Raw genomic sequence first — 68,810 nt, forward strand, 5'->3', positions numbered from 1 at the left:
CTGTTGTCCAACGTTTAACATGTGTGTCCTGGCTACTAGGGAGTGGGATTGGCACAGGCCCTGGAGTGATTCAGGACCGGTATTCACCCACCATGGGCCGTCACCGCACCAACCCACTCTTCAACGGCCACAGTGGGCACACAGCCCCTGCTACCCAGTCTCAGTTCGAGATGGGAGGCAAGCCCTTCATCAAATCTAACCAGGTGAAAGTTGCACCCTTTACTAAAAGCAGTAGCTTTTTAGTATTCTTTAACTGCTCAAATCTAGATGGATATGGCATTGCATCCAAAGTAATTTCAAACATTTTCTCAGGGGCAGAATCAAATTTTCCAGAACCAGAATCACTCGCAGCAACAGCAGGCTCAGTCTAAGGACATGACACCACGTTTCATCAAGAAAGGATCGCTCAACGCTGATGAGGTACAACACCTGGTAGATACCCACTCTTTTAAACCACCGTTTGCACAGGCAATAAGCCATAACACTTTAATGCAAGAGATGAGAACGATGCATAGATGCATAATACCCTCAAATACCCTCCTTCTTAGATCAGTCTAAGGCCGGCACAGTCATTCCTTCTCAACACAAACCAAGTGCCAAAGTTGCAGCCACAGATGCCAACAATGATTCCTCCAAGTGCTCAACCTCCACGCACTCAAACACCACCACTGGGACAGGTAAAGACAAACACGCATACTGCTTTTTATATAGCATTAAGCTGGAGATGATGCTTATCTAAAGTCTGTGCCCACTCTAAACGGTCTTATCATTTCTCAGCCTCCTCTGCTTGGTCTGAAAACCAACCCTCCTCCAATTCAGGAAAAACCTCCAAAGACCACCAAGAAACCGCCTCCTGCAAAGGAAGAGTTGCTTAAGATGACCGTATGTTCCACTTTACTATCTCAGGCACTCCCTCAAGTTATACTTTTTGCCCCATAGAAAAACTTGTGAAAACTAAGTCTTTGTCCATATTATATCTTGTCAGGAGACCATAGTGACCGATTATCTGAACAGCAAAAACATTGATGAAGCTGTGAACTGTGTAAGAGAGATGAAGGCTCCCAAACACTTCCTGCCTGAGATGTTGAGCAAGATCGTGATCTGTTCTCTTGACTGCCCAGATGAAGACAAGGAGCATGCCAGCACCCTGATCCACACACTCCGCACAGAGGGCCTTGTTACTGGGGAGAGCTTCATGCGGGTCAGTCTTCCAGTCATGGAAAATAGCTTTGTTGTAAGATATCAAAGGTTCTACTGTTCAGTGAATTTACTCACCACGTGCCTTTGTACTTTTTTACAGGCTTTCCTCAGTGTTCTGGACCAGTGTCCCAAGATCGAAGTGGATGTTCCTCTGGTGAAGTCCTATCTGGCCCAGTTTGCGGCTCGAGCCATCATCGCAGACCTGGTGAGCATGGATGAGCTGGCCCACACTCTGGAGAATGGCACCCACTTTCCCCTCTTCCTGCTTTGTCTGCAACAGACTGCCAAGCTGAAGGATCGCGAGTGGCTCACTGATCTATTCCAGCAAAGCAAGGTCAACATGCAGAAGATGCTGCCTGGTATGTTAACATCTCCTAAACCCTTATCCTAGAAACTTCTCAAGTTTTCACATTTCAACATGATTGTTGTGATTTTGACAGTTGCCAAAACTCTCACATCTGCAGAAATCGACCAAAACAAAGATCGCATGCTGGAGATCTTGGAGGGCAAAGGCCTGAGCTTCTTATTCCCACTCATGAAGCTGGAAAAGGAACTGCTGAAGCAGATCAAAGCAGACCCCTCTCCCCAGTCCATCTACAAGTGGATTAAGGACAACATCTCCTCTAAGCTCCACACCGACAAGGGCTTCGTCAACATCCTCATGACCAGGTATGGGGAAAGGGCTAATGCCCACATTGCAGAGTTCTGTGGTTATGCATCTTGAAATTACTTATGTTAAGACTGTCTGAATTCTGCTCTCCCCCACCCCAGTTTCTTGCAGTACATTGCCCAAGAGATAAATGCCAGTGAGGAAGAAGACCAGTTATCAGCCCCCACTAAAGAACAGCTGGACCAGGAGAAGCAGCTGCTGCTGGCCTTCAAGCCAGTGATGCAGAAGTTCCTGCATGATCACCAGGACCTGCAAGTCAGTGCCCTCTACGCACTGCAGGTCCACTGCAACGCTAAAGCTTTCCCTAAAGGTACGTACAGGTCACGTGGTCAAATTATTACTATGCAAACACATTTGCCTCAGGGTTTTGTTCAAACAGTTTTTTTAAAATACAGATTTTTCTTCTAGGCATGTTACTGCGCTATTTTGTCCACTTCTACGATATGGAAATCATTGAAGAAGAAGCCTTCCTTGCATGGAAAGAAGACATAACTCAAGAGTTTCCTGGAAAGGGAAAAGCATTATTCCAGGTAATTAGATTTCTACTCCCAGACAATTTGTATTGCAACTCACACCATTGCAGGTGCACACTAAACTTGCTTTTTTTTTTATTAGACCAGAAATGTATTACCCATGTCTGTGGTGTATCTCTGTTTTGGGCTCATGGTATGTTCCCTGTGAAGGTGAACCAGTGGCTGACCTGGCTGGAGACTGCTGAGGAAGAGGAGTCTGAGGAGGAAGCCGACTGAAGAACCAGCCAAAAGCCTTATGGTGCAAAAATGCTATTGATACCGTTTTTTTTTCTTCCCATCCCCCCTGTCCCAATATGATATGCATACCTAACCACTGCAACACTTCATTCCGCTATCAGGTTTTTGGCCATGTTAAGCCAATGCATGTTTTTTTTTTTTCCTTTTTGGCTCTTTTCTAGCGCTTAAGTGTAATAATGGTTTGCCATCTGTTTTAAGATCAATGGTATTAGCTGCTTTGAATCTAGACCTTTGTTTTTCTTCAAGACAATTGCAAGGGTCTTGTTCCTGCTGCTGAATTCTATGCTTTTTTTGTTAACCAATTAGCAACACTAGAGATGCACTTTGCTCAACGTCATACATGAGTCGTTGCAATATTCACTCATCCCTTGATTGTTACAAAGAATTAAAACCATTTAATGGTTTTATTTGCTTGTGTTTCTACCTCCTCATTATGGGCTTCATGTGCTGGGTTTGAATTACATAATGTCTCCATTTCAAATGTAAACACTTAGTCTGGACTAATGCACAAGTCTGTAATAAACATTAAAAAAATGGTTTTACTTGCACAATAATATCCTGATTGTAAGAATTCAAATTCAGACCTTTTTTAAGTGCTTTTGTGGATGTATGGCACATCACCTGGGAGAGATGAAATTATGCGGCCTTGTTAATTTATCAACCCTCGTTGCTGTGTACCACCCCCCCCCCTTCTGTGTCTGTCAAACATTGTGATACTTGAATTCTGATTTTCTTTACAGGGAACTACCAAACAATGGGTGAGTTGGTTTTGCATGGCTCGGTGTCCAATGGAATGGTCTAAAAATCTGAAAATTACCCACCCGGGGCATTGGGCCATGCAAAATGAAGTCACAATTGGTCTGTTCTCATGCAACAGTTTCAAACTACACAGAAGTGCAACATGTTTTATTGAATAAAATTAACATGAGAAATTATTTAGATTTGTCACACTTTCTCTGCCCCCCCCCCCGTGTGAAAATTTGAAGCCTGTTTGCCATAATATCTGATTCAGATATTTATTGATCGTTTTTATCATGATTAAAACAATCATCTCAACTTATGATCTGATGAAATCATGCGGTATACATCTGTACTGTACAACTTTCTATAAAAGTGTTTCTGTAAGTGCTAAGAATGTTCATGTGTACCACTATTGCTTAACTTTCAAATAAAGTTAAAACACTGAGTTTACTTAGACTTGTCCTGTGTAATATTTCATCAAGATTCAGGCATGTAAATGTGAGCCCAAGAGCAGCAACATGGCCATTTAATATGGTTTATAATGTCCTGCAACTATTGTATTAGTGCATGGTTGCTATGTATAACTCCCCAGTGACCAAGGCAAGCTCTCAAACACCTCTGTTTCTTGGTAGGCCTCTGAGGAATGCCCAACAATTACAGAAATTCCTGTTACCATGGAAGTTAACTTTGTTTAGATTTTTAAGGAATTCTTGCCTTAATATAGCACATTGTCACACCATTATTTATTGGTCCATTCTCCTACTGAAAGGTTTTATTGCAATGGACTGATCCTTATGGAGAACACTTCAAAGGTCATCAGTTCCCACATGTGGTATGCATTTTGTAAGAAATTATGGTTGGAGAGAAACTTACTTTCTTATTGAAGTAGGTTGCGAAGGACAGATGTGACGCAGCATAAAGTGGGTGGTTCGAGCCCTGAATGCTGATTGGCCGACAGATCGTATACCACGAGTATGACAAAACATTTATTTTTACTGCTCTACATTGGCATCCAGTTTATAATAGCAATAAGGCACCTCTGTGGTTTATGGTATATGGTCAATATACCACAGCTAAGGGCTGTATCCAGGCACTCTGCGTTGCATCAGTGCTTAGCCGTGGTATATTGGCTATATACCACACCCACTCGGCCCTTATTGCTTAAATATAGTACTGTAGCATTTTTGCACAACAGTAAGTGGTTGCAAGGGGAAGATGAGGCCCATTCGTATGTTAATACAGCGTGTCCACAGCTAAATAAGGCAATGGATCAGTGTATTTAGTGGGCTGGGAGTATTCACCAAAATTGTGATGAGTATTTGCAATGCACTTTAGGCTATAGCCAAGGCCTAGTTGTTCACTTTACTTCTATAGTCCCATTTCCTTATGAGCTTTTATTCTTAGATTAATCTGCACTTCGAATAGAACTACACTGGTACCCATATTCAGAACCATGTTTAGGCTACCAACACAGTGACAACTGAGAAAACTTCTACAAACAGGCGTCAAACTCATTCCATGGACGGCCTAGTTTGTTTTTTCCTTTCAATTAAGACCTAGACAACCAGATGAGGGGAGTTCCTTACTAATCAAGTACGAGGAGCGAAAACCTGAAATACTCTTCCCTCCGTGGAACGATTTTGACACGTGCTCTACAACATCCGTTTTTCAGACAGGCTCGGACAACCCCGTCAGACATACCCTGATCTGGTGTTGTCAGTTCCAGAGGCTGGCCAGACAGGATCCACAGACATCCACCCCACTGTGGTACCTCTGGAATGGGGACATGTAGTCGGAGTCTCGATGTGTCTCAACTCTATAATTACATTTACAACTGCATCACCTAGGCCTGCTGCCAGATTACTTAGCACTTCTTGTCTCCATATAGAGGACGTTAATAAAAAAAATGGCACATATATACACTTTCACTATTGAAGCTGAACTTGTAATATGGCATTTTATTCACCTCAACATGACTAACAATATTTTTCTGAATGGCAGAGGGCATGTTGATACACAAACAAGGCAAATGCAGCCAAAACAATTACGACATTACCCCATAATCAGAAGGTAAGTGTCAAGTTGTTTTCCAATGTCATACAAGCAGCTTCATCATCAGAAATAGAAAAAAAAAAACTCATTTATTTTGTGTTTGTTTATTATCTACATAGAATTTGTCCCAACTCTGGGCAAATTTACTAATTTTCCATGACATCACCTCTTCCAATCATTTTAAGATATAAAATATGGGTTACAGCTGTCAGAATACTTACAAGTCACATTTCCCATCCATCATCAACAAAACAAAAGGACATGAGGTACAGCATCAATGCAAAAGTCTTAACAGTCTGGTGACCAAAAACTATTAAAGACAACCCACATTATGGGCTACAAAGCTACACTGCATGTGCTCATTTCCATGTCATGGTACAAACCAAGACGGAACAAAAAAGCCTCTACAAAAATCAATGTCAAAATAACTTTTTTTTTCAGTAGGAAAAAAGTCCGTTCTGAGTTTGAAGCCTCAGTCACTGTCAGAGCCAGAGCCATGGTTGGAGGCCTCGTTGGCAGAGCCCCCTGGTTCTGATCCGTTGTCGGAGCGGCGTGGGGAGCCTGCCGGGAAGCCCGCCGGAGAACCTGCCGGAGAACCTGCTTCAGAGCCAGAGGCTGCTGCCGGTGAGCCTGGCCGGGACTCGTTCTCCGACCCAGAGCGGCTCCTCTTGCTCTCGTTATCCGACTGCTCTGAGTCAGACTGCTTCTGCACCCTCTTCCTCTTCACTGGACGGTCGCTGCCTGAGTCGCTACCTGAGTTTTCGGAGCGTTGGGGGCTTCCAGCGTCGCTGCCAGAGTGGTTCCGGCCCCCGTCGGACTCACTGTCGGAGGCGATGCGCTTCTTGTGGCTGCCCTCATTATCAGAACCTGAACCACTGTCTCTGGGGTTTCTGGGTGGTCAACAGACAAATAATCATGATATATTAGTGGCACAAAACCCTTCGGAGTTGTATTTTCATATAGCATTTTATGTACGAATGAGTTTATGCCCTCACCGGTCTTCAGCAATTTTCAGCCCATCCTCGTCTGATGAAGAGTCGGAGGATGAGATGATGGCCTTCGACTTGATCTTGCCTTTGAGAGACGGTGGCACAGGCTCGGCCTAGACAAAAACAGAACTGTTACAACTCTGGGCCTAAGGCCGGGCATTTGGGTTAAAAAAAAATACCATTACAAAGACAAAAAGACAGTAACAAACTAGATTTAACTGACCCTTTGGATCTTCTTGCCGCCCGCTCTGGGTCTGCGTTGCTTTTTGGGCCGTGAGCCTCCTTCCTCGTCATCACTGCCATCGTCACCCCCTTTGTTGGGTCTGAAATACACAGTCACAGTGCCACTCACACCAGGCCATTTTCCTACCGGTCACTACAAATAAAACACTTTCCACAGCAGTCTCACCTCCTCCTCCTCTTGCGGCCCTCCTCTTCACTCCCGCTGCCACCCTTCCTCTTCTTCCTCCTTCTCACTGGCAGGTCCTCATCAGAGCCATCGTTGACAAACTCATCAAAGTCACCCCCTTTCTTGCGCTGGGGAGAACAAAAACAATATAGTCACACTGCACCCTAGAGCCTTTCTTTTGAGATTCATATCGATCTGATGTGCCATGAGCTAATCATTGATCAACCCAAACCTCCGCGTTGCACTAGCTGTTCTGGACACATTTACACTCACTCGGCCACCACCTTTCTTCTTCTCTTTCCTTTCCTCCTTCATTCCATCGGCGAAGGAGAGCAGACCCTTGGTCTTCTCCACATACATGGCTCTCTGCTCCAGCAGCTTCTTCTGATCCTCTTCCTGCTTGGTTCTCTTCTCCTCCTGGTGGGGCAGTAGGAAAACAAGGTCAGTGGGTTAGTCACACTGTTATAAAGGAATACATTTACAGTGGACCAAAGAAACGTGTTGCCCAAGACATCACAGGCTCAAGTAAGGTCTGTTTACTTAAATTTCTTATCCATTATGATTTACAAGTACAACATAGAAGGGATGAGGGACTTGTGGAGATGTGACATCCCAGGCCATAGACAGACCTGTTCTTTATGCATCTGTTGGCGCAAGAAGTCCCTCTCCTGATCCTGCTTGGCCCGGATCTCCTTCTCCTCCTCGTCCTGCTTCCTGGCCCGAGCCACGTGGTACTGGGCCTGACTCAGCAGGTCAGAGCATTGCCTGCAACGGCCCCCACACAAACACAGCTCACAATCCAGGCTTAGCCTGACATCTGATGGCTGGGCTCAGCTGTCATCCCTCTAAATTCCCCTGAGATATGATCTGAATTTTGGCTAAGAGTGGTTTATTGATTTACTGAAGGCTATGAAGTAAGTACTGGCCTGAATTTGGATTTTAGAGGGGAGATATTTGTTCAAACTGACCTGGCCTCAGTGGAGGCAAGCACTAGGTCGAACCTCATCTTGTCACCTGCCTTGGCAAGGTAGCTGAAATACCTGAAACAAAAAGAGGAGAGAGAATTAGGCTGAGAAAAGTGCAGGATTATTTTAGGAGAGGTGTTAAAGTGAGTTTAGGGTGTACCGGTGGGCCAGCTCCAGCTCTTTGACAGCACTGAGTACAGCCTTTAGGTTACTCTTCTCGTCCTTCAGCACCAGAGTGGCCAGCCTCTGCAGCACCAGGGCCACGTTGAACATCAGCACCGTGTCACTGGGGGCCACGTGACGCGCCTGGGGACACAGCCAGCCACTTTTTTGTTTTAATTTAACCTTTATTTAACTAGGCAAGTCAGTTAAGAACAAATTCTTATTTACAATGACGGCCTACCCCGGCCAAACCCTAACGATGCTGGGCTAATTGGGCGCCGCCATATGAGACTCCCAATAACGGCCGGTTGTGATACAGCCTGGAATCGAACCAGGGTCTGTAGTGATGCCTCTAGCACTGAGATGCAGTGCGTTAGACCGCTGCGCCACTCGGGAGCCATCAGTGAGTAACAGGTAGGGTTGCAAAATTCCGTGAACTTTCAATAAATTCCCCGGTTTCCCAGAAATCCTGGTTGGAGGATATTGAATTTCCTGTTTATTCCCATCTGATTCTGGGAATCCTCCAACCGGGATTTTGGGAAAACACGGGAATTTATAAAAAGTTCACAGAATTTTGCAACCCTAGTAACAGGACACTCACACAAGGATCACCCTGCTCTCACATAAACAAGCTCAGGCAAATGAAACCCATCCATAGGGTTACTGAAAGGAATGAGAGACGCTTCGTTTCACACAAATCTCACCTTCAGCAGAGTCTGTTTGCACTCCTGGAGTTTCCCGCATTTGAAGAGTGCCCGAGCCAGGTACAGCAGCACCTCAGTGTTCTGATGCTTGTAGAATTTCTTCAGACAGTTCTCGTACTAAACGCCACAAAGAGTGGATAAGATATTTTAATAAAACTCAAGTAATAAAAAAAAAAAAAGGATTATAAAAAAACCCTGCAGTGTGTACTATGAGTCAGTACAGAGCCTTACCATCTGCACAGCGCTGATGTACTGTTTCTGCTCCACGTAGATGTGGGCCAGGTTGAGCCAGACGTCGCTGATATCAGCGGTGGCCTCTCTCACCTGGGCAAACACGTCACGGGCCTCTCGATAGTAGCCTTTATGGGCCAGGACGGCACCTGGACAGAAAAGACGACAAACTCTGAGGTATTTACATGCTAATAGTTAAGCACAGTCAAGAGTATTAAGCATTTATGTGAATACAATGAGTGAGTGAAGGCCAACAAACCTATGCCATTGGCAGCGTAAAGGTTCTTGGAGTCGTTTCGTAGGACCTGTTTGTAAATGGCCAGGGCTCGATCCTGATGTCTCTTTTCCTGAGGGACACAACCACAGAAACAGACAAATGATGAAGGCACTGTTTCTGACAGTGATGATTTATGGCTCCACATGAAAACAACTAATATTCTGCACTACCTTCTCCCGGTCCCTGGTGGGCTGGTGCAGGGTCTGGAGCCACACGTTGCCCAGGGCCAGCATGGAGTAGGTGTCGTTCTGAGTGGACGGCTGCTTGAGGATACGCTCAAACTTCTTCTGACCCGGACCCCACTCCTGCTTGGCCAAGTGGAGATTCCCGATCAGGGACCAGGCGTCTGGGTGATCCTGATTAATCTGCAGAGCCTCTTTGAACCAGTCGGAAGCTTCATAGAAGTTTCCTTTGTCACGAGCCATTGCTCCAAGACGCAGGTAACCTGCAAGCAACAACAAAGGACCAATTGATACGCACACACCCTAAGGAGACAGACATTAACCAAAACGTAGTGCATCTTCAGTGCTTACAGTCGACGTAGTTGGGATGTTCCCTCAGGATGTTCTTGTAGAGTTTCTCCGCCTCGTGGAATTCACACATGGCCTCGTAGAGCCTGGCTAGGTTGTAAGAGGTGGTGACAGAGATGGCGTTGTAGTAATGCTCGTCATGCTCGCCCTCAGCTTTGGCCCGCTCCAAAGAAGCCAGGAAGTATTTCTAAACATGGGCAGACAGAACAAACCCCTGAAATCTATTTATAGCTCTGTTGTGTCTACTAGGGTTGGGCGATGCTTGGAATGACACATCATCCTGTCCAAACATCATTGATATACGATTGTATAGTAAAAAAAAATAATCTGGGGGGTGCGCATTGCGCACGGAGGGGTCAGTCAATTGGCGGGAAGAACGCACTAAAGGACACATTGCTAGGCCTGAACAGTGTAAAGCCTAGTTATTTATCTAGTCTAGGCTGTAGAATGATTTACAAAATTGGTAGAGCTATGTTTCTCTTGTTTATAAAAATACTCCGATATCAGTTAAAAACTAATATTATAGCCGTATCAAGTGTAGTCTACTGTTATTTCATTAGGCTACTTTCCGACAGTTTCAGACAAAAATAAAACAGCGTGATGGGATTTCACAATAGTACAGTCTGCCTTATGCCATAACAGGAAATAAAAAAAGCTATGGCTCCTTGGTGGGAAAGAAAAGCCCGTCTTTGCTTGTTTGGCAGTTCTTTGGTTTCAGGCTGAATGATAAAGGTGAGCCAGCAGACCAAAGTCACTTTTAGAATATGTAAAAAGACAATCAGGGCAAAGAATCGACAGACTACAAACCTCCGTCAACATTTACAAGTCCATCATCCTGCGGAGTTCGCTACTCTGGGCCAGAAAAGTTGAACATGCTGGTGTTCCTTGCCAGAAACCATTAGGAAGGCCTAAGACATGGTAAATAAAAATAAAAAAGACCTAAATGGTTCCTAATTGTAATTTTTGTTGAATTTTAAAATGGAGCCTATATTCAAATCCAGATGCATCTTACTCGAATGACAGAATATTCTAGCCTACAGGCCATCAAAGCTTGCACTAATTTGGGTTATTTTCGTACTTATTTAGGCTACTATTTGTCTAGTAGGCCTGTATATAGGATTTGTACAGTTCGATAGGCAAGACGCATATCCTAATAGACCTATTCGTTTTCAGCGTAAGCCAATGTTCATTCGTTTTTAAGTGTTATGAAGAATACTTTGCTTTATCTAATCGTATATTTAGGATTTTTACAGTTCGATAGGCAAAATGCATAGCCTAAGGATAATAGGCCTATTTGTTTTAAGCCAATGTTCATTCATGTGTTATAAAGAACATTAAAACAAATGATTATTTAGCCCATCTGATTGTTGTTAACAATTCATTTAGTCTACACTTTGGTCAATTAAAGCAGAAACGTACCAGGTTTGTTTATACTTCCTATTTGATTATCTCGCAATTGTTTGTTCTCTCCCTCATTATTACTATGCTTTTATTTAAACTAGTCACAAACAACAGATGGAACTCTGCTACACCTATAGATTCATTCGATGGTTGATCATGAAAGAGTAGTCATTAAAATTAGATGGTGATTGGGGAGAAAAAGGGAAATTAAGATTTGAAAACAATAAGCCCGACAACGGAATGTCTGCTGCAAAAGGCCTATGATCATCCCACATTGGTGGGGACGGACGGACGGGGGACATTAGGCCCCATCTGACATTTTCCGCTGCTTTGGTGCTCTCCGCTCTTTCAACAATCTAAACTCAGCAACAACAAAAAAACATCCCTTTTTCAGGACCCGTCTTTCAAAGATAATTCGTAAAAATCCAAATAACTTCACAGATCTTCATTGTAAAGGGTTTAAACACTGTTTCCAATGTTTGTTCAATGACCCATAAACAATGAATGAAAATGCACCTGTGGAACGGTCGTTAAGACACTAACAGCTTACAGACGGTAGGCAATTATGGTCACAGTTATGAAAACTTAGGACACTAAAGAGGCCTTTCTACGGACTGTGAAAAACACCAAAAGAAAGATGCCCAAGGTCCCTGCTCATCTGCGTGAACGTGCCTTAGGCATGCTGCAAGGAGGCATGAGGACTGCAGATGTGGCCAGGGCAATAAATTGCAATGTCCGGACTGTGAGACGCCTAAGACAGCGCTACAGGGAGACAGGACGGACAGCTGATCATCCTCGCAGTGGCAGACCACGTGTAACAACACCTACACAGGATCGGTACATACGAACATCACACCAGCGGGATAGGTACAGGATGGCAATAACAACTGCCCAAGTTACACCAGGAACGCACAATCCCTCCATCAGTGCTCAGACTGTCCGCAATAGGCTGAGAGAGGCTGGACTGAGGGCTTGTAGGCCTGTTGTAAGGCAGGTCCTCACCAGACATCACCGGCAACAACGTCGCCTATGGGCAAACCCACCGTCGCTGGACCAGACAGGACTGGCAAAAAGTGCTCTTCTCTGACGAGCCGCGGTTGTCTCACCAGGGGTGATGGTCGGATTCGCGTTTATCGTCGAAGGAGTGAGCGTTACACCGAAGCCTGTACTCTGGAGCGGGGTCGATTTGGAGGTGGAGGGTCCGTCATGGTCTGGGGCGGTATGTCACAGCATCATCGGACTGAGCTTGTTGTCATTGCAGGCAATCTCAACGCTGTGCGTTACAGGGAAGACATCCTCCTCCCTTATGTGGTACCCTTCCTGCAGGCTCATCCTGACATGAACCTCCAGCATGACAATACCACCAGCCATACTGCTCATTCTGTGTGTTATTTCCTGCAAGACAGGAATGTCAGTGTTCTGCCATGGCCAGCAAAGAGCCCGGATCTCAATCTCATTGAGCACGTATGGGACCTGTCGGATCGGAGGTTGAGGGCTAGGGCCATTCCCCCCAGAAATGTCCGGGAACTTGCAGATGCCTTGGTGGAAGAGTGGGGTAACATCTCACAGCAAGAACTGGCAAATCTGATGCACTCCATGAGGAGATGCACTGCAGTACTTAATGCAGCTGGTGGCCACAACAGATACTGACTGTTACTTTTGATTTTGACCCCCCCTTTGTTCAGGGACACATTTTTCCATTTCTGTTAGCCACATGTCTGTGGAACTTGTTCAGTTTATGTTTCAGTTGTTGAATCTTGTTATGTTCATACAAATATATACACATGTTACGTTTGCTGAAAATAAATGCAGTTGACAGTGAGAGGACGTTTCTTTTTTTTGCTGAGTTTACATTGTTCTCTTGCATTATGTTAACAGTCTAACAACCTCATATGTATTGAACATTTAGGCTATGGCAAATAGGGAATAGGCCATTTGGCATGTCGCCCTGCTGTGTGCTCTGCACTGCGCTGTTGTTCGCTGCCAGACTCCACAAGTGCAGTCAAATTCAAATACGCTAAACTATCGTTTGTGACATCATGTAATGACTAATTCTAGTCAGGCAGCTCTGCCATCCTCCTAAACTGTACCTTGGCCTCTCCCAGGTTCCCCAGTCTGAAGTGGAGAGCCCCCAGGTTGTTGAGGATCTCAGGGGGGACGTCAGCTTGGACCTTCTCCTGCAGAATGCGGGTGGCCGTGCCATAGGCAGAGAGGGCGCCCTGGATGTCGGTCTGCTCCAGGATCTGGGCCAGCTCAATCCAGGCCTCCACGTCATCAGGGTACTGCTCGGTCACCTTCTTCAGATGACCCTGCAGAACACAAAGACATTACATGTTATTGATTTTAGCAATAGTGCTGATTGACATCTACAGAGTTACAAGTTAAGAGATAATGCCACAAAGATCAGACAAACACATACCGTAAATTCCGGACTATAAGCCGCAACTTTTTTCCCAGGTTTTGAACCTCGCAGCTTAAACAATGACGCGGCTAATATATGGACTTTTCCCACTTTCAATTTTTTTTCTCCCAAAAAAACACATTCTGTGACGTGCTCAGTTTTTTGCCGGCATGAAGCTTTCATTACACCAATGAAATTGCCGAACGGGTTAAGGTCAAACAACTTTTTTGTTTACTGTTTAGATTAAATCGAGCGCTCTCAAACTTCCCATCATTCTGATTACGGTAGTCATTTTGTCACCCTCATCATGGCAAAGACACGGAGAAATGCATATGATGCAGCTTTCAAGTTGAAGGCGATTGATCTGGCTGTTGGAAAAGGAAATAGAGCTGCTGCACGGGAGCTTGGTCTTAATGAGTCGATGATAAGACGTTGGAAACAGCAGCGTGAGGAATTGACTCAGTGCAAAAAGACAACTAAAGCTTACTGCTAATTTTTTTTTTTTTTGTTACAAGCCGTGTTTCGTTAAAGCCTATTTATTTTTGTTACAAGCCATGTTTCGTTAAAGCCTATTTATTTTTGTTACAAGCCGTGTTTCATTAAAGCCTATTTATTTTTGTTACAAGCCGTGTTTCGTTAAAGCCTGTGTAAAGTTCATTTGTTTCAATGTACCGGTAGGCACCTGCGGCTTATAGAGATGTGCGGCTTATTTATGTTCAAAATAATATATCTTTTTTAAATTCAGTAGGTGCGGCTTATATTCAGGTGCGCTTAATAGTCCGTAAATTACGGTACTTCATGTGAGGTTCACCTTCGCATAGCTGTTTTACTTACTTTGGCAATGTCTCTCTTTTCCTGATCATCTGAAGTAGCATAAAGAGAGCCCAGGATCTTCATGGTTTCATAGTTGTTGGGGTAGGCCTTTAGGACCTTCTCAAAGCACTGGGCTGCATTCTCCTTGTCTCTACGGTACACGTACATCTGCCCCAGGCCAAAGAAAGGCAGCACAAAGGTAGATGAGGCAAACTGGGTGGCCTGGTAGTAGTACTGGAAGGCCTGGTCATAGTCCTCCTGAAACACACAGAAGGAGAGATGTAATGCCCATTCAATTAGAAAATCAAGAGTCTTCCCGAAAAATAAACTGAGGCCTTAGCGCTTACCTGTACATGAAAGGAGCGGGCCAACTGGTAGCAGCTCTCAGCCTGCATCGCTTCCACCTCTGTGTTGTGAAAGGCATGGAGAGCCAGGTGCTGCACTTTACTGTAGTCCTGAAAATAAGTACATCAATGTGAATGATAAACGATGCTCAGGTCAAGACATGCTACTATATACCAGGAATAAGATGACAACCCTCTCACCTTTTTGAAGAAGAAGTGGTTAGCCAGGTGGTTGAGCACCATGGGGTTGCTGGGGTCGATGGTGTAGGCTCTGGATAGGAGCTGCACCCCATTCTTGATGGAGTCGGGCTCCTTGCTGTTGAGCTCCAGCACAGCCAAGCCCACAAGGGCTCCCACACACTTGGAGTTGAGCTCCAGGGCCCGGCCAAAGGCCAGGCGGGCCTTCTCCAGCTTACTGAGCTTGACAAAGCAGTGGCCCATCCCCAGCCTCACCTCGGCTGGTAAGAGAAATAGTGACAGTATATTAGGAGACACCAGGGATATTATTCATCTTAACATGACAGGTGCAAGTGAAATGCTTACCAGGACATCCAGGGTTTGTGCGCAGAGCCTTCTTGTAGTAGGCCAGTGCTCCCCTGTAATCCTTCTTATTGAAGGAGATGCAAGCTTTACCTGTTGAAATAAAATGTATAGTGGTTAGGCCCTATTTGGAAGTGAACCTTTGTGGTTGTAATGATAGATCTTTCCCTTTGTGTTTTACTTACCAAGTAGAGCAGGGATGTTATTGGTAGACTGGTTCAAGACAAAGTGGAACTGAGCATCAGCCTGGTCCATTTTGTCCCCCTCCAGCAGGCAGAAACAGGCTCTTCCCAACAAGTGGTTCTGTTACAAACAAATAGATTACACTTATGATTTTTTTATGTTGGGGAAATTAACTTTCACATTATCCAATAATTGTTAAGCTGATTATCTTACCTGGTCGTACATGATGATCTTGTCTGCCATGGTGTAGAGCAGGGTGGCCTGAGTGATGAGCTCCTTCTTGGCATCTTTGTTCTTCTCTTTACGTGCCTGCTGGACATAGTAGGCTGCCAAGGTGTCCAGACAGGTCATCTGGTCCTTCTCATGGTCTCTGTAGTCCAGGTTCCCATCAATACGGGCCGCCTCCAGCAGCTTGACAAAGTCCTCCGTCTTCGTCTGTTTGTAATACTCCAGCTAAAAGAAAAATATGTTTTTGTTAATTTCGGTGACAAACAATCCATGAACAAACCCTCAGTCAGTGGGAATGCAACTTCATAACTCACCAGGGAGGATAGCCCATTTCCTGGACCAGAGTTCTGTATGACATTTAGACACCATGGGAGATATTTGCCAACCCGTACCTGTGTCTGCTTGGCAACGCTTTTACCACGTCTGAGAGTATATCAGTAGTTGGTGGACAGTTCTGATAAGGAAATTGTTGTTTACGTCCCTGGACTGTGCCCAGGAAATTATTACATTAAATTGTTAGATGCTACCAACCCCCCCCTCCAAATCAAAACATTCCATGTTGTGTCTCGCTTGTGTGTCCTTCAGCGATGCAGAGGACAATTTACTTATTAGAACCGTCCACACATATACTCTTCAACATGGGAAAAGTGTTTCCAAACAGGCACAGGTGAGCAAATATCTCACACGCCTCTCCAATGGTATGCCCTAAGACGGAATGTTACTGTTAAAATAAACTGTACATGGCGGCAAGCCTGTAGGGCTACAGGGAGGAGTTACGGGTAACAGTATAAATTACAATCTAACTGTATTTGATGCAACACTCATACAGAGTAATATGTACAACTATCAATTCAACCATTACATTTTTAAGGCTTAAATGAATTCTCATACCAGTCTGTGTATTCATACTTACAGCAAGAGCAATCCATATGTGCAACTGTGTATGCTCCTGTTTCAGGATACTGATGACCTCATCTCCTTCTGGCAACTGGTCGAAATCAAGCTCAATAACCTGCAGAACAAATCATTGATTCACTAACAAGACACAGGTCTATGTGAACACCAGTTTGTACACATACAACATGACCTTTAACCTATGGCTAAAAAGCTTGATCAGAGGCTAAGTTATTTTATTAAATGTGTTGACTGGGGACAAGAAGTGGCTGCATTTTGTTGGTTCCTGAGACTTGTATCTCACGTTAATTAACTAGTTAGCTTACTTAATGATCTGAAAGACAATATCAACTATAGAAATAGACAATTTACAACTTAAACCTGGGTTATGAAACATCATTTGCATGACTGATAGTACAAAAAAAAAAAATAATCTTAAAAGTTGTTAGCGATCTGGCTGACGTTAGTCAACAAACACAGGACAATACTACGTTACTAGCTAACGTTAGTAGGCTAGCTGTAGCAATCCACGGTCAAACAAAGCAGCGTAGCTAGTCCTTACCTCATCGGTGTCCCTTAAGGGGATTTCAATTGAACCCCGAGACATATTGGCTGATGGAAATCCACGTCCCTACGCCAATATATTCCCAAAATGTGTTCAGCTGTCCCCGTGGTCTCAAAGATCTGGCTCCACTTCCGCTCTAGAACAAATACATAGGTGTTCACAAAACAATGTCCGGGTAGTACAGCGAGCGACTGGTGGGATAATATGACCCACTGGTGTAATACCGGTAGCAAATGTTTTATCTCTATTCTTGGCAGCCTAAACTTCTTTCGACTGAAAGAGAAACATTCTGTATTTTCACAGTAGTATTTGTTGTATTTTTAAAAGTAGTAGGTATATTTGTTGTTTAAAAATCTGTAAATGTTTGTTAATAATAAATGGTGTTGTGTTCACTATTTTACCATGCGCAAAGTAGAATTTGTACATTATGCAGTGCGCCAGTGTGCCTTTCCATTTAAGCTCCATAGTGGTCGTGTTCGAGAGCATCAAAACCGTGACGTATCATGGGTACATTGTGACTGACTGATCTACAAATAATAAAAGACAAGAAAGGGAAGGAAATAATTGATTAGTTGATTGATGATTGATTAAGGGAGGGAAAAATAAGACAATAATAAAAGCTGTTATAATTGTGGTAATCCTCTGTGATGTGTTTCTGTGACCTGTGCCCAGTTCAGATCTTCATTGACCCTGCCCTATCCTAAAGAATCGGATTTCTACTGTATGAAAAAATAAACTGGTGATTTCCTATTGGTTTATGTGGGAGATGTTATGCAGATGATCTAGAATAATTTGATATGTTAAACTGACTAATGTTAATTCAAAAAGTCCATTAACTGTGTTATTGTTTGCTGGCCTGAGCCAGCAATTGGTGGAGCTGAGGGGAGGGGGTGGAGGTGTCAGCTGGTTTTGATGTGTGGCAGTGAATGATCAAAACAGGCAAAGGCTACACTCACTGAAGAGCATCTTGAGGGTTTCCCACTGCAAACCAGCAGCAATAGAGCTGTCTAAAATTAGGTTGGATTTTTTACCAGTTTATGTGATGAGATGTAGCTAGTTATTATATTTTTTCGAATGAACATTTTCTGCAGCTTTCAAAGGAATATTCCTCAACTGGGAGGTAAGACTTTATTTGTATGTATTCTCACCATTTTCTAATATATCTAACATGGTTAGGGTAAGTATATATGTCTTGTATAACTTCATAATGCAATCTTGATTATTTAATAACTGTAAATATCTAATGTAGGCTACTTGACATCAAGTAAGCTTAGACAACCTCTCTCTGTTTTGTTCTGTAATGTTTCCACAGTCTCTCTTTGCTTCGTGTGCTGTTGACTGACCTGCAGTTTCAGTTACATGTCTGTCACAAATCTAGTCCCTGGTTAGGTTAAGGTTCTGAGGGGTCATTCCTTTCTCTTGCCCACGAACCCAAAAGGAAAAAACACCTGAGTTCAGGAAACATAAGTTAACAAAAGAACATTCACATCCTAATTGGTACTTAATACATTACCGTGCATGTAAGTATGGTATTATATGCAGATAATGCACTTCTACAGAGATGGCTTGTTAAGGACTATTCTAACTCAGACTTTCCCCCCACAATCATATAGACATATTTGATATTTTACTTACAAAAACAACACTGCGATTCTAACAATTTCTTCAAACTCAAACTTCTGACTTTTTCAGACTAGTTTGTAAACCAGTATGACAAGTATTTTATATGCATTGTCATATTTTTCTTTATACAGGGAGATGTTATGGCCTCGGAGAACTTACTGAATGGGGGTCATAGTTTTCATGGTGAAAAATCTGAGTCTAATCTTCTGAGCAGCCACAATGAGAACCATGAAAGCAGCCGGCCATCTACTCAGACCAGGCCAATGAGAGATGACAGAAGGGGATACATAGCACGAGCTCTCTCAAGGGACTCTGGAGTTAGCTCCATAGAGCATTACCAGGTACCGGTCAGCAATGAAAGTAAGCATTGATATTAATATTTACATATTGCCAATGGCATAAAACATTATTATTATACAGAACATCTTGATAACCAGGCATTTATTTTTTCAGATCACTAAACAGAATGCTTTTATTTTTATTTTTAAAGATGTGAATAGACATTTAAGTTAAAAACTACTTTCACCACTGCACTTTGACTTCTGCATTTGCTAATTTTGAAGTTGTACATGACAAAGCCTAATGGATGTTTTAGTGTGGAGCAGCTATGGACCAGGGGATTCTACTGAAGAATCCGTGGACACAAGTACATTTTCTGAGGAAGAGCTACTTGATATAACATTTGAGGCATGCAATACCACTGGCACAGGTACAAATCATCTCTTGTAATAACTGCTGTACATTAGTGATCTCTTTGTATACTGGCATGCTTCCTAAGTCTTTGTTCTCAATAGGAGAGGTTCTGGCCTCCACGATCATGCAGTACCTGCAGACGATGACTAGCCAGAGCCCAGAACAGGACAGGCTGAATGCTTTGAATCGTATGCTGGACCCTGAGTGCCGGGACCCCGCTATTAGCAGGGCCAAATTCCAATCCACCATGAGGGAGTGGATTGCCCAGTGCAGTCAGGATGGGTAAAGAAAGAACCTTCAAACAGCTAACTGCTATAGAATGTTCATCTGCAGCAGCCTTATAATCAACAACATGCCTCAGAAATTCTGCCACTAAAAATGACTGACATTTTTAGTTGATTACATCTGTTTGTGTGATTTATTTTTATAAAACATTGGTTAACCTGCTAATCTGCTTTGTATCTAGAATTGGAGACTAATGATTGTTTGTATCTTTCAGCATGCATGAGGACGACAAACATATTTCAGGGGAAAACCCTTGTAAAGTGTCTATAAATGGTAAGGTTTTACTTTTGTAGGCAGCCTGGGAATCCGTCTCAGATATCAGTGTAATTCACTCACTGTGCAATCTACTCATTGTGTTGTTCTTTCAGGGATGGATTTCTCAGGTCCTGAGATCAAAACTGCCTTCTCAGAAGGAGAACAGTGTTATTGGTAAGTTATTCAGCTTTCTCAGTCACTCATGATTTGACTCTTTCCATGCAGTACTATTTCTGTATTGTACTGTATTCAACTGGCTTCCAGTTGAAGCTTGCATTGGCCCTCCCACCCCTATGGGAGGGCATCTCCTGCTCAGCCCAGTCCAAGCTCTTCTCTGTCATGGCACCCCAGTGGTGGAACCAGCTTCCCCCTGAAGCTAGTACAACAGAGTCACTGCCCATCTTTCGAAAACATCTGAAATCACCTCTTCAAACAGTATCTTAAATAATCCTCCTCCTCACCTCACCTTTTTAAATACACTTACCCCCACACACACCCTTCTAGCTCTGACTCTACTGACAGCTACGTTGTTGAGGAAAATGTTACTTTCTATGCCTATGAGATGTGGTTGTCCCACTTAGCTATCTCAAGATGAATGCACTAACTGTAAGTCGCTCTGGATAAGAGCATCTGCTAAATTACTAAAATGTAAATTGTAAATGTATTAATGCTATAAATCTGACTACTCCTTTGGCTCTAGTGACTCCAGGGAGCTGTTGGCCATTGTGTCTGAGCTGAAGTATGCGCACAGTAGAATGAGTAAGCAGAACAACAGCCTGTTGAGGACTGTATCTCAGGGTGAGGACACCAACCTGCAGCTCACAGTGGAGATCACTGAACTAAGTGCCAAGCTGGCCAGGTACTGTCTGTGAGGATGGAGCAATATGTTGTTTTGATATGGTGGAACATTATATGGATCCATTATTGAGAGGCATGGTAGTTCTGATGATTTACTGTTGTAAAACGGTTTGTGTGACATCCCCAGTGCCCAGCGGTCAGCAAGGAGAACCAGGTCCCTTGTAGAGGAGCTGGAGGAGGCCAGGAGATCCCTGAGGGAGGCACAGGAGAGAGCCAGCCAAGCCCAGGCTAGCAGCTGCAAACTGGTACTGCACTCAGCTCTTAGCAGGAAATTACATATAAGGAAATGGCATATAAGGAAATGGCATACAAATGGCTTAGACCAGAGGGTGGCTGATTTTTATTGGAATGCATACATTTCCATATAAATTATTTTCTATTTTAGAGCAAAGAATGTGACTGTCTGAAAGCACACATTAAAGTGCTTGAAGACAAGGTAAATTTGATCTTTATTATTATTTCATAATAAATGTACAAAGTGTGTGATGTCACATACTGTTTATTATATGTGCGTGACACAATCACTTTTATATCTGCAGAATGAACAACTCACACTCGAGGGGACTTGTTCTGAAGATTGTCTCAACAAATTGAGAAAGGTTAATGCTGAGATGAGGGTAAGAACTGTTGGCCAGAACATCTCTGTCTGTCACTGAGATAAGAGTGCAGTAATGGAGATCCTCTAATTTGTTTTGCAGGAGGAACTTGAAGAGACCCTTGTCATGGTGGCTGTAAGAGACAGGGAACTCACTAAGGTTAGTATATACCATACCTTCACACATAGAGGGTTCATTCTCTGTTTTACAATGACTGCATTGGTAGATTTTTCATTTTTTTCCCTGTTCCTTTCCAGAAAGACATACTGATGGATAAGCTGAAGAACTCTCATCTGGAGAACCATAGAATCATTGAGGTATCTTCATAATAACATTCATCATTTCAAGTGCCTGCAGTTATGCTTGTGCACTAGCAGAAAGTAGCTCTGATTGTTTCTTCCCTGTCATTGAAGGGGCTACAGTCAGAGTTTATGCATTTATCAGAGCATTCCCAGCAAGCTCTTTTGAGGTAAGTGCTGTCAATCATTTCTATGTCCATATGCTACTCGTCATGATTTTTGTTACCAACATCTCACCCAACAGCTGTTCAGGTGACACATTTGTTGGAGCTCATTCGTTACTGAGAATGTTTGACATCATCACAAAGGGACATGCTAGGGGTCAGTGGGGTCAGTGTGTTTAATCTGGTGCTGTGTTGCTGTAATTCATAGGTTTGACAGGCACTGTGGCAGTCCACCAGGTTTCCAGGGAAGGAGTGGAGTTGTTCCTTATCACCACTCTTTGCATGCTGAGATCCAGGACATTCAGCAGGTGACAAAGGCTTTAGTTCTGCAGTTGGTTATCAATAGCTCTATCGTGTTACTATAGGTTTATTATAATGGTGTATTTCCCTCAGCAGCGTGGGGTTCTGGAGGAGATGACTGGTCCAGTATGTGGGGTTCGGTCCTCTCACGCTCAGAGGGACGATATCCAAAACATCATTCACAGGATCAAGTCTGCTGAGCTGGCCCACCTTCTCCACGCACATTACCCAGAGAGGGTGAGAACACACACACACACACACACACACACACACACACACACACACACACACACACACACACACACACACACACACACACACACACACACACACACACACACACACACACACACACACACCTGTGTCTGCTGAATGATAAAAGTGTAGGAAGCTGTTTTGAGGGCCTGATGTCTGTTCAATCACTCAGGACTCTGTTGGCGGTTGTGCTGTTGAGACCCTGGAGAGGCCATATCCCCACAGCCAGCAGCCACAGCCTAGCATCAAGCAGCAGCTGGTTAATGTGTATGTGAGTTTTTATCCCCTTCTCTCTTCTGTTGTGATTACTGACATAATAAAAGTACGGCAATGGTTGCTATTTATTGAAACGCATTCTGACAATAAAAAAGAAAGCCTGGTGTTGCTACTTGCCAGAGCAATTATATGGACTACCATTATGTCATCAGCAGTAGTTACTGGCTTTCTGTCTATTATGTTAGAGATAAGTGCAGTTTTAGAATCCTTGGTTACTTCAAGATGTAACAATGTGTGAGTGAGATGTTTATAAAGTCCAGGCTGTTCTTCCAGACTGAAGGAACTGGAGCTGCAGACGACTCTGTGGGAGGAGAGAGAGGAGAAGGTGGCGGAACAGCGGAGGCTACGGGAGCAGCAGGAGCAGAGGCAGAAGCCCCAGGCCAAGAGGGCAGCTGTGGTGAACTGGTGGAGAACCCTTAAGGTGGAGGGGAGTAGGACCAACGTCAAGCCGGAAGACACCCTGACCCAGCCCAGCCAGGTCCTCACTGAGACAGAGTCCAAGCTCCAACAGGCAAAGCACACCATCACAAAGATTAGGGAGCAGGTGTGCCACCTTGAGTTGGCTCTGAGAACTGCCCAGGAGGGCGTAGCTGAGCACAAAAACATTCAGGACAGGGTGGGTGTTCTTCACAAAGACAAGGAGACCAACACGGTGAGAGAGGGACCTGGCCGGACTGGGGAGGAGGCATCAAAGGAGTGTAAGGACGTGGCTGTGGCTACAGACCATGTGGAGGACCCAGGTAGATCAGAGAAGGTAGCAGCCCAGCTTGTGACCTCAGAGGGTCTACTGGTGACCCTCAGGAGGATGGAGGCCATGGTCAGCAGTGCCCTGGAGGCAGCTGAGCTGGTCAGGGAGAGTCAGCGAAGGGTCAGCCAGGTCAAGGAGAGGATGGAGAGCATCACTCAGAAGATGGAGGAAGCTCTGACCAGAGCAGTGGACACAGAGGGTCAGCTCAGTGCCCTGGAGGCCAGGGTCACAGCCAAACCTCAGGTCAGTTTGCATAGTCTATTCTGTGTATTACAAGAATAGTGAGTTCAAATAAGGCCTGACAGTAAAAGTTTAGAATTTTCATTAATCTTGTATCTGCATGTTTAATATGCAGCCCCACATCTATGTTCACATATCTGCTTTTGCAATGATTACCAATGATCTATTATACTAGGCTGTTTTCCTCCGGTAAAATCCTTAAAAGTTATTTACAGCCGTTTCATTTGCATTTCCTCTCTCTCTTCTATTCCAAAGTTGCCAGGTTCGATAGGGCAGACAGCCCAGCCTGATGTTGAAGCTATAGGCAGAGACACACCCAGGAACCCCTCTCCACCAGAGCCTATAACCGAAAGCTACAGCAAGTCTAGATGGCCCCTTATAAGCGGTATGATGAGACTACTACTACTGAAATACAGGGCAAACACAGCATTTGTATGTCACTGAATGTAGCAGTATTAATTAGCCTATTCTATTGTAAGAGGAGAAACACAGAAAGAAACAAATTAGTTAGCCACTTTCTTTTTTATTAGTAATCCCTGGGGACACTACTTAAATAGACCCAGCAGACTGTAACGTACACAAAGCAGTTGGCGCAGAGTGTCTGAAGGCCCCTTAGTGAGTGTCACTCATCATGAAGGGTTTACTGTGGCCATCATGGGCCTTGCTGTCATGGGTGTCGTGAGGAGTGGACCAAAACGAAGCGGGTATAGTGATCATCTTCTTTACTTTATTTAAGGAAACACACTTAAACAAAACAAACAATGAAAACAGTCCCGTAAGGTGCACAGACTATAATGGAAATAACCACCCACAAACACAAGTGAAAACAAACACAACTAAATATGGCCTCCAATTAGAGACAACAACAACCAGCTGCCTCTAATTGGAGGTCATTGACAAAACTAACATAGAAATAGAAAAGCTAGATAAACACATAGAAATAGATAACCTAGAACATAAACCAAAACCCCCGAAACACACAAAACAAACACCCCCTGCCACGCCCTGACCAAACTACAATAACAAATAACCCCTTTTACTGGTCAGGACGTGACACTTGCCCATGTTTTCTGTGTCTCCTATTATCTGGGAAGGAATAGACGAAGCCCCTCAATAGAAACACCAGGATGTAAACAGTGAACATTTGGTGTGGTTTGCTCTCACAGCTAGAGGGAAGACCAGCTTTGTTTGGTTCACACGAAAGGGAGTCATGCTCATGTGACTTCCATGACGAGAGTCCATCTATGCAAGGTCACAGCTTTATTGTTTATTTGTTCCCTAGCCTTCTTCACGGTCAAGTTGATGAATTTGAAAAATCTTGATAATGCTGGAGATCAGTGGAAGTTGTTTGGTATGAACAGGCCTACTGGTCAGTGTTTGTAGTGTGTTGGTGATCAGATCACTACATTAGTTCTACAGTACATTGTAGTTTATCACCTGACCCTTGCCCCTGTTCTGCCAGAGTTTTGTGGTGATGAGTAGTCTTCTATTTGCTTAACAAATGAAGCATCTGCCATGAGAACAGCAATATGCCAGAAGCATCCTCTGATGCTCAAATAACATAATGACACTCACCTGGCAGGCATTCTCACACAACCATAGAATATGGCACATATTGCATGTAGGTACTGCAGGCACTGCAGGTGGGATATGTGATATGTGGACTACTGAAAGCCAGCACCAGGCTAATGTAATATCTCTAGATGTGGGCTGTGTGTAATCTAACCCAATTGATGTGACTCCTGGCTGCGTTCACTTTAGAAGGAACTCCCCATAAAAGGAGCTCTGGATGCCAGCATCGGCTCTAGCTTGATATTCAACATCAAATGCAATCCATCCAGTAAGACAGGATGAGCCTCCAACCCTCCTCGCATGGAAATGAAGATATTTGGAATATACTTTGCAAATGTAGGCCTGTTAAGGTGTTAGTAAAAGGCTAGTATTCCAACACACTGACTGTAACATCTCCTGAAATAAGCTTGTTGGATACTAACCTTCGTTTGTTTACCTTGTTATCTACATTCTACTAAGTCACACTACTCCGATTTACCCGTAAAACCCTAAAAGCAATTTTAAATCCCCTGCGTATCGGTTTCATACCAACCAGGGCAGTTTAATATGGGCTTGCGTTTATTTGAACATGTGAAATAGAATTCAAGTATGTTTTGTTCATACTGAACATTTTGTGCCAAAACATTTGTATTTAGTAGTACGGTAAACTAAAGCAATATTGTACATTCAGTACTGTAGGCCTTATCATTATGTACAGTATCACTTGTACAGGTGTTTATGGGTTTTAACATGAGAAATACCTATAAGACTCGAGCAAAGACTTGTGGAACAGGTATATGTCACTATCAAGAGATTGGCTCAATTTACATATACACGTAACAAATCAGCAGTGGCAGGGGCAAATGTGACATTTCTACTATAGTCAGGGCTCAAAAGGGCTCTTATGACTGTTTATGCTTTTCTGAGGCTGAGAGCTCTTGGTGGCAACATTGTAAAATAAATATTACACAAGAATGAAGTGCTTCGGAGATGTTTTGCCAACGTGAAGTGCGAACGGATGTTTTCCTGTCTGTCCACTGTTGGAGTTGAATAGCAGAGATGTGGTTTCTTTTCTCAACCTGCCACTGACCCCAGCATGAATGAATTCTAGATCCTTGTGATCATTGTATTTCCGTCTGTAATTAGATCTAAAAGCCATGAGGACTTTTCCAGTGATAAGGATGCTTCAAGTAGCATGTAGCATTGGTGTCATTTAGATTTTTGTTTGTTCGCAATGATGGAACGGCACTGTCTTTCAGGAGAGGTTCAAAAGGATATGACACAATAGGCCTGCCGTGGGCCAAGTGCTTTCAACCAGAGGATTAAGCTTCCCATGAAACTGGTTGCCAGGTTATTGTTGCCCCTAGAAATGGAGGTAGGGGGTGAGGTAGAGGACTTCCTGAAATACTGTCCGGTCCACCAATTAGAAAGACTGCTCACTCTGTGCGTCATCCTCAGAGGAATACTCCCCAATTTAGTGCATTTTAATGGTATTAATTTACATGACATATACAGTATAGTACCAGTAACATGCAAATTGAGCCCTCCTCACTTTCTCTGGTTTGGTTCAAACAGGTGCCATTTATTCACGAACTGGAGGAGGCTGCAACAGTGGCAGAAAGGTAAGAAAGATATATACTTTTTTGTTGTTGGTACTTTTGGTGTTGTATAGGCTAAAATAACAAAGAAGAAATATTGTTTGCAAGTTCATATTTTACAGTGGCTTGCAAAAGTATTCACCCCCTTGGCATTTTTCCTATTTTGTTGCCTCACAACCTGGAATTAAAATGGATTTTGGGGGGGTTTGTATCATTTGATTGACACAACATGCCTACCACTGTGAAGAACTTTGAACATCATCAACAGGGGGAACATATTAGGTGTACGCTAATAAGCTGTAAAAATATTTTTTCAATTTATAAGATTTGTTCATAGAGGAAAATGTGTTCATAAGAAGGGCCTGAGATCAAAGTCAATATTCAGACCACTAGGGGTCAATGTTTTTAGAGAGGATATCCAGTAAGCCTCCCTTTGTAGTAGTAGGATCTCAATGTTACCTCCTCTCCTTGGTAGAGCAGCATGCTCAATGCCTGTGTATTTGAGGGAGGAGATGGGATGGTTAGCTTCAACAAAGTGAGCTGCTACTGGATAGTCAATGTTCTTACACCTGATTGAGCTGCGGTGTTCAGCTATGCGTTGTTTTAATTGTCTTTTCGTTTGTCCTACATAGGCTTTTCCACATGAACAGGTGATGAGATAGATTACTCCCTTGGTCTTGCATGAGATGATACCCCTAACAGGGATCTTTCGACCTGTATGTGGGTGTCTGAAGAAAGACGTTTATTATATTTACAGCTTATTAGCGTACACCTAATACCCTGTTGATGATGTTCATTATAAATTAAGGTTGAACCAAAAGATTACATGTAACAAAAATGAAATACGAAATCATTATGTGAAATTGAATGAAACAGTTATGTATGTATGATAACAATAGCGTAATATATTTAATATGATGTACAATATTCCAATATGTTTCTATATGATAACAATAGCATAATATATTTAATATGATGTACAACATTCCAATATGTTTCTATATGATAACAATAGCATAATATATTTAATATGCCACATACTATTTTTTAACAGTTTCACTAATCCATTTTAATTAACTTAATCATTATGACACACACCTCACTACTGTCATTGGTTACACTAATTGCACTGTGTGTCTACATAACCTGGTTCAAGTATGACATTACCCTGAGGAAGGCACAGTGATGCCGAAACGTTGGTAAATACCATTAAATTGCTGGGAGATTATACATGGAGTGTGCAACTTTCTTTATTTTGATAGTTTATTCGCCGTTAGTCAGCACCTCCACACAAACTATTATTCTGGGTGTGCGCCAGCTCATGTTTCTTTATCTACCTTTATTTATTAACTAGGCAAGTCAGTTATGAACAAATTCTTATTTTCAATGACAGCCTAGGAACAGTGGGTTAACTGCCTTGTTCAGTGGCAGAACAACAGATTATTACCTTGTCAGCTCAGGGATTCGATCGTGCAACCTTTTGGTTACTAGTCCAACGCTCTAACCACTAGGCTACCTGCCACCCTTTAATTGAGTGAAATACGAGAGGAATATCTAGAATGTTTTCTACAGCCCTTTCTCCTTTTCTCTCTAATCGTTTCTGGGCTTCAAACACCCAAACCTGAGATAAACAATTATCCTCACACTGTAGCAGAGGCATGTCAGCCCATATTAGAGCAAACTGTACTGATGCTCCCAGAACAGTGAGATACAGGCTAGCTGTGTCATTATTGGATAATTGAATAATCACACACTAACAGAAGGCCTTTTCTCTTTGTTGTGATCTGATTTCAAATGTAAACAGGTTCCATAATGTGTCTGCTGTTACTGGTTCCACCTTCCACTTACTTTACGTGATATCTAGTGTCCCCTGTTTCTCATAGTGTCTCGTATGGTCTTATGGTCTATTAATGACCTGTAAAAAAGCTTATAACCTCAGGTAATCCATAATATTTGAGAAGCTTATCAGTAGAGCTTTTTTAGTCTGTTTGCCTCTGTATGTAGAGAACAGAGGATGCATATGTGTACATGTGCATGAGTATGAATGTTCGTGTATGTCTGTGTGTTTATTTTAGGGGCTCAGTAGGAGCTACCCACCCGTCCTTCATTTCTTGAGGTTATGTGACTGCTTGGAAGACTGTTTCCACCCTAAACCATGTCCTAGACTCCGATCTGGTGGGGGATGGAGGAATGATAGTTTGAGTTCTACAGTGTTTTGATCAAACACACACACGACCAAACTCTACCCTTCCCTGGTCAGACCTCTGCCCCCACAGAATGATCACAGAGAGAAAGAATAGTGACTTGGCGCTCCCAGGCAGAGTACGAGCTCAGAGTTGGAGCTCAGAGTTGGAGCTCAGAGTTGGAGTGTAATTCAGGAGATGTGATCAGTCAGGGCTGAGTGGAGCAGAGCGGCAGCCTTAGAGAAGAGCTGTACACATACACAGCAGCAGCCCAGAGAGGCACACAGAGCCTTCTCCTTAAATGGTCAAAGCTCCCATGAGTGAAAGAGAGGCTGGTGCTGGAAAACAAGACAGGGAAAGGAAAGGAAAAGAGACAGCTAGGTTTTCTGTGAAAAAATCTGGGAATTACAGTTTGACTGAGGGAAGGTTCTGTCGGGTGTTTTATGTGGAGTTTATGTGGAGCTAAGCAGTGAAGGTGGTATCTCTCACAGGAGGTTACAGGTACAGCTACCGATCTATTCTCTGCTCTGTGGACAGGTAGAGATGACGTATTGTATACACGTTTTATTTGTTTAGAGATTAGAGAGTCTGCAGCTGCATGACATGCACTTTATCATTAGTATCTTTGGCTATGTGCATCGAGTTGGCAACCATGTTAAACATTTGCGCTGTTCATCATCATTTTGGGGTTATGTTGGAATATGTATATATCTCTTGTGAGGGTTTACAGGCTGTCACTTATTGGGAAGATAGTAATGGTTTGCTAAGGGAGAACAATAATTACAAGACTTGGTTGAAAGTTGCAGATACTGGGATTCTATGCATGACCAGCAGATGCTAATGATTTATTTGTTTTATTGCAATACTGTATATAGCCATGATAGTCTAAATGGCATTGGTATTTTGAACAAGCTCACTTGCCTCCCCCTCTATCTCTCGCCATCCATCTCTCATCTTTCTCACATTCCCTCCATATCCTGTTATCTGGGATGGTGGCTGTGTAACCACCACTTCCTCTGCCGGTTCTGTACTCCCTGTGCTTCACACAACCAAATTTTAAGCAAATCTGGCAACAGGCAGAGAGCTTACATAACAGGGGAGAAGGGGGTCGGGGAAAATGCTCTGCTCAGCTAATTTTATCATGAGTGACCAGCGAGGCCAGCCCTCTGCCTTGCCGCGAGGTAACTCTGTGGCCCTCAGGGCCCTGCCTGCTAAAGGGTTCCCGAAAATAGCTCTGGTCAGGGGAGAGAGAGGCTGTGTGGCCCTGTGTGTCCAGTGGACAGAGCCTTGTAGGCTTGGATGTACTCCCGGGCCCGGCAGGAAATAATCAGAGTGATTCAATTACACTGCAATATTCATCCCATTGTCTCTCTGTTTAGACTCCTCCAGCTCAGTTTGGCCCCCTCGACTCTGTTTGCGTTGAAATTTACTCTCACTGTGGACTCCCAGAAACAATCTCAGCCCAGGACATTGCTTCTAGATTGCAGTGTTGGACTGTAAAAAAAAAACAGCACCCACAAATCTAGTTGTTTCAACTAATTGTAACTGGGTCCACAACATTTTTGTTTACTCAACTTGTTTACTCAAGTGTTACCTGAACAAAAAAAACTTTGGCAAAAATTCTAACAACTTAAAATGATGTGTGCTAAACTTTCTCATGTGTTCATTCAACTGAAAAATATTGCTTGAGCATCTTACCTAAAAAAAGGCTGTGGAACTAGTTACACACACAGTGCTGTTAACATACAACGTTTTCATCTCACATATTTCACAAACATGATTACATTGTGCATGTTCATTTATACAGTAATTATTGTTCAACATGTCCTCATCTGGAATTTGAACTCACAACCTCTTGGTTCAGGGCCTTCTGGTCTTCCTGCTATGCCACCCAAATAATAATTTATAGTTGAATGAACATATGAGACAATTTAAGCAAACATTGTTTTAAGTTGACTAAATTGCCAAGTTTGGGCCAACACATTTTTTTAAGTTCAGGTAAAACTGACCGAAAAGTTGAGTAAACAAAACAAAAAGCTGTGCAACCAATTAATAATAATAATAATATTCATTTGAAACAAATATTTTTTTTTTACAGTGTGTCAAAACCCTTGCAAAGTTGCACAGTCACAGTACAGCAGTCTTTCAGGACTGCCTTTATTTGTCACTGTGTGACTGTTCTTTAGATCATTGTTTTATCACTATCTTAACTATGTTTGAAAGTGTTTTCTCTATGTCATCTCCTTCATCATGTGCAGATATAGAAGTGTGTAGGAGTAAATACGCAGGCTTGATGAGGAGGAGACCTCCGGTACTGAACCTGACCTCACTAAACCCTCACACTAATGGAAATAGCAGCATTCTCTGATGTTTGATAATGCACTAGAGATTTATAACAGCTTGTTATAAACGTTTATGACAAATCAATTATCTGTTTATTGTAGTATGTTAGACAGGAGATCCGGGTGCATTTTGTGTTGTATATGAGTGGTTCATCACAGCTCCAGTTGTAGGAAGTTGGCCTGTCTGGACATTGTGTTTTGTGAAGGCCATAACAGGATAGTGATTTAAGGCCAGCATCCCAGAGTCGCCTCTTCACTGTGGACGTTGAGACTGGGGTTTTGCGGGTACTATTTAATGAAGCTGCCAGTTGAGGACTTGTGAGGCATCTGTTTCTCAAACTAGACACTCTAATGTACTTGTCCTCTTGCTCAGTTGTGCACCGGGGCCTCCCACTCCTCTTTCTATTCTGGTTAGAGCCAGTTTGTGCTGTTCTGTGAAGGGAGTAGTACAGAGCATTGTACGAGATCTTCAGTTTCTTGGCAATTTCTCGCATGGAATAGCCTTCATTTCTCAGAACAATACTAGACTGATGAGTTTCAGAAGAAAGTTATTTGTTTCTGGCCATTTTTAGTCTGTAATCGAACCCAGTCTAAATATGGCCAGGTTTATTGCTTCTTTAATCAGAACAACAGTTTTCAGCTGTGCTAACATTATTGCAAAAGGGTTTTCTAATGATCAATTAGCCTTTTAAAATTATGAACTTGGATTAGCTAACACAACGTGCCATTTGAACACAGGAATGATGGTTGCTGATAATGGGCATCTGTATGCCTATGTAGATATTCCATAAAAAAATCAGCCGTTTCCAGCTACAGTAGTCATTTACAACATTAACAATATCTACACTGTATTTTTGATCAATTTTATGTTATTTTAATGGACAAAAAATGTTTTTCTTTCAAAAACAAGGACTTTTCTAAGTGACCCCACAACTTTTGAATGGTATTGTAAGTACCTTCAGGTAGCCTAGTGGTTAGATTGTTGGGCCAGTTAACCAAAAGGTTGCAAGATTGAATCCCTGAGCTGACAAGGTAAAAATCTGTCATTCTGCCCCTGAACAAGGCAGTTAACCCACTGTTCCTAGGCTGTCATTGTAAATAAGAATTTGTTCTTAACTGACTTGCCTAGTTAAATGAAGGTAAAATAAATTTAAAAAATCTTCCTGAGGCTTTGTCTAAATATCCCTCTTGTTCCTAGGAGACCGCTAAACAGTCTACTTCCTCCCTTGTGAGGGATGGGTCTATTAGCCTCACGTTCCCAGCATCCTCTAGCCATGTTTGTCATGACATTTACCAGCATATTCTGTTACTGTACTGTGTCTGGACTCAGGAAGCCATTCCTCAATGAAATGTGCACTCTGGATTACTTATGAGGAAAGATAAGAGGGTGAATGTTTTCTGTTCTACAGCTTATTGTTTTTCCTTTCTGCTTAGTGAATACTGAACACATGACACTGAATCCCTCATTGCCGGCATGTCAGAAAAATCCATTGATGCATTCTCTCTTTTTTTATTACATTTTTTTTTACGTCAAAATCATCTAGATCTGATACGGCTAACAGCCCCATAAAACATTCAACATAGGTAGGGACTAGGAGATGTTGAGTGTGGATGACACATCATAGTTCATGAATGGATTAATGGAAGATGTTGTTTTCACTCTGTCAGAGCTGTGACGATTCAGAGGCACCCTGCACTGATAACAACAAAACAAGCCAAGTCCAATGTCCTGACTTTGTGCAAGACCAAAAGCACAACAGTACCAGCAGTGATGTTCCTGCACCTGCATTTTTAGGTAATAGATCAACTGTCATCTTCAAATCAAAATCCAATGTATTCGTCACATACACAGTTTACAGCAGGTATAATAGGTGCAGCGAAATGCTCATGTGCACCTCACATATCTTCCACTTCCTTTTGGCAGGTCATACAGTGCTACCATTCATCTGTCTGTCATTTCTGCTCCTATCTCCTGTCCATCTGCTTGTTTAATGTGTTTTGTTTTCACATGTCTGCTACTCTGCCTACACCATGTTGTTAGTGTGACTGGGACCTCCCTGTCTGACCGTGTTGGTTCCTCCCTCTCGTAGGTTCCATCCCAGTGTCAGAGACACAAACGCCCCCAGTGTCCCCATCACAAGTCTTCCTCCAGTACGAGTGTGCCCCTTCACTTACCGTCCCAACGGATACACCCCCCCAGTCTGCCTGTGTCAGTCACGCTGCCGCTCACACTGAGGAGAATGTAGCAGGGTTAGTGTTTATATTCTCTCTCTTTTACAGGAAGAGGATATTGCATGTGTTTAGATTAACATCCCCCCATAACTGAAGAGCTAGGCTAAGGTGAGACTGTGCAGGGATGTCAGTGTTTACATGGTCACACACCAGCGCCCCAAAAAATTACAGAGGCACTCAGTACATTCCTAGGAGGAAGCGGGAACTGTCAGAGGATTGCATAAAGTGTGTTAGGAAAGGCCCACCTCTCCGGGTTTAGAGTGAGGAGGCGGAGGTATTTCACAGAGCAGGAAGCTGTGGAAGTTATTACAAATATTCAAGCTGATATACGGGTTATAATTGTTTTTGATATGATTTTGGAGAGATTTAACTGTTGATTATGGATAAAGAACAGTGTGTTGATGTGTTTGATCAGTCTCAGATCGGAGGATCCTAGTTGCCGTGACTACTGTCAGTCAGAGGCCCGCGACTGTGGGAGTGGCCAAGCATTGCCGCCTGGAGACTTTGGGAGGAGTCAGCCATCAAACCCAGAAGACAGTGCTGGTAGTAAAGCCTCTGAACCAGAAGATAGTGGGAGGAGCAATGTATTACAACCAACAGATATTGGGTGTGATCTAGAGCATTGTGGGAGTTTCCATTCTCGAGATCTACCGACTGTTTTAATAACAGGCTCAGATAAGGTAAGTTAGGACTGAATACTTTTAATGATTACTTTAATGAGGATAGCCTCTATTATTATTAAATACTCAAGTGATTCCCAAATCATTGTAGTTCAAAAATAAACACTCACACACACTATTCTAAATGGGCACAGACAGAAACATAAGCAAGTTATTTTACCCATTTAAGGTGTACACATCCTTCCAAAGCCATGGTTTCCTTCACAAAAACCCCCTCCCATACCCAGAAACGGAGTGAGTGGTGCTTGAGTGCTGGCTGTGGTGGGCACGGGTTGGCTGATGGATAGAGAGGCAGGGCAGGATGAGGGATGAGGGATGACGGCCTAGGCTGGGCGGGGTTGGAATGGAGACAGGGAGTCCTGGAGTGAGCGCTGGCAAAGACCATTAGTCTCAGAGAGGGAGACTCCAGTAAGAATGTGACCTCCGTCAACCCTGACAGAGCTCTGACTGATGGCATGTCTGATTTGGATGATTCTGGCTCTGCTGAATGACATTTTCCAAGTCTATTATTTCCGTAGGCATGTTGAAATGGATAGGATAAATATAACTGTGTTTGTTTCCCCTTTAGAATCAGATTGTGATTGTGTGGTTCGATATGCTCGTTTTAGTGTAAATATGGTAGTTCAAGCTAACCTTGCTCTGTGACGATTTAATTGCGACACTGCTAACTTTTCATCCTCCATTGTGCTACCTCGCTGCCCTCCCTGTTTGCCTGTCATAGATGTTCAGATTTGTTGCAAGACAACGTTATCTTGTTTTTCTTTGTTCATTCTCAGAATTAAATAAGTCTAACTTTAATAGCTGGAAGAATGCGTTCCTCTGGGATTCCCGTTCTCCCAGATTAATTTGGCTCATCCGCCCCCGCCTCTGGGGAGACAAAGGTCACATTTGTTTATGCACAGTTCTGGAAGCTGCAGGACCTGCTAGGCAGGTCTAACACTAGAGAGAAGCAGCTGACATGTCTGTGTGGTGGTTTGTCTGATACTTATTACAGTAATATGCCGCTAGAGAGTTGTGCTGGATCTGGAATATTGCAATGATAATTCATTGCATCATAACCAAGTTATTTGAGAGAAGGGCAAATCCATTGTAACAAAGTGACGCTGAGACTCTCTCTTTCACTTTAAAATGTTTAAAGGCCCAATTCAGCCATTTCTAGCTCAATATCCAATCATTTCTGGATAGCAATTAAGTACCTTATTAACCACGTTTTCATGCAACCATTTTATGCGGAGGAATTAACTCATGAAAAAAGTCACAACCGGGCTGATGGAAACATAAAATGTTGGTACAATTGTATAAATGCCGACAAACAATTTGTTTGTTCGACATGGTAGGATCTTTTTGTGTCGTTTAAATTAATTATCTGAGAAATAGCGTTGGAAACGCCTTCATGGGGAAATATTGATATACTAACTATCATATCGTGATGATATGTTGTGTGGTCCTCCCACCACGACTCGGGAAAGCAGTTTATTAAGCTACAGATTAAATACATGATGATGAACTTCGCAGGGTGATTAATGTGCAATGTGATGCAAGGTGATGATCGATGCTTGGCTGCCGTTTGACAAAGACAAATAATATGTCTCTTATCCATAATAATCTCATAATATAAGTAGACTACCCCCACTGTATCTGTGACATGTTGGTTAAACCGCATGTGCCAAGACCAGAGTGGGCACATTTGCTATATAACGCAACAAATCCATCAGTAGAGTTGAAAATGCGATGGAAACCCATTTAACTTGTGTTTTTCATTCAGTACATGGGAATTTAATGGCAAAAGTCATTTTTATGTGCATTATCTCATCGCGCACAGCCTTTTGTCTGCAAAAAGTCAGTTTGATGGAAACACATCTCTGGTGGAAAATGGGCATATCGTTTGGATGGAAACCTAGCTACTGTGATTGTTTTCAATCAAAATGGTAAATTTCTTTTTTTTAAATAGCTTCTTAGCAAGAGCAGTGTCTCAAGCAAGAGATCTGCTAGGACTGTCTGGAAGTGGTCTGAGTGGGGATGGGAAAACTGAAAACTATCTGTTCTTGGCAGAGAGGTTTGGAACTCTCTTTCTTATTGGTCTATTATTAACAAATTTACAGCCTAGTGATGTCACCAGGTAGACCAAAACTCCATCCCACCAAAACAGGCTGAAAGTACAGACAGTCTTTTCAAACAGCTCTTACACTGAAAGAGCATTATTATAATTTTCACAATTTCACAGTATTAGTCCAACCTCATAGTGTGGAAATGTATATCAAAACACAGAAAATCTAGTTTTTGACTGCACTGAGCCTTTACCAAACCGTACCCCTATACAGAAGTCTACTTTTAACAATTGCCACTGAAAATGTTACTAAAACACATTTATTAGAGGAACAGTGCAGATGCAAAGTTTGTTAACAGAATGACAGTAAAATCTACCTCAGTTTTTTATTTGACCACCTTTTCCAAAAACTCTAAAATATTTCAAAGATGTCTGCAGAAAGAATGGGGTGTTAGCTATGATATGGCATCTTGAGTTTGAAAAAATCTACACTGAACAAAAATAGAAATGCAACATGCGACAATTTAAAAGATTTTACTGAATTACAATTCATAAAAGGAAATCAGTCAATTTAAGTAAATTCATTAGGCTCTAATCCAATGTTTCCCAACCCTGCTCCTCAAGTACCCCCAACAATACACATGTTTATTGTAACCCTGGACAAGCACATCTGATTCAACTTGTCAACTAATCATCAATCCCTCAATGAGTTGAACAAGGTGTGTGTCTGGGGCTACAACGAAACTGTGTGCGGTTGTGGGTACTGGAGGACCAGGGCTGGGAAACACTGCTCTAATCTATGGATTTCACATGTCTGGGAATACAGATATGCATCTGTCGTCACAGATACCTTAAAAAAAAGGTAGGGGTGTAGATCAGAAAACCAGTCAGTGTCTGGTGTGACCACCATTTGCCTCATGCAGCGCGACACATCTCCTTTGCATAGAGTTAGACAGGCTGTTGATTGTGGAATGTTGTCCCACTCCTCTTCAATGGCTGTGTGAAGTTTCTCTATATTGGCGGGAACGCTGTTGTACACGTCGATCCATCAATAGGTGACATGTCTGGTGAGTATGTAGGCCATGGAAGAACTGGGACATTGTCAGCTTCCAGGAATTGTGTACAGATCCTTGCGATATGAGGCCATGAATTATCATGCTGAAACATGAGGTGATGGAGGCGGATGAATGGCACGACAATGGGCCTCAGGATCTCGTCACGGTATCTCTGTGCATTAAAACTGCCGTCTGTAAAATGCAATTGTGTTTGTTGTCCGCTCACCCACACAACGCCATACACGCTGTCTGCCATCTGCCCGGTACAGTTGAAACCGGGATTCATCCATGAAGAGCACACTTCTCCAGTGTGCCAGTGGCCATTGAAGGTGAGCATTTGCCCACTGAAGTCAGATATGATGTCGAACTGCAGTCAAGTCAAGACCCTGGTGAGGACGACGAGCACGCAGATGAGCTTCCCTGAGACGGTTTTTGACAGTTTGTGCAGAAATTATTCGGTTGTACAAACCCACAGTTTCATCAGCTGTCCGGGTGGCTGATCTCAAACGATCCCGCAGGTGAAGAAGTGGAAGTCCTGGGCTGGCATGGTTGCATGTGGTCTGAGGTTGTGAGGCCGGTTGGACGTACTGACAAATTCTCTAAAATTACGTTAGAGGCGGCTTATGGTAGAGAAATTTACATAAAAATTCTCTAGCAACAGCTCTGGTGGACATTTCTGCAGTCAGCATGCCAATTGCACGCTCCCTCAAAACTTGAGACATCTGTGGCATTGCGTTGTGTGACAAAACTGAACATATATTGTCCTCAGCAGAAGGTGCACCTGTGTAATTATCATGCTGTTTAATCAGCTTTTTGATATGCCACAACTGTCAGGTGGATGGATTATCTTGGCAAAGGAGAAATGCTCACTAACAGGAATGTAAACACATTTGTCCACAAAATTTGAGAGAAATACGATTTTGGTTCATATGGATAATTTCTGGGATCTTTTATTTCAGCTCATGAAACATGGGACCAACACTTTACCTGTTGCGTTTATATTTTTGTTCAGTATATTTTGGTTCGTAAGTGAAGTGGATCAACACCCGATAATATAATGATGGTAACAGAAACCACGTCATGGGTCCTTGATCTGGACTATACAGAAATGCAATTGTGAATGTCATTTATATTCATGGTGATAGATCCTGAATAGGTACACAAAGGTAGAAAAATGTAATATCCTCCTTTGCATGTTTGGGTATTATTCTACACAATGGCTATTTTTCTACACACTGGCTATTATTGGTCCAGACCGGACCAAATCTGTACAAATCATAGACGTCTATGTTTCACAAGTTTGGACATCATACAGCACAGTAGAGAGCAGTAGAGCACAGTGCAGTACAGTACAGTAAAGTACAGTACAGTAGAGTCCAGTCAATTATAGTGTACTCTACTTTACTGTGCTCTACTGTCCTGTACTCTGCTGTACTGCAACTGTGGTTTGTGACTACTATGATTTTCCATTTTGGCCAATTCAATTGCAGTCATTATGTTGCACATTTTTTCAATCACTCTGTTACCAAAATTATTATCAATAGAAACATTATAACTAACTGGTAGGTCTGCCTTTACTTGTTATTTCTGTGAAATGTCATTATCCTCCCTCTTCATGAGGGAGAGAAATTAGAAAATATCTTAAAGATATGTGGGTTTTTGATAACAAAATGACAAGACACTAGGCAATATTACTTAAACTTACAGAAGGCAAATGTATTTCTGATACCTTTTAAGACTTTTTCTGGAAGATGTTTTCTAAGACCCCTTTTCCATCTGTTTATCCACAAATCAAAGTTTTTACTTATGCCACATTTCTTTAATGGAAAAGGATTGAAAAATCTATGCCTTCAAATAATATAGACTTTTAGCTATCATTTGACACCAAATGTGATATGTTCCTATAAGCGTCACATGTTGGTGCTCATTGGTCCTTTTACATGGAGATGACCAGAACAGTGCAACTGCAATACTATTTGACTTTGAATGTATGTCTACAAGGCCCTTTCCTTATGATATCATAGGTTTTGTCTTCCAACATCAACGTTCAAACAGACATAGCCACCACCAGTTGGCACACCCATTCATAGGCAAATGTATCTATACACTTATCCTATTTGAGGAAGCGTCATGCTTCTTTGTGGTTTCCCTGATAGAAGCTATCAGAGGCTGCGTATTCTCACTTGTGCCTGTGTGACTTCCTGCTTGCATGCATAAAATTCTGGTTTCAGGAAGGAGGGGGCCACGAGTTGTATTGCTTTCCCTGGGTTCAGACTGAACAGCAGTTAGAGGAATCCCCTACCCAACCCATTCCAGCTGAGAGTCCCTTTTTTTTCCCCCTGACACGACCCCGAGCCCCACAGCCCCCCGTTATGCCCGTCCTCCCTGAAGAGGAGGAGGATTCCCCTGAGGAGCTCGACAGTTCCTCCAGCTCACCCAGCTCAGTGAGTACCTATCCATTACGTTAAACCTTCACTCTAAAGCTGTGGTATGTTGCACTCGGAGCTATACATGACACTATCTCATTAATACAGAACCTAGAACCTAAGATTCATTATTAACAAGCTATACTGATTTGCAATGAATGTGTGAGCAACAATAGCATATGAGCATTAGGCTTAACTCATATCTATGCTCATAGTGTTGCTCACATATTCATTGCTAATACATGTTAGAGTGTTTTGGATGTGTGTATCTTTAGTAACAATGAATCCCTTCACTGTCTTTCACCAGACTTTAATTAATTCATGATTTGAGTTTGGGATTCTTTTTATTTATTTTACCAGGTAAGTTGACTGAGAACACATTCTCATTTACAGCAATGACCTGGGGAATAGTTTCAGAGGAGATGAGGGGGATGAATGAGCCAATTGTAAACTGGGGATGATTAGATGGCCATGATGGTATGAGGGCCAGATTGGGAATTTATCCAGGACACCAGGGTTAACACCCTACTCTTACGATAAGTGCAATGGGATCTTTAATGACTTCAGAGAGTCAGGACACCTGTTTAACATCCCATCCAAAAGACAGCACCCTACACAGGGCACTGCCCTAGGATCTTTTTTTTTAACCAGAGGAAAGAGTGCCTCCTACTGGCCCTCCAACACCACTTCCAGCAGCATCTGGTCTCCCATCCAGGACCAACCCTGCTTAGCTTCAGAAGCAAGCCAGCAGTGGGATGCAGGGTGGTATGCTGCTGGCTGGATTCCTGTGCTTTATGGGTGCATTTCACCCTCTTCTATTTTTGACTCAGGATCAAAGCTTCACTCAGCAGTGAAAATTTGTAATTAATCCCAGCAAAAACATGAGCAGGGTGTTCTTTCCTCTTCTGTCCAGATTATACATTTTTTTCCAGTGCTTCTTATTACTCTGTGTGTTGATGAGATCATTTGCGCTGCACTGGTGGTCAAGACAGGTTAGCACAGTGTGTCCAGACCACTCCAGATCTTGGCTCTACTCTGAAGACTGAACTGTCTCTCGTTGTTTTGTTCTGTCATCTGTTCAGATCCTGTGTGACTGCCACGGTTGTCGTAGGAAGGAGCGGATCAAAGTGCAGCGTGTGTGTCGTTCCACATTTTATTTTCACTGTGAAACTATGCAATACATACACAATAAACTGAACGAACAAAACAACAAACCGTGACGCAGAGTAGAAACATACACTAACTCAAAACCAATCTCCCACAAACCCAGGTGGAAAAAACACCTACTTAAGTATGATCTCCAATTAGAGACAACGATGACCAGCTGCCTCTAATTGGAGATCATCCCAAACAAAACCCAACAAAGAAATACAAAACTAGAACATAACATAGAAAAACTAAACTAGAAAACCCCCCTCTACCATAGAAAATAACAGCTTTCTATGGTCAGGATGTGACAGTGACTCCCCACCCTAATGTTTATTGAGTTGAGTAGACTTGTACAGAGCAGTGGATAGATTGGATGTTTTATGAGTCTCTGAATGTGGCTTTGCCTAGTCCAGTACGTCTCCCAGAAAACATGCTATTGAAACTCTATATTTGAGACAAAAAGTAGAGGCTTTCTGAAAGCTGTCTACAGCTGTCTACAGTCTGTGTACAGTCAGGACCTATATACACATTTGTGTTGAGCGGATGGCTGCCTCACCAGAACCACTGAGTTACTCCTCCAGGAGTATACTGTCATCCGTTCCAGTCAGTCATAAACACGTCCTAGATAAGACTTCACCGAGGAATGCAATCAGCCTCTGTAATCTAACCTGGGGGTATGGCAACCGTATAAAATGATCCTCCTTTATTAAACAATAGCCCTGGCCTTTCAGCAGTTTTAGACTGTTACAGGGATAACATTTATTAACATTCTCTTCCAGGACAAAGGTCTCAGTGAAGCTCTCAGTGAAGGTTAATTTAATGTCTCCCTGTTTATTTGCATGATTTTCTCTGAGGATAGAACTAGGATACTAGGATATAAATAAAGCATGTTCAGGGTATATAAGCCTGACCTTTAATGTTGGAAATATACTTAATATGGTTGACTTGGTTCAAGTGAGTGTTCATTCTGTCCTTCCACTCTCCTGGGATGCTGAGGTCCAGTGAGTTCAGGATGTGTTTAGTCCAGAGGGACATTGTCTAGAGTTTCTGATGTTCAGGGGTTCAGGCTGTTGACATTGTGCTGCTGAGCTAAAAATGCTGCTGCTGCTGGAAACCATGGACCACATGCTAGTCAACAGAGCTAAGTGCCTCACTGAAATACCCACCGATAACAGAGGACCACAAGTTTATTTCTTTTCCCCTTAAAAGTGCTTTGAAATGGGTATGCCTTGAAGTCTTTTTCCTCCTGCGGATTCCACCATGTTCCCCATACAGTCCCAGCCATGGTGAACATCAGGGAGGGTCTAGAGAGACATTAAGGTGTATGTTTGGCTCTGTCGTCACATTAATATCAACATTAAAAGCTTATGAAAACAGCAAGTCTTCAGTTTGGGGAACCAAGTCACCAAACATCTCTGTGAAGGTGTGTACACAATATTTTATAGATGTGTACATAAGCAGGAAGGTTAAAGGGTAGAGAATGAGAAAGGGCCTTTGCGGTGACACAAGCCATTTGGTGACATGTTTACTCAAATGTCTCTGTAATCTTTGTTTTGCATGCTTTTATGTTTTGAATGATTTAAATGAAAATGTCCCCCAATTTACGTCATTGCAATAACAATATCCATATCTATGAATTTTCCTTCTATTGAGACAACATCAGATTTTTCTATGGCAGGATCCCATGTCTGCTATCCAGGTCCCTCAAAAGGATGGCAGGATCCCATGTCTGCTATCCAGGTCCCTCAAAAGGATGGCAGGATCCCATGTCTGCTATCCAGGTCCCTCAAAAGGATGGCAGGATCCCATTTCTGTTATCCAGGTCCATCAAAAGGATGGCAGGATCCCATGTCTGCTATCCAGGTCCCTCAAAAGGATGGCAGGATCCCATTTCTGTTATCCAGGTCCCTCAAAAGGATGGCAGGATCCCATTTCTGTTATCCAGGTCCCTCAAAAGGATGGCAGGATCCCATGTCTGTTATCCAGGTCCCTCAAAAGGATGGCAGGATCCCATTTCTGTTATCCAGGTCCCTCAAAAGGATGGCAGGATCCCATTTCTGTTATCCAGGTCCCTCAAAAGGATGGCAGGATCCCATTTCTGTTATCCAGGTCCCTCAAAAGGATGGCAGGATCCCATTTCTGTTATCCAGGTCCCTCAAAAGGATGGCAGGATCCCATTTCTGTTATCCAGGTCCCTCAAAAGGATGGCAGGATCCCATGTCTGTTATCCAGGTCCCTCAAAAGGATGGCAGGATCCCATGTCTGCTATCCAGGTCCCTCAAAAGGATGGCAGGATCCCATTTCTGTTATCCAGGTCCCTCAAAAGGATGGCAGGATCCCATTTCTGTTATCCAGGTCCCTCAAAAGGATGGCAGGATCCCATGTCTGCTATCCAGGTCCCTCAAAAGGATGGCAGGATCCCATTTCTGTTATCCAGGTCCCTCAAAAGGATGGCAGGATCCCATTTCTGTTATCCAGGTCCCTCAAAAGGATGGCAGGATCCCATTTCTGTTATCCAGGTCCCTCAAAAGGATGGCAGGATCCCATTTCTGTTATCCAGGTCCCTCAAAAGTCCACTCAAAACCTTTTTCATGCAGCCTAGTTCTGTTCTTGCTGCATAACTAAAGTTACGCCTCTCCTATTTTGAACCTTTTGTTTCTCACATATCCTTCTATCTAGAATACACCAGTTGAAAGTAGAGCAGTTACCGTGGCGATGCCTGCTCCCACCATTGTCTTCCCAAAGCAAGCGACCGTGACCGTGGTCCAAGCAGATGGTCGTCCTCTGGAACAGAGCAGGTACATGTGTTATTTCATCCTGACAACAGGACTGTTCATGTCAAAAATGCTTGAGACCAAACCACCTCTTGAAAAATGTGCCACTTTAACCAAGCCAGGATCGAGATATTTCTAGAAAAGAAAACCCATCCTTCTTCAAGTGTTTAGAGTAGCTAAATGTAAATAAAGACTGTGTCGTAAGAACATGACGTCTGTTCATTTTAAACGTTTCTCTTTCCCAGACCACACAGTCCCAGATCTCGCTTGTCCCGAAACTCCCTGGGAGGACCCATCACTACAGTCGGTGGGTACAATCAAATACTTAAAGGCTAAATATAGCCTCGCGTTAACAAAACGTACAGTCCATTGTTCAAAATGTGAGTTCCATTGTGATTTTTTTTCTTCATGACATTGTATGGCTAATTTAATTCCCTCTATTGAAATGTCTAAGTTTGGTCATCAGTGTCTGACAACATAGAGAACTGGAGTTCTTTGTCCTTAGAAAAGCAGAGCCAAAGCTCTCAGCCCTGGGATGCTTCTGCTTTGATGACTATTGATGTTGGCTTGTTGCTCTGTGCTGAGCTCAGAGAGAATACTATTGGTTGTTGCCATTTGTCTCTTATTGTCTCTGTGTTTTAATTACGACTGTGTGTGTGTGTGTGTGTGTGTGTGTGTGTGTGTGTGTGTGTGTGTGTGTGTGTGTGTGTGTGTGTGTGTGTGTGTGTGTGTGTGTGTGTGTGTGTGTACATGTGTATCCTTCTCAGACAGTACAGGCAATGTGATAGACCTGGTGAAAGACCATCTGCCTGAGCTGCAGCTCTCGGAGGAGGACCGTCAGAAGAACCTGGTGCTACTGCAGGAGGCCAAGAAAGTCAGCGACCGATTCCTGAGCCGCAGGGGCCGAAAGTCCATCTGCAGCCTCTCTGAATCCCCCACAAGTGAGAGACACTCACTGGTTTACAGATTGGTATACAAGTCAAACAGGGAAATATACAAGTACTTTACGATAAGTCTTACTGTATAGTATACAGTATGTAAGACAGAGGCAGAAAGATGATACAAGAAACGTCACGTTATTAAGCTCTTCAGTTTAAGACCACTATTTACACAGTAGAGATTTAGTCAGCTGTTGAAGTGTAGATTAGGTTTAACAATATTTTTACTCTTAACATTGGTTATGAAATACAGTGAGCAGGTCTGCTAGCAGAATTGTGTAAGTGAGTCATTGTAATTGCTGCATTTTTATATCTTGACTTCCGGAGTTATCTGAACATCACGTACGTGCCCTCAAGCCTTCGTCTTGCAGCATTCTGAATGCACGCCAGATAATTCCAGTCTTCCCTCATGTAACAGACTACAGTGACAGATATCAAATGAAGTCCCAATAACTACAGTTTTTATGTTGCATTGTTATCTGGAAGCGATGCTGATGCAGTATACTGTACTTTCATCGTCCAAACATAAATCACGTGCATGTTTTATCCACAGGTCTTTCTCCTAACCACACACCATCCTCCTCACCTGTACCGTCCAGAAGCAGCTCTCTTATCACAGCCCCTCAAATAGGTACGTCCATCTTTCTGTCTGTTAGAGAATATTCACTCTCTTCACTGGAGAGGATGAAAAGCCCTGCATAAAAATACAAAAAAGAAATGTAATTATACAGCTTTTTTTGTAAACCTTTTTCTTTCAGCTGTAGCCACAGAGGTGAACTATGCCCCCTCATCGCCTGTCAGCCTGGTAAGACCAGTATGAATTTTCCTGATGAACTCAGTAATGGTGTTTTAACAGTATGTTGATGTGTGTTGTTTTGTGTTCCTCTCTGGCAGCGATTGGAGGTTCTGTCTGCGAGGGAGCAGGCTGATACCAGTACACCGGAGCATGAGGTAGCACAGCACTCTCACCACCACTCTCATTCTCAAGTGGCACCCTGGAACAGTTAGTCATACATGGAAATGCAATACGTAGTTAGTAAAACCCTCATGAGTTTACACTCCAGAATAGCTATGCTCATAGCTATGTTGGATACAATAATTCATTTACGGTAGAAAATTGAAAATGTTGACATTCTTGCGCCCCCTCTCCAAGAAAATCCAATTAGTTTCTCCTGAATTGACAGTGTTTAAGGAATTGTGATATTGCTGTTTTTAGAGCACCAGGAGGTTGGTGGACTGGAAGCCCAATGAGAAGCGTAAGGTGTCCTCAGGCACCCTGGCTCCCCGCTACTCTGGCCCCCCACCCCCCAGGGAGCCCAGTGGGGGCCAGAAGGAGAACTGTGACCCCCGGGTAACAGCTAAGAATTGCCCAGCACCAGTACTAGTCAATAAGCCAGAGGAGGGTCTGGTTCGAGCCCCCAACCAGGCCCCTGCCACCGGGGTGGCCAAGCCTGTCCCTCGGCCCCCCACTCAGCAGGCCCCCTGCACGGCAGAGATCAAGACAATCGGGGCCTTTCCTCCCCTCATGAGAGCTGTGTCCTGGGACACTGTTGGAACCCTCAACGCCAGGAATGGGGCACCAAGTCTCCCCCCTACAAACGAGGAAACCTTCTCCTTTCAAGACAAGACCCGGGATGCGCTGCACAAGTCCTCTGGGTACAAGGACTTCCCTGTACAGCCTGTCAACGTGCAGAAGCTGTCCAAAATAAGAGAGGTACGATGGGAGCCTTTTAACTACTGGGCTCATCCCTTGAGTTTCACCTGATAGCATTAATGTGACATTTATTGCATGTTTTGGGGATTTAAGAGCCTTTTGGTAAATGCTAAAATCATGAGAGAGAATGTTTTGTTCTTGTAATGTTTTGGTCTTGTAAACATCTTTGTACGACACAGTTATTACAACATGAAAGCTCTTACAAATCTAAATGTGCACTGTTCTTCTGTATACAGGAGCACAAGCTGATGCGGAACCAAAGCATTGTGGGGTCAAAGTTGGCAGACTTGAGTGAAACAGCTGAACAGGAAAGAGGTACTGTGTTACCCCGTGTCTGACCTGGAGAGGAGACAGTGCTGTGTGTAGTGCTGTGTAACAGACCATTGGAGTGGACAGTAGACTTTTATCTAGTGAGGGGGAAAGGAGTCAAGGCTCCCAGCTACGTCACAGGATGCTAGTCCTTACTGACCCCAAGAGATTTTCCTTATTACTGAGGGCATGTTCTGTTCTAAGTTTGGCACAGAGCTGCAATTTATTGGCAACCTGAAATGTCGATTATCAAAATAGTAATCTGATCATTTAAATAAATTAGGTTTTCCATAGAGACCAGATTGCCACGTTGTAACTATCTAATGGTCTTGTGTGTGTGTGTGTGTGTGTGTGTGTGTGTGTGTGTGTGTGTGTGTGTGTGTGTGTGTGTGTGTGTGTGTGTGTGTGTGTGTGCGCGTGTGTGTGTGTGTGTGTGTGTCTGTGTGTGTGTGTGTGTGTGCGCGTGTGCGCGTGCGCATGCGTGTGTGTGTGTGTGGACAGGTCCCTCTCTTCTGCCCCCTGCAGGGTCTCCTACTGATGAGGAGGCTAAAGAGAAGTCAGACGCCATGCCCAACATCTCAGACATCATGCTGAGGAAACTCAAACTGCACAGAGGGCTACCAGGCTGGTGGGTATCACAGTATTTAGACTGACAGGGAATGACCTTTGACCATATATTTTGATATTTTCTACTTACATACTGAACCTATATTTCCTCTCTGATTATATTGTAGTGCACCTCCACTCACGGAAAAAGAAGTTGAGGTTAGTATGTACTCTGGAGAGTGTATAATACAACAGTAACAGTTTTATAGTGCATGTTCTCCCCCTGTCTGTGGCCTCATGAATGTAATGTACAGGAAGCCCCTAGTCCCTACCCATGATTGAGACTAATGGGAGCCTTAATGATTTCCTGTCTCTAAGAAGAAAATGCAAACATGGCTCTGTTGTTTGAGTGCAGAGCACTGGGCCTGGGCTATAGCCCCGCCTGCCCAGACGCCGGTTCCTCCCAGGGGGATACATGTTGTGCACTAGGACAGTCGAAGTCACCGATTTCCTCTCAGCGCTTGCCTCAGTACTCTGCGACGATGTTTGGGATTCTGCAGCAAAGACCGTTTGATCATGACAGCATGGCACCAGGAGTTCATCTGTCAGCATCGCTGCACGTTATAGGCTCATCTCAGGCCTGGTAGCAAGCAGCACTGTCAACACACTGGCTAGTTGGTGCTCTATATGGCAGCTGGGTAGCCAGCTGGTGTAGTTGTGCTTTACATTACCACATACTGTACATTGCTAGCATAACAGTTATGTTATGTTAACATGTTATCAAGGATGTTCAGTGTTACATGTGTTTATTCAGTCCCATACTGTATTCATGTTTTCTTGGGCAGCACATTAATTGACCTGACCCCTCTGATCTACTTTGTGTGGCGGTCCAGTGAGTTGGTGTGTCTCAGTCCTTAATAATGGCATCTAATATGTCCCTGGGGACGGTTTAATGAACGTTAAACACAGTCATATCCTCCCCACAGAACGCGTTTGTTCAACTGTCGCTGGCGTTCCGGAACGACAACTACACTCTGGAGACACGGCTCAAACAGGCGGAGAGGGAGCGGACCCTGACAGAGGAAAACACAGAGAAGGAACTGGAAGAATTCAAAGGCTCTCTGAAGGTCAGCCTTTAGTAGGCCATGATGACACAGGAGAATAAATCAGTTGTGATTCACTTTCACTTATAGAAGACCTGTGTTTTGTTGCTGTTGTCTCCTCAGTGCACGGCTCCACAGTGGAGTAACATGGAGCAGCGGGAGTCTTACCAGTGCCTCATAGAGACAGTAGCAGTACTGCACCGTCTGGCCACCAGGCTCTCCAGCAGAGCTGAGATGGTTGGAGCAGTCAGACAGGTACTGGAACGCAGGCATAGGATAGGATAGGATGGGCCATCCACGGGGTACACTAATGATTCGATGAAACCCCTGAATGAGAGAAGAAAACATTGAGTGAAAGTGAAAAAACTTTTCCATGATCCACTGTCATGAGAAAAACACTTTGGGATGTTCAGGGCCATGGGTATGTTTGTTTTTGGACAGATAAGATATGTTTATGAATGATTTAGCCTGATGTTATGCTTTCCCTCAGGTTATCGTTCACGCCAAAGCCAACTCCAATAAATGACTAGGGAAGGACTCGGGGGTATGTCCGTTGTTAGACGTCACACAAGTCCCTTGTGATTTATAGACTAACAACATATTGCTGCTGACCCCAGACCTGACCCCAGACCTGACATGATGATGGCTTTCTACAGTGTTGGAGTCCCTCTAAAAATTATATTCTCTCTCTCTCTCTCTCTCTCTCTCTCTCTCTCTCTCTCTCTCTCTCTCTCTCTCTCTCTCTGTCTCTCTCTGTCTCTCTCTCTCTCTCTCTCTGCTGTGACTGTATGGTTAACTCTCCTGTCCATAGACAGTTATGACTCTGTTGTTGCTGCACTCTTAGAACAAAACATGCTATCTAGAATCTAAAAGGGTTCTTTGTCTGTCCACATAGGAGAACCCTTTAAAGAACTATTTTCGGTTCCAGGTAGAACCCTTTGGGGTTCCAAGTAAAACACTTTCCACAGACAGTTCTACATGGAACCCAAAAAAGGGTTATCCTATGGGGACAGCCAAAGAACCCTTTTGGATCCCTGTGTGTGACAGGAGAAACGTATGAACAAGGCCACAGAGGTGATGATGCAGTACGTGGAGAATCTGAAGAGGACCTATGAGAAGGACCACGCTGAGCTGATGGAGTTCAAGAAGCTGGCCAACCAGAACTCCAGTCGCTGCTATGGAGGATCCATAGACACTGGAGGTACACCTGCACAAACCCTTTATCTCCAGTGCATGATAGGCGAGCTGTTGCAAAATGTTGATTGACTTAAACTGCATTCTCCTGTGTTCTTTGGTTAGATGATGGAGTCCCACGGCCATCCAGATCAATGTCGCTGACCCTGGGAAAGGTTGGTGCTGTAGTGTTGAACAGTGTTTCCACTGGGTTTGTTGTTGAGAGTATGCACTGGATTTGACTGGTTATATCAGGTTGACACTTCTCAATATGATAGGCCGTATATTTTTAAGGATAATCCCCCCAACTGAACTCTCCTGCTATTTTCTTCTTCCCTCTATCTCTCACCCTCTCTCTCTCCTTTCCAATTGTTCCTTATCAGGCTTTGCCCAGACGGAGGGTCAGTGTTGCGGTGGTCCCCAAATTTAACCTCCTGAACATCCCTGGTCAGACCCCGGTCATGGCAGGTCCCGGCCCCAGCGTTGCAATCGGACCCAGCCCCCAACCCACCATGGGCCAAGCACTTCCTGTCCTGGTATGTTTTCTACCCAATCACAACCTTCTCAGACTGTCAACCTGACCACATGATTAAGTGGTAATATCCTGTCTGTTTAAGTTTATTAGTCTGCTTCGTCTACATGCATGTTGTTTGTTCTTGTTAATTACAGTGTGAAGCCAACAGTATGAAAAGCAACTTTCCCACTGAGCCTACACAGCCAGCTATAGCTGAGAGGTATGTTCCTCCATCCTCTGTCATAATGTTGACCTAATGCATACCCACAAATATACTCTACATACTGTACTCAGCACTATCTATCTCCTTGCCTGTATTGCCTGGTTCCCAAGGTCAGTTCACAGCGCTGTGAAAGAATGGGCAATGCGGGGCCTTAATATATGTACACCCTTATCAGAAGACATCTTGTGCTGTATCAGAGTATTTGCCTTGTGTACTTGACCTTCAGGAAGTGTTCCCTGGGGAGTAGCTTGATTAATCATTGCCATCCGGATACCAGGGGCCATACACAGCAGATAACTGCACTACCCTTATGCAACTCCCAGATTGTCTATGCACCCAAAATAACTGTGCAACATTCCATAAAAACAGAACTGCAACTGGCTGATGGGCTATTCTGAGATGTAATCTAAACATTTGGGCTGGGGAGCTTGACAAAAGCCAGGAGAGAGGGAGAGGGAGAGGGAGAGGGAGATGCACTCTCTTAGTTCGTCCCATGCCAAAATCTCAGGATCTCTCAAAGCGAGAGAGACAATAACAACGTATCAAGTGTCTGCTCAGTAAAAGCCAGGGACATTTTAAGAGTCCCCATGTACACATTTTGCCTTCGTACTTTTGGTTTTTACGCAAGCTTACCTGGCAGTGATGGTGCCATACACGCACGCTGCCCTTCAACTGCGTTCCAGCCTGCCCATTAACACAAGGCCACAGTATTATGATGGAAAGCCTAATGACCATAATGCACTCCTCTCTCTCATAATGTCTGTTGGTAAAATGTTCTATGTGTTTTTTCCGCTATGAAACAATGCAGTGGAAAGACTGTGGCAGAGCAGGAAGCTGAGCAATCTGCCCCAGCCAAGCCCTCCATCAACCTAGAGGAGATCAGATCAGAGATCAAGGCGAAGATAGAGGAAGAGGCCTACAATAAAGGGTGAGACCCTTTTCTATGTACCCGCTCACATTGACCACCCACACACATACCCACAGTCACACACCCACAGTCACACACCCTGTGCACGCTGACAGAAGAGTGGCTCAACACTGGCTGTACTGTACTGACATAATAGCCCCAGTACATAATAGTATAAATACTCAACGAAATATACTGTACATTAAGTACAGTCAGCATTGCAATAAAGTTAAGTAGTTTATACACTACCGTTCTTGTTTTTGAAAGAAAAGCAATTTTTTTGGTCCATTGAAATAACATCAAATTGATCAGAAATACAGTGTAGACATTGTTAATGTTGTAAGTGACTATTGTAGCTGGAAACGGCAGATTTTTTTATGGAATATCTGCACAGGCGTACAGAGGCCCATTATCAGCAACCATCATTCCTGTGTTCAAATGGCACGTTGTGTTAGCTTATCCAAATGTATCATTTTAAAAGGCTAATTGATCATTATAAAACCCTTTTGCAATGTTAGCACAGCTGAAAACTGTTGTTCTAATTAAAGAAGCAATAAAACTAGCCTTCTTTAGACTAGTTGAGTATCTGGAGCATCAGCATTTGTGGGTTCGATTACAGACTCAAACCGGCCAGAAACAAATAACTTTCTTCTGAAACTCGTCAGTTTATTCTTGTTCTGAGAAATGAAGGCTATTCCATGCGAGAAATTGCCAAGAAACTGAAGATCTCGTACAACACTGTGTACTACTCCCTTCACAGAACAGCGCAAACTGTCTCTAACCAGAATGAAAGAGGAGTGGGAGGCCCCGGTGCACAACTGAGCCAGAGGACAAGTACATTAGAGTGTCTAGTTTGAGAAACAGAGGCCTCACAAGTCCTCAACTGGAAGCTTCATTAAATAGTATCCGCAAAACACCAGTCTCAAAGTCAACAGTGAAGAGGCGACTCTGGGATGCTGGCCTTCTAGGCAGAGTTGCAAAGAAAAAGCCATATCTCAGACTGACCAATAAAAATAAAAGATTAAGACTGGCAAAAGAACACAGACACTGGACAGAGGAACTCTGCCTAGAAGGCCAGCATCCCGGAGTCGCCTCTTCACTGTTGACGTTGAGACTGGTGTTTTGCGGGTACTACATAATGAAGTAAAACATGTTTTAAATTTTCTTTCAAAAACAAGGACATTTCTAAGTGACTCCAAAGTTTTGAATGGTAGTAATGTGCCTCTGCTGTCTTGTGATACTTCCTCTACATTCAGCTCATGTGCCTTTAATGAGAAAACAACTGTAATGTTCCAAATACAGCTACCAAGAGGGACTGAAGAGAAGTAAAGAAATCAAAGAGGTGGAGGAAGAGGAGGAGAAAGTAGAGGAAAAGCCAGAAAAGAAGGATGAAGGAAAAAGAAAACAAATCAGCAGGAAAGAAAAGTTCAGCAGGTGATTTTCACTTCATGTAGATCAATTGTAAATAAATGATTATGTAGTTATACTAGCCGCTGTATAATGACTGGGTGTATACCTTGAATTGTTCTGAATCCCCTCTCAATTTTGCATTTACAGTAAGGTTGAAGAGGTCCTAGTTGTCCTTGACCGGCTTTGCCCCAAGATTTTCCGCCGTAACCGACTTCTCTGGATTGTTTTGACATTGTTCCTGGTGACGTTTCTGGTCATCAATGTTTTCACATACTTTAGTGATCGCTATAACAGCCATGGGGACATGTCGGCAGAAAAAGCCATGGTCCAGGGCAAGAAGAAGATCTTTGAACTGAATGTAGGAGTACAGCCAAAGAATCCCAATCCAGAATAACAAAAAGCCTGTCTCATACTTCTCTCAGTCCATAGACAATTTCTTTCCATGATACATCACCATACAAGAGTTGAACTTGAATTTAGGGTGGGAGCGTTTATTGAGTTTTTTTTATTCGTTTCAGAGGATAAGCCTTCTAATGATCACAAACTTTATCAAGGCATATTTATGGTGTGTTAGGAAAGCTGCCCAAGTGTTTGTGATGGTGATATATGATTGTTGCTTAGGGGGCCAAGTATAATAGTGTGATGAAATATTTTCTTATGTACAGTGAGATCCAGGACTTTGGATTTTAAATTATACGATGACTATGAGGTTAAAATGCAGACTGTCCTCTTTAATATGAGGGCATTTTCATCCATGCCAGGTGAACTGTTTAGAAATTACAGCACTTTTTGTACACAGTCCCCCTATTTCAGGGAGCCAAAGGTTTTTGGACAAATTCACTTATATGTGTATTAAAGAATTCCAAAGTGTAGTATTTGGCGTGTGACTCTACTAACCTGTTGGATGCATTCACAGTTTGTTTCGGTTGTGTTTCAGATTATTTTGTGCCCAATAGAAATTAATGGTAAATAATGTATTGCGTCATATTGATGTTGTAAATAATAATGTAATATTATAATATATAATATTAATATAATAATTATTCTACTTTAATGTGGATGCTACCATGATTGTGGATAATCCTGAATGACACAATGAACAGAATGAACAGAGAGGATTAGCATTTTGGCGGGTATGATATTTATACCTCAGTAACTTTCTCTCTCATCATTATTCACGATTCATTCATAATTATCCGTAATCATGGTAGCATCCACATTAATTTAAAAGTGTTTAGAAACATGTTCTATTCTTATTTACAATAAAGGTTACTCCAAAATACACAATACATTATTTACCATTAATTTCTATTAGGCACAAAATAATCTGACACACAAACTGAAAACGCATTCAACAAGTTTGTATTCACTAGCTTGATGTAGTCATTGCTTGCCATGAATATGGGACCAAATACACCACTTTTGACTACTTTAATACACATAGAAGGGAATTTGACAAAATATTTTGGGTTCCCTAAAATGGGGGGACTATGTACAAAAAGTGCTGTAATTTTTAAACGATTCACCTGATATGGATGAAAATACCCTCAAACCAAAGCTGACAGTTTGCACTTTATAGTCCTTGTATCATTTCAAATCCAAAGTGCTGAAGTACAGAGCCCAAAAAATATATATATTTGTTATTGTCCAAATACTTTTGGACCTCACTGTATATATTCACAATGTATTGTTATTATTCCTTGTCCTACTCTGAATGTCATCCTAGAGGACTGAATGTGGCCCCTTGGGCGAAAATGGAAGATTCCTGATGAGTTCCCTAAGACAAATGTCACAGTCGACATTAGACTAATGTACATTCATCTACCACTCTGTTATTTTATGTTCATTCTCTCAGGTCCAATAAGAGGACATCCCCTGAAGAGATTTACAGAGATATTTAAAGAGATAGATATGTTTTTTTGTTGTTTTTATCTTTAGTAAAATATCTATATTTGTGGTATTTAAGCAGATAGTTTTTTGGAAAATCCATAATATAAGCACATTCCAAAGTAGTTCCTCAAGTGCAATATTTAGCAGCTGATGGTTCTTGTTTGTTTGTGTTGTTACTGTGTTGGTTTGCGTCCTACGACCACTGAAAGATTTCCTTAATGTACAAGAGCACTTTTAGACAGAATGAGAAATCTTCTTCCCACATGCGTGCCAGGGTTTTCTGTTGTGTCCTTTTCGCCTTGAAATAAAGGTGCCTTAAAACTCCCAGCATTCATTTCCATAGTGAATAATGTATGTCAGACAGGTGCAGTTTCCATGAAGCAAACAGGTGTGTTGGCAGAGTTCTTATGCTAACCTCCCAAATCAGTCGTTTCCTTGGAGGAATGAGCGACACAGTAATTGTATTTTTCAGCACAGCGCTTGTTCTCGTCCTCCCTGCACTTATGAAAATGAAAGATCTTTTGAACCTTTCATATCTCTCAGGAAACCACTTATGTAATCTACTTGGCTCCATTAAGCTGTAGCTGCAGTGTGTCAAGGCTGCTTTAGAGATTCTATTTTAATATAAAATTAATGTCACAAAATAAAATAGAAATGTTCTCTTTAGATGTAAATTTTTTGGGGACGTTTAAATGTCACTGACTCTTCTCATGTGGCAAACAATTACTTTTGCTTATTTTTCAGTTCTGCCTGTGTCATTTCCTGCTGTACTAGGTTGGGGTGAGGTGTTTTGCTGGAAGTGGGATTTCGCTGTGTGTCAGAGTCACATCAGAGGATGCCAGGGATCATGAGCTTGTTAATGACTAAGCAATGGGCAGAGGGAGGAAATCATTGTGTGAGGTGCCAAAGCCAATACAAATAAACAATTTGCCCAAAATCTATAGGGCCAAACACTCCTGTACTCTCTTGAAAGAATACAACTTAAGGACTAGCTTGTTTGATTCATGCTTATTCTGTATTCATACGTTTTTTAGGAAGTCTCCCAATTTGACGTACCTATCTATTAAAACAAATTTTCCTCCGGTTCAATGTTTTGATGTTAGTAGTTTACATGATCATCTCAGAAATGTTTTCCTGAAGTTGGTAAAGGAGTCCTGAAGATCAGTTTGGATGGAATCCTCCATATGTCTTTTCAAGCATAATGTGTTATTATAGAGTATTATGAGTAAGAGATGTTCATCTCATTCTCAGTTAATGAACTACTTAGCAGTTTATGCCACACTTCCAAAGCTTCTGCTCCATGTTATGTTAACGTCTTGCTACATTTATCTTATTCTTGGACCTGGTTGGATCCTAAAGTGCCCATACTGAATGGCCTGTACAACGTACTTCCTGCTTCCTGTTCCCGGTGGTTCCGTGGCCTTGTCACCACCTCATCTGACTGGTCATTTATGCAACAGCCTTGTACACTTCATGAACCCACCCTTCTGATCTGAAGAGAATCACCTCTCACTAACCTCTTCATTTTGGCTCACAGACACACAGTGGAACACACAGTGGAACACTTGTCACCCCAGTAGCTCCCAGTCCTGTGTCTCTGACCATTGGTAACCATGATGCAGGTTTGGATCCTCTCACTACTGCTGCCTCTCACACTGTCATTCTCTGGTCTACATGTTGATCCTAGCAAAATTCATGGTAAGAATCATTTTTTGTTTTGATTATTTTGATTATACTGCATGTGCCTCAAAGCTCAAAAATGTGCCTCAAAGCTCAACGATGTTGCCTTCTTTCACTAATCGAAATCAGTTCTCAAATATGCACTGTGCTTTTGGAGAATTATTTTGAACATCATTTTGAAGTGATTTTATTATCTTCATTAATGATTACTGATGAACATTGATATAAAAATACATTAAATAATACAAGGCATGCAAATGCATTAAGTGATCATTTTTCACAAAATGATCTAAACGAAAAAGGAGGTTAAAATATTCTGACTTATTATTGGATTTTCAAATTGATTAACTTGACTAATTAGAAACAAGAACAGTGAAATATTGCTAATGTTTTAAAACCAGCATATATGCACAGAAACGAATCTTCAATTCCCTTATCACCAGCTTTCCCAGAGACACACATAGCTGGGGTGTTTCTGGTCAGCTACACAAAAGACCTCAACCAGTTCGCCTATGCCTTCAATGCCTCTGAGGCCAGGGAGGTGTGCTGGGCTCTGGGTGTAACCATGGCCTCCAATTCCCAGGTTGAGGAGGCTCAGAGACTGGGCTTGGAAACATGCAGGTAAAATGGCTTTTGCATTCGATTCTTCTTTGTATGCTAGTGATCCTTTTCATAATAGATAACCTCTGAGAATTAATGAATCCATTTTAAATCGGCTGTGTCTCTAGGTTTGGGTGGATTGATGAACATTTTGCAGTGATCCCTCGTATTGAGGCCAGTAAAACCTGTGGTCAAAACCAGACCGGTGTCATCAAATGGAGAGCCTCTGTCACCAAACTTTTTGATGTGTTCTGCTTCAACGCTTCAGGTACAGTAAAGGATTTAAAAAAAATCTTCATCTCCATGCAGTCAATGGATCAAAGATAAAGTAGAGAAATATTATGGTATGGGGATTCATGGATACGTAAGCTAATTGCTCTGTGCCTTTTTGTTGACCCTAAACTCTGAGGTAATTGGAAGTCTTCCAGAAAGTCAAATCACGTACTTTCATTTCCTTTGTGAAACTAACAATTGTATGAACGTGAGAGGAAAAGGGAACATTTGAGTGTGAAAAACATCCTACATTAACTTCCTGAACTGTCCCTGGGGTGGTTTGACCAAGTTTTAGGAATTGAGTGAAATGAAAATATTTGGCAAACAGCCACTGTGATGTGGCTGGATATCAATGTATTCATTTAGTTGAATGTGAATAAAATTGCTAACCACATCCTTCTCCTTCAGGAGTGGCCTCCTTCCCCTCTGCCTCCCTCTCTCCAGCCATCATTCATCTTGTCCCCTCCACACAGTCCACACGGCCCACCTCTCATTCTCGCTCCTCCCTTCTCTCTCTCAGTAGTTTTTCTGATAACCCAGAGGAGGTAGAGGTAGAACTACCCCAGTCCATGAGCAGCGCAAAGTCTTCAATTGGAGGTTTGAGACACTAACTACCAGCATTGCTGTTGTCCATCAAACCACTCCTATGTTCTGTCATTACCATTGGGAGTGAAAGTGACAAGGCTAATTTTGTATGAGTAATCTCTTCCCTCTCCTGTGCTCTGTTGTTTTAGCGGTGCCAAAAGCATTACTTATCACCTCGGCCATCGTTCTTCTTCTGACTGCAATGGCCATTCTCTTGTACTTTAGAGCGTAAGTGTTTCTACAACTTTTTTTGTAAAAGGGAAAAAACTAGACATGTAAGATCCCTTGAATTGATAGCCATTATTTAGATCAAGGTAATTCATTAAGCACATTTACTATAACATATACCTGTTGACATGGTCATGCATACATTTGATTTATATCAGAGTGACTTTAGGGATGTAAGTTGATGCTGTGTTAACTGTGTTAAAAAAAGTCACATTTTATTTTTCCTCTTTAAAAAGGAACAATGGCCTCAAGACTATTCTCCCCTGCTGGGATTTGGAGCAGCAGAAAGAGTACAGTGAGACAGTGGAGTGTGCAGCACACACCTGTATGAAGGACACAACGGAAGCCCAGACTGAGGGTGAAGCTAAGGCTGAGCCTGAGGAGGATGTGTGCAAAGAGACAGCCAATGACATCAGTGTGAACATCAGTGATGAGACCAACACTGATTCAGCATCAGAGACAGAACCTTGATGCTTTAGATTATGTAAGACCAAAGATAAGGTCAGGCTGCTTTTTTAAAGTTATGTTCCTGCTTATGGAAGTTATGTTGTTTTGTAGTTTGTACAAAGTGCGCATTGATGTTATTCAAATGCATTTATTTATAGCATGGGATGTCTTTCCAATTTTGCTTTAAAAAGTTACTTTATGTCTCCTTGTTGTTTTGTGGCGTTCATATTCAAAATAGATTGTTCTAGAGATCATCCTATATTTTAACCGCTAGATGGCGATGTCATCAAGGCAATTATTGCTGCAACGTGGATGAGTTGAGTTGAGGCTAGGACTAGTATAGTAGCTGAATTGAAAATGGGTTCATATTTTCTGCTATACAGATAATTAATTTGATGACTTCAGATAAAGTTAGTCAGTATGCCATGGCCACTGCTAACTACTGCATGTTACATCATGTGTTTTAACTAATGCCAATCTTGAACTGATGCAATAAATTCAAACTTTTTGTATCCCTGCCTTGCAGTTACTTCTTAGCCGTTTTGGAAATGTGGCAGGCTACTGCCATGATATTTGCGCTTCATAGTATTCATGTTCTAATAAACAATGTATTCCATCATCTCACAGTTTTAAATTGCTGCATGACAAAAAAAAAACGGAATAATCCATGTTTAAATATCTTTATTGATAACAAAAGTAACATAATTAAAAACAGGCTATTTTACAGCATTCTGTCAACCATTAACAAGCAAGAGGTGAGAGAGCAGTATAACATCTTTGGCCACTTGTATCTCAGTGCGACTAGAGGTGAAGATATGCTTTCACATTTTTCTCTCTTGTCCAAACTCCCAACATTCAATTGGCTCATAGTTGCTTTCCAAAGTTATAGGTACAGTACATTCAAATTAAATATTGCATACTCTGACCAATAGAAACGCCTGTTTTCATTCAAATTGAAAGAAAACATTCACACAAATATTTCAAGCAAATATCATACAGTGCATACAAGTACAATGTTTTGCACCTACAGTGTCCTCAACTGACTTCAGTGTCCTCCTTGGAACCTACTGCATGACATCCTGTAAAAAACAAGCACACATGGAAAGGGACAGTGGAAACGTACCATTCGTCACAGCTATAGCAGTGTTCCAGCTCCAGAGATAAACACTCTGTCAGGTTCTGTCAACAGCTGGGACCGCCCATCACTAAGGCATGATACAGTGAGTGTTAGACATCAAAATAGAAGTGGACAGTGTTTTTTCTCCCAGACATTGCACTTGAAACCCAAATATTTTGTAACATTACTGAACTGTGAGCAAGTGCTCTGCAGAGTGAGCCAGCCCTAGTGCAGATGATGTTGCTGCACTGTAGAAGGAAACCCTTGTACTGTGGACATACATAATTTAGACACTAAGATGTAGTTGGCTCCTACTGCTACCTCTCCAAACTATTTTTATACTGTTAAAGACATGCTCCGGAACTTTGGCGATTAATAAGTATTTATTAAACCTCCCGCTTTGGATTTGTCAATGTGTAGTTCATACATGCATGATCTATTAGCAGGATTACTGTCTTACCTCAATTATCCACGAAATGCCTAGTTTGAAAGCAACTGCTTTTCTGGAAGCTGTGCTTGGCCTACATATTCCTCCATGTGGGCCAGCCACTTAGGCATATATCTGCACTTAGTACACATTTTTCGGGGACCACTTTTGCCACTTGAGCACTACTTTCAGAACTACTAGCACACATGCAGCCAGAGAAATAAGAGACACACTTATTCATTAAAATCATTGGGTTTTTTCTCCCGTGAATGCAAGAGATATCGTTGTGATGGTTGAGAGCTTACATGCATGGATTGAGCTAAATCCCATGTTATTGTGGTCACTCTGGTTGTGTGCCAATGGCCGCTTCAGTTTTCACTGCATCCACTAGGAAGCTGAGCTCATTGCACAGGGTTTCGTGGCGGTAGGCCATACGGATCTGAGCCACATTGGTCCGCCGAATGTCGTTCCCCTCAGGTCCATCCTTCAAGTAGTTGGCCCCAATAAAGTGCTTCTTCTCCTGTGCAAAATGAGTCATACAGTATTACCAGAGATTGTGTATCATATAAGCTCCTTAGGTATAACCACTCCAATAGATGGGGGACAGGGGAAGAATATTTTAATGTTATTTTGCATTCATGCTATTATACACTCTTATAAAAAGGTGTTATCTAGAACGTAAAAGTTCATTGGCTGTCGCCATAGGAGAACCCTTTGAAGTACCCTTTTTGGTTCCTGGTAGAACACTTTTGGGTTTCATGTAGAATCCTTTCCACAGAGGGTTTCTACCTAGAACCAAAAGGGTTCTACCTGGAACAAAGAGGGTTCTCCTGTTGGGACAGCGAAGAACCCTTTTGGAACCCTTTTATTCTAAGAGGGTAGATTTCAGTGCCCAGGGCTCTACCTGGTGAGACAGGCCACTCTGCAGCACACTGTTCCTGGCAATCTCACACACATCACAGGTGCTGAGCTTCCACAGCTGGGCCGCAATGGCATACTCCTCCATCAGTGCCTCCTACAGACAGGACACACTGTCATCAAGTACTGTCCTACAAAACAGCTATGGAACTCAGCTGGAGCTGATTTGAGCTACTATTTTCTCCAACAGTTTACCTTGGTATAGTGGAACTGCATAGGATCATCTGTTGATAGAGACACGCATAACCCCTTGTGTAGGAACTCCCTGAGAGGGTTTTTGGAATATTCCAGGAACAAGCTGTTATTGCTCAGAGGAGACATGGCAATGGGCACCTGGGCCAGGTAGTACAGGTACTGTAGGACAGGGCTCTGTTGCAGAGAGAGACAGACACACTCAGTACATACACACAGACTCACACATACCTCGCTGTCACCTGCTCATCATACAAGGTCTCTGCTTACTGTTCAGCAGACACGGTGGATGTTAAAATGTGTCAAAAGTTGATAACTAGCTCCTGTCCCTGTGGCTGGCTCGGTTATTTTCAGTGGCTGTATTTGCATGGAGCAGGCCTGGTAGACAGGGCCTTTCTTTGTCTGTGTGCTGGTTAGGCCCACAGATAGACAGGAAAATGAAGCAAACAGTGAGGCCTGAAGGGCTGAACACTGTTACTGCATTACAATGACTAGCATTTATACAGCGTGCTTTCATGTGAGAATATTAGATAGCTTTGCATTTCTTTAGGGTCATCTCATGACATTCACTATTCATGTGAGTAGCACCTACTGTATCACATGGGAGATCAGCATGAGTGCTGCATTCAAACATGCAGGGGAGTTGAGCAATTACAGTATATTTGATGGCAAATAAGTGTGTGTAGGCTAGAGTGTGTTGAGGACAGACGATGCAGGATTCAGTATGGTAGTAGAGGACCTTCTTGAGGTTGAGGCCGTGGGCGATGTTGTCAGCGGTGAGGAAAGCAGAGACCAGGTGGGTGATGGATCCAGCCTCCCCGCAGTGTGGACGGAACTGGAAGGTGCTTAAGCCTCGCTCTCTGGAAGAGACCCAGGGAAATATTCAGTGGTCATATTCACACACAGAGCTACACAAGTGTATTATGTAGGCCTGCAGTAGCATCTTCAGTGACTTTGGAGGAGCTCCTTGACCATATGTACCAGTAATTCAAGTCTGTCAGAGACGGTAATTCTACTCCTTTGTATTATCATAGGGAATTTATTTATAGATGCCTTGGTGCACTACACTGTGCAGTAATGTAGCATGACTGTAATCAGACACCTGCTCTGCTCCCCTTGGTTGCCCTCAGGACATTCTGAAGGGTCTTACTGGAAATTCAATGAATAATAGCAACTGAACAGTGGGTGTAACACCTCCATTTTCCCCTCAGCAGCATCAGTAGAAGGACAGTTGGAACTCTGTTTCTCTTGAAAGAGATATCATGGTTTGGGTCCGTTACCAGAGGCCTGAGAGGGGCAGATAGCAACAGGTACTTACTTCCTCAGGTTGTTGAGCACCATGATGTTGGCGTACATGTGGAAGAGGTAGTAGCTGTAGGGAGGGTTTTCATCTGCTGTCCACTGCTCAGGCTTGGGGCTCTTGTAGGAGAACATGTGGTCACTGTGCTTGGACTCATCATCCACACTGTCAAAGCCTGTCACCTGCACAGGAAGAATAGGGGTTGAATGGTGAATGGTTGACACTATCAGGATAGTTTTTGCAGGAAACTCAAAATGAATTATACTCACATATTTGAGAAATACATGTAGCTCTTTATGCTTCTGTGGATTGACTGTAGCCTCAAACAGAGGAAGGAATATGTTCTCCAACATCTTGGCAAAGTTAGTGATCAACTTCTTTGACTTGAAAATATCACTGAAAGAAGTGAAACATTTTTAAGCATGACAAACATCTCACAAAAAGAGTACTATCTTTCATAGTAGCCATGTTACATTCTTCCTCCAGTTGAAAGTTAAATGTAACTCTTTGCCTTCAGCTGTCACTCAGGCAGCAGCACTCACTAGATCCTGGGGACTTGGATGATCCACTGCATGTTGGTAGAGTGCACTTTGTGCTGGATGAACCACTTGGAGAGGCTGTCCCATTCGTCTGCAGAGCGTCCGTAGATGGACAGACGAGGCTCAGCATGCTGGTACTTACTCTCCTCTAGGTCATGGGACACTTCCTGTCGAGGGCAAGACGTGGTAGAAAGATCAAATAAATGAGAAGTTCTCTCATCTCCAAACACCATTATTCTGGGTCTCTGTCACCTCCCATCCATCAGAGTAACACATGTGCAAATGTGTTGCTGCACATGTTGTTGTTGCATGATAATGATAGCTTATGCAACATAACATGTGTTATCAATTTGAGAGAATCAGGATGTTTTCTGTATGAATGAACTATACCTTGATAATGCGTGCAAAGTACTCTCCATCTATGAGGTTGTCTGTTTTCAGGTAGATTTCTCGGAGTTCACTGGCCCCCACTGGGTTGTACTTGGAGTTGAACTTATCGAATCTGTGAAAGGTTTGTCTGCCCTGTGGGGTGAGACACACACAGAGATCTAATATTAGCTTATGGATGGTGCTAACAGATCTCCAAAACGAACACGTGTCTCTAGCTATAGATAACTATAGATAACTGAACAGCTATGGTTACACAATAAATATGTGTTATAGGGCATAACAGCTGTTCCTGTACAGTATGGATGATATACTCTTACAAAAAAAACACAGTATTAACACATTTTCTGTTTTCAGACGTGAAACCATATTTTCACATGTATTCAATTAAGAGTTAACACCACCGTCTAACGTGTGAGGAGAGAAACATGTTTTCACCTCACATGGTGAGGGGGTGGCAGGTAGCCTTGAGGTTAGAGCGTTGGGCCAGTAACCAAAAGGTTGCTGGATTGAATCCCAGAGCTGACAAGATAAAAATCTGTCATTCTGCCCCTGAACAAGGCTGTTAACCCACTGTTCCCCGTTGGGCAGTCATTGTAAATAAGAATTTGTTCTTAACTGATATGCCTAGTTGAATAAAATAAAAAACATGTTTTAAAAAAAAATAAAGAATTGGGGTTTCACTTGGGAAATTTCCAGGTCAAAATTGGATATGCAGTTTCACATGTGAAAATCTCACTCTCCCATGTCGAAATGCAAGTTCACATGTGAAAATCACATTTTCAGTTTCATACAGTGCCTTCGGAAAGTATTCAGACCCCTTGACTTTTATTCTAAAATGGTTAAATACAAATAAAAAAAACTCATCTACATAGAATACCCCATAATGGCAAAGCTAAAACATATATATATTTTTAAAACTTTTTGCCAATTTCTTAAAAATGAAAACAAAAAAAAGAAATGCCTTATTTACATAAGTATTCAGACCTTTTGCTATGAGACTCGAAGTTGAGCTCAGGTGCATCCTGTTTCAATTGATTATCCATGAGATGTTTCTGCAACTTGATTAGAGTCCACCTGTGGGAAATTCAATTGATTGGACAGGATTTGGAAAGGCACACACCTATCTATTTAAGGTCCCACAGTTGACAGTGCATGTCAGAGCAAGAACCAAGCCATGAGGTCGAAGGAATTGGCCGTAGCGCTCCGAGACAGGATTGTGTCAAGGCACAGATCTGGTGAAGGGTACCAAAACATTTCTACAGCATTGAAGGTCCCCAAGAACACAGTGGCCTCCATCATTCTTAAATGGAAGAAGTTTGGAACCACTAAGACTCTTCCTAGAGCTACCCGCCCGGCCAAACTGAGCAACCGGGGGACATAAAAGCCCGATAAGATCCCGATGGTCACTCTGACAGAGGTCTAGAGTTCCTCTGTGGAGATGGGAGAACCTTCCAGAAGGACAACCATCTCTGCAGCACTCCACCAATCAGACCTTTATGGTAGAGTGGCCAGACGGAAGCCACTCCTCAGTAAAAGGCACATGACAGACCGCTTGGAGTTTGCCAAAAGGCACTTAAAGACCATGAAAATTCTCTGGTCTGATGAAACCAAGATTGAACACTTTGGCCTGAATGCCAAGCGTCACGTCTGAAGGAAACCAGGCACCGCTCATCACCTGGCCAATACCTTCCTGGTGGCAGCATCATGCTGTGGGGATGTTTTTCAGCGGCAGGGACTAGGAGACTAGTCAGGATCGAGGGAAATGTGAACGGAGCAAAGTAATGAGGGATCCTTGATGAAAACCTGCTTCAGAGCGCTCAGGAACTCAGACTGACGCGAAAGTTCACCTTCCAACAGGACAACAACCCTAAGCACATAGCCAAGACAACGCAGGAGTGGCTCCGGGACAAGCCTCAATGTCCTTGAGTGGCCCAACCAGAGCCCGGACTTTAACCCGATCGAACATCACTGGGGGGACTTGTCCCGAAGCCACGCCTGCGTTGTCTTGGCTGTGTGCTTAGGGTCGCTGTCCTCCCCATCGAACCTGACAGAGCTTGAGAGGATCTGCAGAGAAGAATGGTAGAAACTCCCCAAATACAGGTGTGCCAAGCTTGTAGTGTCATACCCAAGAAGACTCGATGCTTTAACTGCTGCCAAATGTGCTTCAAGTACTAAGTAAAGGGTCTGAATACTTACGTAAATGTGATATTTCACATTTACGTAAGTAAATGTTTTTGCTTTGTCGTTATGGGGTATTGTGTGTAGATTGATGAGTGGGAAAAAAACTATTTAATACATTTTAGAATAAAGCTGTAACGCAACAAAATGTGAAAAAAGTCAAGGGGTCTGAATACTTTCTGATGGCACTGTATGTGAAAACTTCCACATGATAAAAATTACAAATAATTAAAATGTGCAGTTTCACATGTAAGAAAACTTCACACGTGGAGTGGAATTGCAAGTTCACATGTGGGGTTGAAATGTTATTCTGTTAACACGTTGCAGTAGCAATGTTTCCACCCCTGGAATTAGGGTGACTGCATCTAAAAATCCTAAATGTGTTACAAATTATGCGGGACATTCGCATAACAGTGGACAAAATTATTTCTCTTTTTGGGCATGTTAATGGATCACGTTCAAATGGCGACATTCACTGAGTGTACAAAACATTAAAAACACCTTCCTAATATTGAGTTGCAACCCCCTTTTGCCCTCAGAACAGCCTCAATTCGTCAGGGCATGAACTCTACAAGGTGTCGTAAGTGTTCCACAGGGATGCTGGCCTATGTTGACTCCAATGCTTCCCACAATTGGCTGATGTCCTTTGGGTGGTTGACCAGTCTTGATACACACGGGAAACTGAAAAACCCAGCAGCATTGCAGTTCTTGACACAAACCAGTGCGCCTGGCACCTACGACCATACCCCGTTCAAAATCACTTACATTTTTTGTGTTGCTCTTTCACCCTCTGAATACCACACATACACAATCAATGTCTCAATTGTCTCATGGCTTAAAAATTCTTCTTTAACCTGTCTCCTCCCATTCATCCTCTATTTATTTATTTCACCTTTATTTAACCAGGTGGGCTAGTTGAGAACACGTTCTCATTTACACTGATTGAAGTGGATTTAACAAGTGACATCAATAAGGGATCATGGCTTTCACCTGGATTCACCTGGTCAGTCTATGTCATGGAAAGAGTAGGTGTTCTTAATCTTTTGTACACTCAGTGTAGTGCTGCTGTATGAAAGTCACTGCCTGTTATTAAAGGGGCAATCCTTAGCGACCACATCCATTTTTGGATTTATGAATTAATCATATTTACCAATTGATTCTTGAAGAATATAAAATATTTTGCCTCAGTGCTGAAGTGTGTAGCACTTAAAAATGGTCTGTCCTCGGTTGCAACACTCTGGAGTTGGTCTGTCCTTGGTTGCAACTACCAAGTTCCAAACTGCCTCTGGAAACAACATCAGCACAATAACTGTTCGTTGGGAGCTTCATGAAATGGGTTTCCATGGCCGAGCAGCCGCACACAAGCCTAAGATCACCATGCGCAATGTCAAGCGTTGGCTAGAGTGGTGTAAAGCTCGCTGCCATTGGACTCTGGAGCAGTGGAAACGAGTTCTCTAGAGTGATGAATCACGCTTCACCATCTGGCAGTCTGACAGAGGAATCTGGATTTGGCGGATGCCAGGAGAACGCTACCTGCCCCAATGCATACTGCCAACTGTAAAGTTTGGTGGGGGAAGAATAACAGTCTGGGGCTGTTTTTCATGGTTCGGGCTAGACCACTTAGTTCCAGTGAAGGGAAAGCTTCACTGGAACTTAGTCTTCTACAATGACATTGTAGAAGATTCAATGTTCCAACATCTAGTGGAAAGCCTTTCCAGAGAGTGGAGGCTGTTATAGCTGCAAAGGGAGGACCAAATCCATATTAATGCCCATGATTTTGGAATGAGATGTCCGACAAGCAAGTGTCCACATGCATTTGGTCATGTAGTGTATCATGGATGTACAGTCCTTGCATCCGTACCGTAAGGATTTATGAGTGGTTGCATTTCTCCAGCCCCAAACCTTAGCTTTTTACTGAAACTGTGGTGGGGAGACCCCTTTGTTCATGTTTTACCTTTATTTAACTAGGCAAGTCAGTTAAGAACAAATTCTTATTTTCAATGACGGCCTACGAACAGGGCCTTGTTGCAGGAGCCGCGTGTCAGGGGGGGGTACTGTCACGACTCCCACTGAAGGTGGCGCCCCCTCCTGCTCGGGTGGCGCTTGGCAGTCGTCGTCACCGGCCTACTAGTTGCCACTGATTCCTTTTGTTTTCACCCCCTTTCTGTTATTGTTTTCACCTGTCCTTAGTTGGGTTGATTAGCAGGGCTATATTAGCTAGTTGGCCCGCCTGCTCTTTGTGCGGGATTGTTTCTCTGTGTGTTGCTTTGGTACACACTGTAATTATTTTTTGTGTGCGCTCAGTTCGCATTTTGGGTTGGCTGGTGTTTTGCTTGTTGCTTCCTGCGTCTGATTCCTCCTCCACTATTTGTTCAGGGGCAGAACAACAGATTTGTACCTTGTCAGCTCGGGGATTTGAACTTGCAACCTTTCGGTTACTAGTCCAACGCTCTAACCCCTAGGCTACCCTGCCGCCCCATGTTTCAATTAAGGATTGCCATGTGAAACTTCACACGTGTCTGAAAACCACTTTTTTCACCTTTTTACATTTGTTTTTCTTTGTAAGGGTATGCATGACGGCAGGAGAAATAGATAGAGGGAGGGTCTTACAGCATGTACATCCAGGGAGTCCACAGTGAGGTCATATGGGTCCATGTTGAGGTGTTCAAACACCTCTCTAAGGGTCAGCTTCCGCCCGCCCTTCTCCAGCACCACACGATCTGCCTCCGTCTTGTAGGTGGTCTGGATGAAGTTTAGAAGGTGCTTCTGGGACATGCAGGCGGCTGCATGGATGTGTGTGTCCACCTGGGGAAAGAGACATCACAGTCGGAAAGTGGACAAATCAGATTTAGTGATGGACTTTCACATTTTTTATGACAAATTTAGCTTTCACATTCAAGTGTTGGAACTTGCCTTTCTGACATTGTAGAAGTCTCTGTGTGGAACACCCTTAAGTTCCTTTAGCTCAGCCATCTCATTGAGCATTTCATGCAGGTAGAACTTTGAGCCCAGGAAGTTCAGGCGTCTGTGACAATAGGTCTTCCTGTAAAGCATGTTAGTTATGCAGAGACAAAAATAAAGCTCCATTACACAGTGGTGAGTTCAGGAAGTGGTGGTCACTCACGTGGGTCCATCAACGATCATGGCCAGCACATGGCTGAGGTCTATGGCGAAGGTCTCCAGGTCAGGGTAGGGCAGGCTGCGGGGCCTGTTCTGACTTAGAGCCTCTGCGTTCTCATACACATACACTATGCCATCTTTCGTCTGCAGCTCATAGCTCAGGTTGTCTGGGATATTCTCAATGCTGTAAGGGTCCTCCCCCTCCCTAGGGCAAGGGCAGACATCTGTGGGGAGACCAGTATGACTGACATAGACTCTAATACAATGGACTCCACTTGTACAGGACGTTAAGAACACATTATGTACATATAGTTAATTTATGGGCACTGTTTGAGTATACACTGAGTGTACAAAACATTATGACCACCATGAAATAGACTGACCAGGGGAA

At 42.9% G+C, this 68,810-nt stretch overlaps 6 protein-coding genes across 11 annotated transcripts in view; 4 read left to right on the forward strand and 2 right to left on the reverse strand.

Moving 5' to 3' along the window:
* The window catches only part of LOC115167626 (eukaryotic translation initiation factor 4 gamma 2), a gene marked incomplete at its 5' end in the record, with an annotated part of 6,139 nt that extends 2,308 nt beyond the window's left edge, over positions 1–3,831 (forward strand). Inside the window, 10 exons of the mRNA XM_029722221.1 lie at positions 40–203; positions 313–420; positions 549–677; positions 778–882; positions 986–1,201; positions 1,301–1,559; positions 1,665–1,869; positions 1,972–2,180; positions 2,279–2,400; positions 2,554–3,831. Of these exons, the coding sequence (XP_029578081.1) occupies positions 40–203; positions 313–420; positions 549–677; positions 778–882; positions 986–1,201; positions 1,301–1,559; positions 1,665–1,869; positions 1,972–2,180; positions 2,279–2,400; positions 2,554–2,619 (1,583 nt within the window). The remainder of the gene's footprint in view (positions 1–39; positions 204–312; positions 421–548; positions 678–777; positions 883–985; positions 1,202–1,300; positions 1,560–1,664; positions 1,870–1,971; positions 2,181–2,278; positions 2,401–2,553) is intronic.
* Positions 3,832–5,319: 1,488 nt separating this feature from the next.
* On the reverse strand, positions 5,320–17,221 carry LOC115167297 (RNA polymerase-associated protein CTR9 homolog). Its single transcript, XM_029721591.1, has 22 exons — positions 17,067–17,221; positions 16,524–16,622; positions 15,596–15,835; positions 15,385–15,502; positions 15,203–15,292; positions 14,861–15,117; positions 14,663–14,770; positions 14,337–14,573; positions 13,192–13,410; positions 9,704–9,887; positions 9,341–9,615; positions 9,153–9,240; positions 8,894–9,042; positions 8,663–8,779; positions 7,957–8,102; positions 7,800–7,871; positions 7,461–7,596; positions 7,105–7,248; positions 6,832–6,959; positions 6,646–6,745; positions 6,429–6,535; positions 5,320–6,323 (listed from the first exon to the last, which is right to left on the reverse strand). The coding sequence occupies exons 1-22, from the start codon at positions 17,109–17,111 to the stop codon at positions 5,906–5,908; spliced, it is 3,477 nt and encodes a 1,158-aa protein (XP_029577451.1). The 5' UTR covers positions 17,112–17,221; the 3' UTR covers positions 5,320–5,905.
* A 1,694-nt stretch (positions 17,222–18,915) lies between these two features.
* LOC115167627 (protein KASH5-like) lies at positions 18,916–33,581 on the forward strand. The gene is made up of 17 exons (XM_029722222.1): positions 18,916–19,052; positions 19,288–19,401; positions 19,487–19,667; positions 19,885–19,943; positions 20,039–20,099; positions 20,626–20,784; positions 20,911–21,028; positions 21,169–21,219; positions 21,323–21,400; positions 21,482–21,538; positions 21,637–21,696; positions 21,793–21,848; positions 22,051–22,150; positions 22,239–22,379; positions 22,570–22,664; positions 22,947–23,664; positions 33,426–33,581. Exons 1-17 carry the CDS (start codon positions 18,956–18,958, stop codon positions 33,579–33,581), a joined length of 2,301 nt encoding a protein of 766 aa, XP_029578082.1. The 5' UTR covers positions 18,916–18,955.
* LOC115167298 (protein MRVI1-like) lies at positions 24,025–53,408 on the forward strand. Of its 3 annotated transcripts, XM_029721592.1 has the most exons (25): positions 24,025–24,046; positions 26,788–26,834; positions 33,004–33,130; positions 33,426–33,585; positions 33,983–34,247; positions 39,581–39,793; positions 43,604–43,722; positions 43,944–44,005; positions 44,466–44,639; positions 45,190–45,267; positions 45,395–45,441; positions 45,531–45,587; positions 45,853–46,350; positions 46,587–46,665; positions 47,161–47,287; positions 47,394–47,424; positions 48,192–48,332; positions 48,432–48,563; positions 49,356–49,509; positions 49,608–49,657; positions 49,865–50,017; positions 50,151–50,215; positions 51,027–51,146; positions 52,428–52,559; positions 52,683–53,408. In XM_029721592.1, exons 6-25 carry the CDS (start codon positions 39,722–39,724, stop codon positions 52,927–52,929), a joined length of 2,538 nt encoding a protein of 845 aa, XP_029577452.1. In that variant the 5' UTR covers positions 24,025–24,046; positions 26,788–26,834; positions 33,004–33,130; positions 33,426–33,585; positions 33,983–34,247; positions 39,581–39,721; the 3' UTR covers positions 52,930–53,408. The 3 variants fall into 3 exon arrangements, with proteins under 3 accessions (XP_029577452.1, XP_029577453.1, XP_029577454.1); XM_029721593.1 differs by lacking the exons at positions 24,025–24,046; positions 26,788–26,834 and adding an exon at positions 29,026–29,494; XM_029721594.1 differs by lacking the exons at positions 24,025–24,046; positions 26,788–26,834; positions 33,004–33,130 and adding an exon at positions 29,026–29,494.
* A 2,473-nt stretch (positions 53,409–55,881) lies between these two features.
* LOC115167299 (lymphatic vessel endothelial hyaluronic acid receptor 1) lies at positions 55,882–58,857 on the forward strand. Its single transcript, XM_029721595.1, has 6 exons — positions 55,882–56,123; positions 56,549–56,726; positions 56,834–56,973; positions 57,387–57,575; positions 57,713–57,791; positions 58,028–58,857. The coding sequence occupies exons 1-6, from the start codon at positions 56,039–56,041 to the stop codon at positions 58,260–58,262; spliced, it is 906 nt and encodes a 301-aa protein (XP_029577455.1). The 5' UTR covers positions 55,882–56,038; the 3' UTR covers positions 58,263–58,857.
* A 45-nt stretch (positions 58,858–58,902) lies between these two features.
* The window catches only part of LOC115167300 (AMP deaminase 3-like), a 17,994-nt gene continuing 8,086 nt past the window's right edge, over positions 58,903–68,810 (reverse strand). For all 4 annotated transcript variants that reach the window (XM_029721596.1, XM_029721598.1, XM_029721597.1 and 1 more), the window contains 11 exons: positions 68,424–68,643; positions 68,213–68,342; positions 67,910–68,104; positions 63,122–63,253; positions 62,735–62,898; positions 62,462–62,588; positions 62,211–62,374; positions 61,632–61,752; positions 60,896–61,069; positions 60,687–60,797; positions 58,903–60,302 (listed from right to left, as the gene is read on the reverse strand). In XM_029721596.1, coding sequence (XP_029577456.1) covers positions 60,123–60,302; positions 60,687–60,797; positions 60,896–61,069; positions 61,632–61,752; positions 62,211–62,374; positions 62,462–62,588; positions 62,735–62,898; positions 63,122–63,253; positions 67,910–68,104; positions 68,213–68,342; positions 68,424–68,643 — 1,718 coding nt within the window. In that variant the 3' untranslated portion in view covers positions 58,903–60,122. The remainder of the gene's footprint in view (positions 60,303–60,686; positions 60,798–60,895; positions 61,070–61,631; positions 61,753–62,210; positions 62,375–62,461; positions 62,589–62,734; positions 62,899–63,121; positions 63,254–67,909; positions 68,105–68,212; positions 68,343–68,423; positions 68,644–68,810) is intronic.

Source organism: Salmo trutta, chromosome 29, assembly GCF_901001165.1.
Source record: "Salmo trutta chromosome 29, fSalTru1.1, whole genome shotgun sequence".
In the NCBI taxonomy this organism is placed as follows: domain Eukaryota; kingdom Metazoa; phylum Chordata; class Actinopteri; order Salmoniformes; family Salmonidae; genus Salmo; species Salmo trutta.

Excerpts from the sequence above, each read along its gene's own strand:
- LOC115167299 (XM_029721595.1), top strand. The coding sequence starts at position 56,039 with ATGATGCAGGTTTGGATCCTCTCACTACTGCTGCCTCTCACACTGTCA. Across the intron at positions 56,124-56,548 it reads TGATCCTAGCAAAATTCATG|CTTTCCCAGAGACACACATA; the intron begins GTAAGAATCATT and ends CCTTATCACCAG. Across the intron at positions 57,792-58,027 it reads ATTCTCTTGTACTTTAGAGC|GAACAATGGCCTCAAGACTA; the intron begins GTAAGTGTTTCT and ends CTCTTTAAAAAG.
- LOC115167297 (XM_029721591.1), bottom strand. The coding sequence starts at position 17,111 with ATGTCTCGGGGTTCAATTGAAATCCCCTTAAGGGACACCGATGAG. Across the intron at positions 9,616-9,703 it reads ACATCCCAACTACGTCGACT|GTTACCTGCGTCTTGGAGCA; the intron begins GTAAGCACTGAA and ends TGTTGCTTGCAG. Across the intron at positions 6,536-6,645 it reads GCGGCAAGAAGATCCAAAGG|GCCGAGCCTGTGCCACCGTC; the intron begins GTCAGTTAAATC and ends GTTTTTGTCTAG.
- LOC115167298 (XM_029721592.1), top strand. The coding sequence starts at position 39,722 with ATGCCCGTCCTCCCTGAAGAGGAGGAGGATTCCCCTGAGGAGCTCGAC. Across the intron at positions 48,333-48,431 it reads AATTCAAAGGCTCTCTGAAG|TGCACGGCTCCACAGTGGAG; the intron begins GTCAGCCTTTAG and ends TTGTCTCCTCAG. Across the intron at positions 50,216-51,026 it reads CAGCCAGCTATAGCTGAGAG|TGGAAAGACTGTGGCAGAGC; the intron begins GTATGTTCCTCC and ends GAAACAATGCAG.
- LOC115167627 (XM_029722222.1), top strand. The coding sequence starts at position 18,956 with ATGAGAGATGACAGAAGGGGATACATAGCACGAGCTCTCTCAAGGGAC. Across the intron at positions 22,151-22,238 it reads AGATCCAGGACATTCAGCAG|CGTGGGGTTCTGGAGGAGAT; the intron begins GTGACAAAGGCT and ends TTCCCTCAGCAG. Across the intron at positions 22,665-22,946 it reads AAGCAGCAGCTGGTTAATGT|ACTGAAGGAACTGGAGCTGC; the intron begins GTATGTGAGTTT and ends CTGTTCTTCCAG.